General features: G+C 43.3%; 2 long non-coding RNA genes across 2 annotated transcripts; both read left to right on the plus strand.

Annotated features, from left to right (window-relative positions):
- Window positions 1–11,606: 11,606 nt before the first annotated feature.
- Window positions 11,607–51,135, plus strand: LOC122733804. Its single transcript, XR_006353971.1, has 4 exons — window positions 11,607–11,775; window positions 14,368–15,368; window positions 19,118–19,844; window positions 51,029–51,135. It is a non-coding gene; the product is annotated as an uncharacterized LOC122733804 (long non-coding RNA).
- Window positions 24,167–28,141, plus strand: LOC122733802. Its single transcript, XR_006353969.1, has 2 exons — window positions 24,167–25,682; window positions 25,809–28,141. It is a non-coding gene; the product is annotated as an uncharacterized LOC122733802 (long non-coding RNA).
- Window positions 51,136–60,694: the final 9,559 nt, after the last annotated feature.

The following is a 60,694-nucleotide window of genomic DNA, read 5'->3' on the forward strand; positions in this document are numbered from 1 at the left end:
GTTCCAGAAGCCAAAATAAATCCTAAATAGTCTACCTGGGGCAAACACCATTGTACCTTTGACTTGGAAACCTTGTGTCCTCTCTAAACCTTGTGTCCTCTCTTGTGCAGCTCCAGCAGTAAGTGACGGCTATCTTCCTGACAAATTTCAGCATTAGGAGAGGCCAAAAGTAAGTCATCAACATATTGTACTAGTGTGGAGCCTTTAAAGGTAATGGAGGCCAGATCCTGCTGTAAAATTTGGGAAAATAATGTGGGACTGTCTACAAATCCCTGTGGGAGTCTAGTCCAGATCCACTGTCTATTTTTCCAGGTAAAAGCAAATAAATATTGGAAGTCCTCATGTACTGGTATGGAGAAAAAGGCAGAGCAGAGGTCTACCACTGTGAAACATGTAGATTCATAGGGAATGGATGAAATTATCATAGCTGGGTTTGGAACTATAGCATGTCTAGGAATAACATAATTATTCATCGCTCTAAGATCTTGCACAAAACGATAAACAGGTTTACCATCTGGCCCAGGCTTTGGTTTTTTAACTGGCAAAATGGGAGTATTGCATGGAGAGTGATGAGATGGAATAATAATACCCTGGCTTTTCAAAGCCTCAATTATAGGTGTGATCCCTTCTATTGCTTCCCTAGACAATGGATACTGTGGAATGGAGGGGGGTGGTCCCCCCTTAACTTTAAAGGTAACAGGCATGGCAGACTTAAGGAGCCCCACCTCATTAGGGGATGAGGCCCATAAAGACTCAGGAATGTCAGAGGGAATTTTGGATACTTCCCCTACTGTTCCTTGACCTTCTGTAAGTAAAATTGGTAATAAATGAACAGTATCCTCTGGCAATTGTAGGGAGACAGCCCCATCTGGAGCACAAGATATGGTTGCTCTAAGCTTGCAAAGGAGATCATGACCTAATAAATTTACAGGGGCATCAGGCATGAGTAAAAATGAATGTTCTACTGTTAAGGGCCCCATAGATACCATGCGAGGATTCAATTTTGCCACTCTCTGGCTCTTTCCTGAGACTCCCACTACATTCAAAAATCCTACAGGTCTACACCCAGCATCTGGTTTGCTTACTAATACTGATTTAGAGGCTCCTGTGTCTAGCAGACAATCGTAATAAGTCTCACCCACTTTTAGGGTGACATGTAGTTCTTTACTCTGGGGAGGTGAATGGACTGGCACAAGTGTATTCAAAAAATCTGGATCTGGGAATATATGGCTTTCATTATCTATGTTCCATTCCTCCCCAAGACCCCGTCATTCCTGTGCCCTCCTCTGAGAGGGACCTTGGTTACCATTATTCTGGTACTGCTTTTCTGTATTCCTCCGAAAAGATCTATTTCTATTTTGATTTCGCCTGTAATTAGAATTAGAATTTCTTCTCCAACTCCTACATTCTCTCAATTCATGCCCCTCCTTACGACAGTAACAACACACCTTAGTGTCCTTGTTCCGGTGTTCACATAGCTGACTAGGAATTGCCGGTGCCAGAATGCTCTGTTTAGGGTGATCTGGACCTTCCTCACGTGAGTCAAAGACATAATTTGCAAGTTCCTTAATCCTATCTACTGTGAGAGTTCTCCAGTCTGGACATTGTGTCAGAAAGTATCTGCGTATTTCTGGCAGTGAATTATAAACAAATGTGTTGAGAACGATATAGGAATCTCTTAAATCTACTGGATCCAATCTGGTGTACTGTCTAGCGGCCTCACAAAGTCTATCATAAAATCTGTTTGGTCTTTCATTAGCCTCCTGAGGTAGGCTTAAAAATTTCTGCCAGTTTTCCAGTTTTCTAGAGCAAGATTCCATTCCCTTCAGAAGTGTTTCTCTAGCATCTTTTAATCTTTGGAAATCCCTATCATTATTATAATTCCACTCTGGATCCTTTAGAGGCCATTCCACATCGGCCTTACCCTTCGCAACAAGGGCATTTCCTGCTGAGATAATGTCTGTAATCTCAGTTGGGGACAGTAAAGTTTCCATAAGGCAAGTAACATCAGCCCAAGTGGGTTGATATATATTAAATATAGTTCTTAACTGTGAAATTACAGTGTTTGGATTTTTCTCAAAACTAGGGATGATTGATTTCCATGCGCTCAAGTCACTTGGTTTAAAGGGGCTATATTTTCTGTCTTGAATTGGTGCTCCTTTTTTGGTATGTTCTATAGTTTCCTGCAGGGGGAGCAGTTTCTGCTGATCTGATTCTAAACTTGGATCATCTCTAGTAGAAAGAGCCATCTTGACGGCTCTCTCCATATGTGACAATTTCCCCCATATTATAACAATGATAATAGCAAAAATAAAATCCTTAGTCATATGAACTATGGATGTGGTATTAAAAGGTATTTCAATTGCAGGCATAAAATTTCTACTTATATTAAACATATTTTCCCAAAGATTCACACTTAGACTATTATACAAAAAACTTTTTGCTGCCTGAATGAAGAAAAAACCAATAATGTTATGAAGGACCATTGAGTAAACTATTCCTCTAAGTCTGGACATTATGCTGTCCCAATACATTCCAATGAGAAAAATCAAAGGGATAGTAGAATATTCGAGCATCTTGCCCTTTAAACTGGGCTGGCTTTTCTGTTTAAAGCAAGGCTTTTAGAGGCTTAAAGCAAGGGAGATTAGGCAAATGAGGCAAAATCAGTGGGGGTATTTAAGAGAAAGTCCACTAAATTAGGTGGCTCATGGCCAAAGTAGGGAGGGTGGGAGGGTCCTTAAGATCCCTTCAGGGGTCGCCAAACTGTGAGATTAAAATTGGATATTAGATCATAAATCTCCCCTACTTAACCTTTCCCTTAATTTATCTCCCAGACTAGTAAATGGAAGAAGCTTCTGGTTTTCTAGTTAGAGCTTTTATTGTATGGTAGTCACAAGGTGATGTTGATTAGAAGGATAGGAAAGTAGAAATACAATACAAATCGTCTTAAGTCTAGGCTTAGTCTATATTCCGTATAAAACTCACCAAAAGCCCAAGGCCACCTTTGGGGAGAGAGACCGAGTCAAGCACGTGCTGTTAACCGAGAGCCGGGCCGAGTCAAACTCCACTCAGCATCTGTCTGTGCAGCACAGCCAGGAGACCAGCTGAGCAGGAAAAAGGCCCCACTTCTGTTCTCTCCTTGCCTTTTAAGCTCGCACCCGGAAGTTGAGTGCTCAGCAGGCAATCTGGCGTGCGTCGCAGGCGGACTGGTGTGCGTAGCTCATGCTGTTGGTCTCCTCCCCAAAAGGGTGGTCCTAAAAAAACTGGCGTCTCTTCATTATCTAACCGACTGTTAAAACTTTTTACCACAAGGACATGATAAAGCATTCCAAAGTCTTTGCAAGAAAATCCCAAATGGAGTCAGGCAAAGTCAGACAGGACTAAACAACAATGACAAATCACTGATTTGTCATTTAGTTTGAGATCTGCTACTGATAGTCACTAACCCAACCCCTTTCTTTCCTCCTTTCCCACTCCATTATTACCCCCTAAGATACATGACCTCCAGTGCTTAGAGTCAAGAAGAACTAAGTTCAGATCATGCCTTTGATACTTATAAGTTGCATGACCCTGGGCAAGTCCCTTGACTTCTCTTCACCATTTTGGTGCCTGGATGGGCTAATTAAACTCTTTCTTTTTCTTTTTTCTTTTTTTTTGTGGGGCAATTGGGGTTAAGTGACTTGCCCAGGGTCACACAGCTAGTAAGTGTTAAGTGTCTGAGGCCGGATTTGAACTCAGGTCCTCCTGAATCTAGGGCTGGTGCTCTATCCACTGCACCACCTAGCTGCCCCAGCTAATTAAACTCAATGTTATGAGTGTTTCCTCGAGTCTCTCCTATCTCTATTTCAGAGGGAACAAATTTATAAAGACACAGATCATCCAAGGGACAACAGTCATTATGGTATAACACAATGGATGGGGGTATTCGATTCCAAAAAGGAAGCAGACCACACCAGTATAGATTATATATGGTGATTTATTAGAGTTATTTGGGGTTAACTGTGTTGTATAAGGGAATTTATTCATGAGACCAGCCCTGTGGTGGCAACAGGACAGAGTGATGGATCCCTGCACCCTCAGTGGGCCAGGTCAGGTATATAGAAAAAGAACAAAGAAGGCCAAGAGCCAGGGATGACCAGTGGTCAAGTGCAAGTTTTCCCAAGGGATAGTTAAAGTTAGTTTACATTCTCTGTGAGATTATAGGTCCTCCTCCCTGACTCTTTCTCCTACCATACATAAAGATATTTGGGGAGTTCCTAACTCAGGTAGGGCAACTCCAGTTTTTCCTCAGGGTGGATGATGTATTTAGAAAGGGCTGAGCTCTTGCAGAAGCTCACTACCCTGAGAATCAGCTCTTTTCCTACCTATCCCTGGCCTCAAGGCAGCCTCCTGAACAGTGGCTTGGCCACAGTCCTCTGGGATTTCTGAATCTCTCCATCTAGGGGACTCAAGGTTAGAGCACTGTGCCTGGAGTTAGGAAGATCTGAGTTTAAATCCAGTCTCAGGCACTTACTAGCTATGTCACCTTGGGCAAGGGCAAGTCAGAGTGTTGAAGGTCCAGCACTCTTTCATCTTTCTGCCTCCTCAGTAAGATTGACAACCATCTCAGCTTGACTGTGATCTTACAGAGTTGTCTGGGGCACTAAGAGGTTAGGTGACTTGACTGTGGTCATGCAGTTAGCATGAGTCTGAAGCAGGGCTCAAACTCTAACCCTTCCTGACTCTGCAGCTGGCCCTCTCTCCTTAGACCTCAGAGGGTCCCCCTATTTCATCCAGCCACAGTACAAGCATCACCTCTTCTATGAAGCCTTTCTTTTTTTTTGGTGAGGCAATTGGGGTTAAGTGACTTGCCCAGGGTCACACAGCCAGTGTCAAATGTCTGAGGCCAGATTTGTTTTTGTTTTTTGTTTTTCTTTTTTGTGGGGCAATGAGGATTAAGTAACTTGACCAGGGTCACACAGTGAATCCAGATTTGAACTCAGGTCCTCCTGAATCCAGGGATGGTGCTCTATCCACTGCATCACCTAGCTGCTCCCCATGAAGCCTTTCTTGATACCAGCTTCTAGTGGCCTCACTCCCAGACTGTGTACTTTGCCTTTATTTGTATTTATTTGTATACTTTGTATACTTTGATGTATTTTCTGTCTCAATAGAACATAAGGTTCTAGGGGTTAGGGACTGTGTCCTTAATAGTTTGCATCTCCAGAACCTAGCACAGTGACTGCTATTCAGTAGGCACTTAAGGAATGCTTGTACATTGCTCAGTTAGGACACTTGTCTTTCTGTATGCTCAGTACATAGGAAGAGCTTATCTCTAGGTATAGAATGAATAAATGAATGAATTGTAGGCTTAAGCTAGATTAATTTTTTTTTAGATCTAAGCTTAGTCTATATTCTTTATAAAACTCACTGAATCCCAAAGCTACCCCTCAGGCTGAGAACCAGCATCAAGCACATGTTGCCACCGAGGACCAGGGCCGATCACCCGAGCATGCCATCAAACCTGAGCCAGTGTGTGTCCAGAGCGAGAGACCACTTCCGTTCTCTCCTCGTTTTGAAGATCTCAGCCTGGAAGTGGAGTGCTTGGTCATGCTCTCCCGAGCATCAGCTGGCACACAGCTGTTCATCATGGTCTCCTCCCCGAAAGGGTGGTCCTTCAAAAACTGGTGGTCCTTCAGTTATTGTTAGCCAACTCTTTTTTTTAATTGATAAAGTATTTTATTTTTTTCCCGTTACATGTAAAGATAGTTCTCAACTTTTGTTTATACAAGCTTTACAATTTCAGATTTTTCTCCCTCCCTCCCCTCCCTCTCCCATCCCCTAGACAGCAGGTAATCTGATATAGGTGTTTTATTATTCCATTGTATTCATATACCACAACTTGTCCAGCCATTCCCTAATTGATGGGCATCCCCTCAACTTTCAATTCCTTGCCACCATATAAAGAGCAGCTATAAATATTTTTGTACATGTGGGTCCCTTTCCCCTTTCCATGATTTCTTTGGGAAAAAGACCCAAAAGTGGTATTGCTGGCTCAAAGGGTATGGTCAGCTTTATCATCCTTTGGGCATAATTCCAAATTACTCTCCAGAATGGTTGGATCAGTTCACAGCTCCACCAACAATACATTAGTGTTCCAATTTTCCCACAGCTTCTCCAACATTTATTATTTTCCTTTTTTGTCATTTTAGCCAATCTGATAGGTGTCAGGTGGTACCTCAGAGTTGTTTTAATTTGCATCTCTCTAACCAATAGTGATTTAGAGCATTTTTTCATATGGGAATAGATAGCTTTGGTTTCTTCATCAGAAAACTGCCTGTTCATATCCTTTGACCATTTCTCAATTGGGGAATGACTTGGATTCTTATAAATTTGATTTAATTCCCTATATATTTTAGAGATGAGGCCTTTATCAGAAGTACTGGCCACAAAAATTGTTTCCCAGCTTTCTGCCTCCCTTCTAATTTTGGATGCATTGCTTCTGTTTGTACAAAATTTTTTAAATTTAATGTAATCAAAATCATCCATTTTGCATTTTATAATATACTCTATCTCTTGTTTGGTCATAAACTGTTTTCCTTTCCAAAGATCTGATAGGTAGACTATTCCTTTCTCTCCTAATTTACCTATGGTATCACCTCTTATGTCTAAATCATGTATCCATTTTGATCTTATTTTAGTATAAGGTGTCAGATGTTGGTCTATGCCTAATTTCTGCCATACTATCTTCCAGTTTTCCCAGTAGTTTTTGTCAAATACTGAGTTCCTATCCCAGAAGCTGGAGTCTTTGGGTTTATCAAACACTACATTACTAGTGTCATTTACTACTGCATTTCCTGTGCCTAGCCTATTCCATTGATCTACCACTCTATTTTTTTAGCCAGTACCAGATAGTTTTGATGACTGCCCCTTTATAGTAAAGCTCCGTGTTTGGTACCGCTAACCCACCTTCCTTTGAATTTTTTTTCATTATTTCCCTGGATATTCTTGATTTTTTGTTTTTCCAGATGAATTTTGTTATTATTTTTTCTAGCTCTATAAAATAATTTTTAGGTAGTCTGATTGGTATGGCACTGAATAAGTAAATTTATTTAGGCAGTATTGTCATTTTTACTATATTAGCTCTGCCTATCCATGAGCAATTGATATCTTTCCAGTTATTTAGATCTGATTTGATTTGTGTGAAGAGTGTTTGGTAGTTGTGTTCATAGAGTTCCTGGGTTTGTCTTGGCAAGTAGACTCCCAAGTATTTTATATTATCTACCGTTACTTTAAATGGAATTTCTCTTTCTATCTCTTGCTGCTGGACTTTGTTGGTCATGTGTAGAAATGCTGATGATTTATGTGCATTTATTTTATATCCTGCTACTTTGCTAAAGTTGTTAATTGTTTCAAGTAATTTTTGAGTTGATTCTCTAGGATTCTCTAAGTATACCATCATATCATCTGCAAAGAGTGATAGTTTTGTTTCCTCCTTGCCTTTTCTAATTCCTTTAATTCCTTTCTCTTCTCTGATTGCTAAAGCTGACATTTCTAGGACAATATTAAATAATAGGGGTGATAATGGACATCCCTGTTTCATTCCTGATCTTATTGGGAAGGCCTCTAATTTATCTCCATTGCATATAATACTTGCTGATGGTTTTAGGTAGATGCTGTTTATTATTTTAAGGAAAGCTCCACCTATTCCTAAACTCTCTAGTGTTTTTATTAGGAATGGGTGCTGTATTTTGTCAAAAGCTTTCTCTGCATCTATTGAGATAATCATATGATTTTGGTTGGTTTTCTTATTGATGTGGTTAATTATATTAATAGTTTTCCTAATGTTGAACCAGCCCTGCATTCCTGGTATAAATCCCACCTGGTCATAGTGTATTATCCTGGTGATCACTTGCTGTAATCTCCTTGCTAATATCTTATTTAAGATTTTAGCATCAATATTCATTAGGGAGATTGGTCTATAATGTTCTTTCTCTGTTTTTGCTTTGCCTGGTTTTGGTATCACCACCATATTAGTGTCATAAAATGAATTTGGTAGAACTCCTTCTTCACCTATTTTTCCAAATAATTTGTATAATATTGGAATTAATTGTTCTTCAAATGTTTGGTAAAATTCACCCGTAAACCCATCTGGCCCTGGGGATTTTTTCTTAGGGAGTTCATTAATGGCTTGTTCAATTTCTTTTTCTAATATGGGTTTATTTAAGGATTTTATTTCCTCTTCAGTTAACCTGGGCAGTTTGTATTTTTGTAAATATTCATCCATTTCATTTAGATTGTTAAATTTATTGGTATACAATTGGGCACAATAATTCCTAATTATTGATTTAATTTCCACTTCATTGGTGGTAACATCGCTCTTTGCATTTTTGATACTGATAATTTAGTTTTCGTCTTTCTTTTTTTAAATCAAATTAACCAATATTTTATCTATTTTATTGGTTTTTTCATAAAACCAGCTCTTAGTTTTATTGATTAATTCTGTAGTTTTTTTGCTTTCAATCTTATTAATATCTCCTTTAATTTTCAGGATCTCTAGTATCTAATTGGGGATTTCTAATGTGTTCTTTTTGCTAGATTAATTATTAATAATTATAATTCTATCTCTTATTTATGTCTCCCATTTTAAATTTTCATAAGTTATCACATTATTATTTTATTTATCATATCTAATTTATATAATACTTAGACTTTAATTTGATACATGGTGTTGTGAGCTGTTGATCCATCAAATTTCTTCCAAACTGCCTTCTACCTGTGCCATCTGTTTGTTTCACTACACAGAGTTCTCTCTTTGCATAAGTGGACCATTGGGCAAACCTCTAAGTAGAGCAATTTTGACCATAATGTGAATTTGCCCTTGGAACAAGGGAGGGAGGCAGGAAGGACCTATGTACCTGTGAAGGGAGGGGTCCAGGAGAGGGTTCAAGCATACACTCTGAGGCCAGGGACAGAGAAATGAGAGTATGAGAAGGATGAGGCAGGTGTTGGGCCAGTCATATGATGGCTGAGACAGGAACAAGATCACCCAGGAGGCAGTCATGTGGAGGCTAGACATGGCCACAGACAGGAGAGGACAAGCAACACATGAACTGAGGAAGGACACATGGCACTCAAGTGTAGATGGATGGATGCCAGACATGCAGATAAATGGGCAGAGCAGCCAAAAGTCTCATCTCTGGTCACTGGAGATGTCAGGCTAAGCCCTGATCCTGAGCTTTGTGTTGTTTGAAAATATATGGGGCTGGGGGCAGCTAGATGGCGCAGTAGTTAAAGCACCGGCCCTGGATTCAGGAGTACCTGAGTTCAAATCCGGCCTCAGACACTTGACACTTACTAGCTGTGTGACTCTGGGCAAGTCACTTAACCCCCATTGCCTTAAAAAAAAAAAAAGAAAAGAAAATATATGGGGCTGCTAGGTGGCACAGTGGATAGAGCAGCGGCCCTGGAATCAGGAGTACCTGAGTTCAAATCCAGCCTCAGACACTTAACACTTACTAGCTGTGTGACCCTGGGCAAGTCACTTAACCCCAATTGCCTCACTTAAAAAAGAAAGAAAGAAAATATATGGAGGTGCCTGTCACTGTTCTAGGTTTTAGCAAACTTAGTTGAGGTTTCTAATATATTGCTACTTATAAATTAGAGACTATAGCACCATTCTTTGGCATTAAGCATTTATTAAATCATATTAAATGTTAGTAAAGAGAGAGCACATGGCTCTGAAAGTTCAGAAGCCTTACATTACCTAGGATAGAGAGAGCAAGGGGGCCAAGAGGCTACCTCCTCCAGCATCTAAGCCAAGAGAAACTGTGAGAGAGCATAAGCTCCCTGTGGTCCAGAGGAGAGGCAGCCCTTACACACTGCTCAAAGTTAATTAGCTAGCATCATTCAAATCTATTGGTTTACTGGACTTAAGGGTGGTCCATATTAAAATGAGCAATACATACTGAGGTCAGAGTCCAGAGGACAGACCCTCTGAGGGGAAAGGCTTTCAGGTAGGGGTGGTTTTAATCTCTATTGTCTCTCCAACTTTACTGACTCTGGGCTGGCTCTGAAAGACATCAGGCAAAGCTCCTGATGGGGGGCTTCTGGGACCCCCAAAACCCATTATTTTCTCACAGTCTGAAGAGGTGGAAAGCATCACTCTGCACTCCAAAGCCCCCTTCTTTCCTGCTTCCCAACTCTCCATCAATACCCTTTAGATTCTCCACCTCATTTAAAAATGTTCATTGATATTTTCTGTTTCTTACAACATGGTATCCCATGTATACCTCCATCTTTCTCTCCTCCTCCATGCCATGTGACAAATGGTGGGGTTTTTTGTTTTAGGAAGGAAAAAAGTCAACACAAGTATATAGTACACAGAGGAGAAGATACTTGTGGCAGGAGACACTGTCTGAAAATATTCCAGCTGCTACAGGCTTGCTCTCTGGGGAAGCACATCTGCTCTTAGAACATGCAGAGGAGTGTCTTTCATTGCCATTGTGGTTGATGAGAACAGCTTGAGGACGACTTGAATTGGGTGGGAGCTCTGACTGGCACAAGGAGCCCAATTGGGCAGGAATTTCCCAGTCTCTACTCCATATCTTCTTTTCTCCAGTCTCAGGGCTCTAGTCTCAGCAGGTAGTTGAGGCTCTGGGTAAGAGACCATAGGGTTTGGCCTTGGCTGTAGTCCATCCATCCCCATTCCCATCAGGACAGATCCCTTCACATGCACAGCCACCCGTACCATCAGTTGGCCTTAGGTGCTCATTGCACAATCCCTGAAAGCTAAGAACTCTGTCTCTGGCTGCTGAATGGGCTGGCCCAACTATGGTCTTATTACTCTGGCAGTCAACACCAACCAGGGAATTCTGGGCTTGCTTCTTCCTTTACCCTCAGTGTGAGTCATGAGGTCTTTGAATCTCATCCCAGTGGCCAATTATGCCAAATGTGAGAGCCTGGCCTAATGCTAGTGTTCAGTTCAAAATCATTGTTGGCATGAGATTCAGCACTCCCAAGTCACTGAATTTAACAACAGCAGGTTTACTTTGGACTCACACAGCATGGTGGGGATGACAGATGACCAGTGTGGTTCTGGATGCATCAGCCTGTGGCATCCATCATGTGTTTGAAGAGTCACAGGGTGATTGTGCTGCCATGTGTGCTTAGGCTTCCTCTGAGGCATGCATGTGTGCCTAGGACTAGATCAGGTGCTTACTGAGAGGATACCTGGAAGAGCTATCCACTATCTTTGGTGCTGAAGTGATGGGGTTTTATCTGTTGATATCTCATGTTAACTAAGCTGGTGTGTCAGTTCTTGAAAACTCATTTGGCAAAAAGTAAAACTAGGATAAGGCTTTCCCAGAACAAAGAAACCACAGAAAGGCGGGCTCCCAACTCCTCTGGAATGACGTCCCAGATCCCCCTCCTGGGACTCCCTCCCTCCTGCATCCTTCCTCCCTCTGCTCAGGGATGAGATCATCCCTGCTCCCTCAGTGGTCCCGCCTCTCCTGTCTCCCATTGGGTGAAGTCTGCTAGCACCACCACTACTCCGCCCCATGGTGATGCCAATTTATCCTGGTTCTCGACAAGCATCAGTCCTTTGTGTCTTTGGAGGAAGAGGAGAAGGAGGAGGTTTGGGATCCCAGTGCCATGGAGGCTGGACATGGATCCCCAGGAAGATGGAGGTCTGCCTTTCCCTTATCCTCTGCTCTCTATTCCTCCTATACCTCCTCCCTACTCCCCTGACCAATGCCCAAGGGAGCTGCATGTCCTTGACTGCAGATGGGTGAGGTAAGTTCTCCCTCTCATGCTGCCCCTGCCCTTCTGCCCTTTCCTCTCCTTCCCCTACCACTCCCCATATTTCCCCTACCTTTCCCCTCCTTATTCTTCTTAGATGCCCCCTAAAAAGTTCTCCAGAACATTCCTGCCCCCATAACCTTTTCTCAGTGCCCTAAGGGATGTGGGTGGGGTATTGCCGGAGTATTGATACCATTCTTTATGCTTGTGCTGTGTATGTAAGTGGGATCTTGTATGTGTAGGTGGGGGTGTGTATATGTATGTATGTATGTGCACATATGTGTAACTGTGTGTGCCTGCTTCTCCCGAGTTGCCCAGACTTCCTGTTAGCCTAGGGCTACCTTCCTGCCCAGCTCTTTGTTTTGAGGATTCAGTCCTTGGGAGGTATTGGGGTGGGGTGGTGGCCAGCTGCGTAAAGCCTTTGGGGATGCTCCCTCTTCTCCTCAAGTGGAGGCTGGCTTCTTTTCTTCCTATTTCTTTCTTCCTTCCTTCCCACTCTTGTCCTGCACCTGCTTGACCTTTGACTTAGGAATTCACCTCTTCCCTTCACCATTCTATCCCTCATCATGTCTTCCTTTGTTGCATCCATGTGTGCCTATGAGTAGATTAGGGGGCTTACTGAGAGGGTACTTGGTAGAGCTTTCCATTTTCTTTGGTGCTGAAGTGATGGTTTTTATCTGTTGATAGATATCATAATAACTAAGCTGTTGTGTAAGTTCTTGAAAGATTATTTGGAAAACGTAAAAGCTGAGATAAAGATTTCTTAGAACAAAGAAAGGGCAGAAGGCTGGTTGGTGCTCCTCACTCCTCTGGAATGATGTCACAGAGCCCCTTCCCCTCCCTATGTCCTTCAGACATCCCTCCTCCCTCTGCTCAGGGATTAGATCAGCTCTGCTCCATCAGTGGTCCCGCCTCTCCTGTCTCCCATTGGCTGAGGTCAGCCAGCACCACCACCACCCCACCCCTATGATGATGTCACTTTATCCTGGTCCTCCACCAGCATCAGTCCTTTGTGTCTTTGGAGGAGGAGGAGGTGGCTTGCGTCCCCTGTTCCCTGGAGCCTGGGCAGGGGTCCCCTGGTAGCTAGAGATCTGCCTGCCCCTCATCCCCTTCTCCTTCCCTTCCTTCCTTTACCTCCTCCCCCCAACAATCCCCAAGGGTCTTGCATGTGTTTTATTGGGGGGGGGTGTGAGGTAAGATCTCCCTCTCTTCTGCTGTCCCTTCTGATGTTCCCGACCTCCTGCCCCTTCCTTTCCTGCCCTACTCCTCCTCTTCCCCCCTCTTTATTCTTCTCTTAGATAACTCCCCCACAGCTTCTCCAGAACCTCCCTTCCCCTGTAACCTTGTCTCAGAGGCCTGGAGGACATGTGGATGCATTGTCCTGGGAGTATTGATACAAGCATTCTTTATGCTTGTGCGGTGTGTGTAAGTGGGATCTTGTGTGCATGGGGAGGGGTACGTGTGTATGTGTATGTGTGTGTGTGTGTTTGTACACACTTGTGTACCTGTGTGTGCCTGCTCCTCCAGGGTTGCCCACACTTCCACTGTGTCTAGGGTTTCCTCCCTGCCCAGCCCTTTGTCTTGAGGGCTCAGTGATGGGGTAATGGGGTAGGGTGGAGGCCAGCTGGGTATAGCCCTTCTTCTCTTCCTTCCTTTTACTCTTGCACTTACTTGACCTTGGAATTGGGAAGAGAGGAGATAGTTGGCCAACCCTTCCCTTACCCCTTCTCTCCATCATGTCTTTTGTTTGACCACATGTAATTTAATATTTTATTTATTTTTGTTCTGGTTTCAACTGGCACTTGGTGAAAGGAACAACATTTCCTTGTAAGTTTTTGTCAGACAGAAAGAGGTAACTGTCCGTGAACCTATGGATCTCTATGATTTACAGCCTGAAAACATGGAGTTGTTTTAATTTGCAGTTCTCTAATTTATGGGGTATTTGGGGCATTTGGTCATATGTTTATTGGTAGCTTGGATTTCCTGTTCATATCCTTTGACTTCTTAATGTTTGAAATTAAAATCCTTTCCTTATATAGCTTGTATATGCAATATTTATTCGAGAACTTTCCTACAAGACATGTTTCCTCACTTAACTGTTACCCCTCTAATTTCACTGCATTAGATTTATTTCTCTCAAAACATTTCAATTTATAGAGGCAGCATTGTTCATCTTCTGTGATACCCTCTGTCCCAACCTCTTCCCTGTCTATAGGTGGGGAAAGTCATTTCCTCCTTGCTTCTTTGATTTGCTAATGATTCCTCCTTTAGGTCTAATTCCCTTATCCATCTGTAGTTGAATTTGATATGGGGTGTGAGGTGTCGGTCTCCTTTCAGATATCTCCCAAACTACTACTGATTTATACTGTCCGTTTTTGTGATATAATTTGAAACCTGCTACTGATTAACATGAAACCAAACCCCTTTCTTTCCTCCCTTCTGCCTCCATTTTATCCTTCACATTGTTGACCTGTTTTTAAAATTCTTTGTTGAGGTTTTCTTTTCTCACATCCCCGAGGTATCCCAAGTATTTCTCTCCCCCTCCCTGAGAGCCATCCCATGTGACAAAGAGTATTTTTCTTGTAGGAAGGAAGAAAAAAGTCAGCCTGGGTGATGGATACATTTGGAAAATGTGTGAAGTATGGAGCAGCTGTGGACCTCTCACCTCCAAGAAAGGCTAAGTTGATGGTGTCTTCTATCTTTTTTTGAGTCCTAATTAATCTTTAACATTTTATTCCATGTACTTTTAATTTTTTTAGTGTATTGTTCTTCCCATTTCAATTGTTGTAGTTATGATGTATACTGTTTTCCCTGGGGATGCTGTTCCCCGTTCTGTCTTATGCCCTCACCCCTCCTCTGCAGAGCCTAGCATTGTGCTGACCATTGAGTAGGTGCTCCACAAGTGGTGTTTGTTGTAAAATGAATTGACCTAAAATCTAATGAACAAGGAACTGCCTAACTCTGATTTTGTTGATTGTCACCTCTGCACTGCCTCAAATTTTTGAGCCTGGGAATGGCATTCCCAATTCTCCCAACTCTTTCACGTCTACAGTTGCTATGATTCCTCTCCCTCTCTGACTCTAACATAGGAGAAAAATCTTGGCCCTGCAGGCCCTACACTCAGGAGGAGCTGTCCTGTGGAGCATGTCAGTGAATCCAGAAGCCTCTGAGCAGATCTCTCTGTTGTGCCAGTCTCTTCCAGGAGGCTTGAGCACCAGCAATCTTTTCGTTCTCATTTAATGTTGGAATCAAACGAGATCCTGGGAAGTCATTGGGCTGTTAACATTAGCAGACTTCCTTTGAACTGATAGAGCCTTGGGGATGGGGAGAGAGGAGACAGTCTCTGAACCCTTACCCTCCCCTTCACCCCCTCATCTTTTTGGTATGGTGATGCTTCGTTTAATGGTATATATTGTTTTCTGGTTTCAAGCAGAACCTGGTGAAAGAGGCACTTCCATGGAGGTTGTTGTGCAATAGAAAGGGGAGACTGTCTGTGAACCTGTGGATTGCTGTGATTTACAGACTGAAAAACAGGATTTTTTGTGAGGCAATTGGGGTTAAGTGACTTGCCCAGGGTCACACAGCTAGTAAGTATCAAGTGTCTGAGGCCAGATTTGAACTCAGGTCTTCCTGAATCCAGGACCAGTACTCTATCCACTGTGCCACATAGGTGCCCCAACAAAGTTGTTTTAATGTGTACTTGTGTAATTCTGAGGGATTTGGAGTGTTTCGTCATAGGGCCATGGATAGCTTGGATTTCTTGTCATTTTTTTTTACTTGCCATCTTAAATTTTTTTTTAAGTGAGGCAATTGTGGTTAAGTGACTTGCCCAAGGTCACACAGCTAGTAAGTGTCAAGTGTCTGAGGCTGGATTTGAACTCAGGTACTCCTGAATCCAGGGCCAGTGCTCTATCCACTGCGCCACCTAGCTGCCCCCATCTTAAATTTTAATAAACATTTTAATTCAAAGTTCTGAGTTCCAACTTCTCTCCCTCCTTCTCTCCCTCCCATTCACCTTCTCTGAGGCAGTAAGCTATCAGATATAGGGTATACATGTGCCATTATGTAAAACATTACCATATGAGTCATTTTGTATAATAAAATTCAAATACAAGAAAAAAATGAAATAAATAAAGTGAAAAACTGCATGCTGCAGTCTGTGTTCAGTCAATATCAGTTCTTTCTTTGGAGGTGGATAGTATGCTTCATCACTAGTCCTCTGATTCCTTCTTTTTTCTTCTCTTATCACTATTGCTAGGATTTCCAATACAATATTGAATAATATTGGTGACAGCGGGCAGCCTAGTTTCACACCTGACCTTACTGGGAAAGCTTCTAGCTTATCCCCATTACAAATAATGCATGCTGGTGGTTTTAGGTAAATGCTTCTTATCAATTTAAGGAAAAGTTCTTTTATGCCTCTGCTTTCAAGTGCTTTTATTAGAAATGAGTGTTCTTTACCAAATGCTTTTTCTGCATGTATTGATATTACCATATGATTTTGTTACTTTTCTTTTTTTGGGGACAGGGCAATGAAGGTTAAGTGACTTGCCCAGGGTCACACAGCTAGTTAGTGTCCAGAGTCTTAGGTCAAATTTGAACTCAGGTCCTCCTGAATCCAGGGCCAGTGCTTTATCTATCCAGTGCACCACCTAGCTGCCCCCTACTTTTCTTAATGATATAATCAATTATATTAATAGTTTTCCTTACATTGAACCATTCCTGCATCATTCTTGGTATGAATCCCATTTGGTTCTAATGTATAATCTTTGTAATATATTGTTGTATTCTTTTTGCCAGTATTTTATGTAGGATTTTTGCTTCCATATTCATTAATGAAATTGGTCTATAATTTTCTTTCTGTTTTTACTTTTCCTGGCTTAGATATCAGTATCATATTTGTCTCATAAAAGGAGTTTGGGAGGACCCCTTCTTTGCCTACTATACCAAATAATTTATTTAATATTAGAATTAGTTGATCTTTAAATGTTTGATAGAATTTGCTTGTCAATCTGTCTGATCCTGGGGCTTTTTTCTTAGGAAACTCCTTTAAAGGCTGTTCAATTTCTTTTTCTAAAATAGGTCTGTTTAGATATTCTATTTCCTCTTCTGCCAACCTAGGCATTTTGTATTTTTATAAATATTCTTTGATTTTACTTAAGTCGTTAAATTTATTGGCATGTAATTGGGCAAAATAACTCCTTAATTGCTTTAATTTCATCTTCTTTAGTGGTATAATCATCTTTTTCATTTTTGATACTAACAATTTGTTTTTCTCTCTTTTTAAAATCAAATTAACCAATTATTTATCTATTTTATTGAATTTTTTCATAATACCAGTTTATAGTTTTATTTATTAATTTAATGGTTCTCCTGCACTCAATTTTATTAAATTCACCTTTAATTTTTAGATTATCCAATGTAGTACTCAATTAAGGATTTTTAATTTGTTCTTTTTCTAGTGTTTTTAACTGCATAACCAATTCATTGGTCTGCTCTTTTTCTTTTTTACTGATATAAGCACTTAGACATATAAATTTTCCTCTGATTACTAATTTTGCTGTATCCCATAGGTTTTGATATGTTATTTTGTTATTGTCATTTTCATTAATAAAATTACTGATTGATTCTATTATTTAACCCATACTTTCTTTAATATTTGTTTGTTTAAACTATAATTAGTTTTTTCTACATCACCATGGTGTGTCAATTAATATATATTTTTTGCATTGTGATCTTTAAAGAAAACATCTAATATTTCTACTTTTAGGGGGCAGCTAGGTGGCGCAGTGGATAGAGCACCAGCCCTGGAGTCAGGAGGACCTGAGTATAAATCCAGCCTCAGACACTTAACACTTACTAGCTGTGTGACTCTGGGCAAGTCACTTAACCCCAATTGCCTCACTAAAAAAAAAATTCTACTTTTAGCTATAAAATGTTTGTGCCCTAACTATATGGTTAATCATTGCAAATTTGTCATGTGCCATTGAGAAAATGGGGTATTCCTTTGTATTTCCATTCAGTTTTCTCCAGATATCTATCATATCTGTCATATCTAGGGTTCTATTCACTTACCTTCTTTCTTATTTCTTTTTTATTTAGATTTATCTAAATTTGAGAAGGGAATATTAAAACCCCCCACTATTATAGCATTAGTATCTATTTTTACCTGTCATATTGCTTCATTATCTATGGTTTCTTTTATCATAATGTAGTTTCCTTGTTTGTCTCTTTTCATTAAATGCAATTTAGCTTTGACTTTGTCTTATATCATGATTGCTACCCCTGCTTTTTTGTACAAGCTGAGGTATAATATATTCTACACCAGTCCTTTATTTTTACTATGTGTGTATCCATCATTTTATTTTAAACTTTAAAATTTAATTGTGTTTGGGGTTTTTTTTTTTGGAGAGAGTGCCAAGCACTTGTCTTATTTGGGTTTTTTATTTGTTTGTTTGTTTTTTGTGAGGCAATTGGGGTTAAGTAACTTGCCCAGGGTCACACAGCTAGTAAGTGTGTAAAATGACTGAGGTCAAATATGAACTCAGGTCCTCCTGTATCCAGGGCCAGTGCTCTATCCACTGCGCCACCTAGCTGCCCCCTATTTTTAAAAATTTAATTGTTTTTTTTTTGAGAGAGTATCCATCATTTTAAAATGTGTTTTTGGAAGCAGCATATTGTTGGATTTTGACTATGTTTCCATTTCATGGATTAATGATTTACTGTCAAATTTTTGCCAACTTGGTGTCACTTATCTCTTCTGGTTATTTACCAAATGCAACATTGCCCAGCAAGTTAGGGAAGGGAGAGAGGGAAGCCGAAAGGCATTCATATGCCCTTGGAAATAGGGGATCAAAACAGGGTGCAAGGACACCAAGGGGTTAGGCACAGAGAAGTAAGAACAGGAGGAAGATGCCAGGCCAGTGCCAGCTTCATGGGGTCCCCCCCCAGGGGATGAGGTACAAACACTTTGGGCTTGGATACAGGTGACATGTGGGGCCTGGTGACAGGCATAAGATACCTGATCATGGATGGACAGAAGACACACAGGGGCTGGGAACTCCAGCAGGTGGCCAGAGCACAGCAAAGATCTCCTCTCCCTGTACTGGAGGTCCCAAGCCTATCCCTGGATCCAGCAGTGGTGGTGGTCTCTCCATGTGTTCAAAACCCTGTTCTACCCTCTTTCCCCACTCCCTCCATTAATATCCTTGAGATTTGACTTGGTTTAAAAAAATTATCAATGTTTTCTCTTTCTTAAAACATTGTATTCCATACCTACCTGTTCCTCTCCACCTCCCTGAGAGCCATCCCTCATGATATATTGTATTTTTTTTAGAGAAGAAAAACAAAGTCAGGACAACTATAACATTCAGAAGAAAAATACTTGTGGATGAAGATACCATCTCTGAGAACATTCCACTTACTATAGGCTTGCTTTCTGGGGAAGCACATCTAGTCTCCGAACATTCAGAGGAAAAGCTACTTGTTGCAGGAGACACTGTCTCTGAGAACTTAACAGTTACTACAAAATTACTTTCAGGGGAATCACATCTAATCTTAAAACATTCACTAGACAAGACATTTGGGGTTGAAGACACTGTCTCTGAGAACATTCCACTTACTATAGGCTTGCTTTCTGGGGAAGTACATCTAGTCTCTGAACACTGAGGAAAAAATACTTGTGACAGGAGACACTGTCTCTGAGAACTTAACAGTTACTACAAAATTACTTTCAGGGGAAATACATCTATCTAATCGTAAAACATACACTAGACAAGACTTTTGGGGCTGGAGACACTGTCTCTGAGAACATGCCGGTAACTATAAAATTGCTTTCTGCTGACACACATCTAGTATTAAAACATTTTGTAGACAACACATCCGGGGGCTGGAGACACTGTCTCTGAAAACAAATCGGCGACCACAGGCTTACTCCCAATGGAGTATAGTCCTTCAAGACAAGACGCAATCTTTAATGAAATCGAAGACTTTCAAACATTCCTGATGAAAAGACCCGAGCTGAATAGAAAATCACACACAAGACTCAAGAGGACCCAAAAAAGGTAAATATGAAAGAGAAATCATGATGGACTCAAGAAGGTTAACTTGTGTAGATTTCTATAAGGGAAGATGATTTATGCATCTTCTCAGAATTTTATCATTATTAGGAAATTAGAAGGGTTCTACAGAGAAGAAGGGTCTGGGAGTGAATTGATTATGTTGAGATGGACTAGATGAGAAAGAGGGATGCAGTGGGAGAAGGGGAAAGAGAAAGATTAGGGGGATGTAGAATTGTCTCATATAAAAGAGGTGCCCCAGGAAGAACTTTTACAATGGAAAGAAAAATGGGGGATGGGCCAGGCAACATTTGAACCTCATTCCCATCTAAATTGTTTCAGAAAGGAAAAATACATATGCATACTCAATTGGCAATACAAGTCTCTCTTACCAACTAGGGAAGTAGGAGGATAAAGGGGTAAGAGAAAGGGGAGTCAGAACTGGGGGGAAAATAAGAAATGGCAGCATTCAGAAGCAAAACAGACATTTGTGGAGGGAAAGAATAAAAAGCCAGAGAGATCAAGGGAGCGAGCGAGCGAGCGAGCGAGCGAGCGAGCGAGAGAGAGAGAGAGAGAGAGAGAGAGAGAGAGAGAGAGAGAAACATAGGATGGAGGGAAAGGCACAGTTAGTAATCATAACTGAATATGAATGTGATGAACTCACCCCTAAAACAGAAGTGTATAACAAAAGGGATTAGAAACCAGAATCCAGGGATGTGGTTTCTGTTTCTTTTTACAAGAAACACACATGAAACAGAGACACCCAGAGAGTTAATATACAAAGCTAGAACAGAATGTCTTGTGCTGCTACTGGAGTAAAAAAGGCAGGGGTAGCAATCATGATTGCGAAGACAGCAAAAGAGACATAGATCTAATTAAAAGGGATAATCAGGGAAAGTACATTTTGCTTAAAGGAACCTTACATAGTGCAGTAGTATCAACAACAATGGGTATAACATCCAAATTCTTAATGGAAATGTGAAATGAATTACAGGAGGAAATAGACAGTAAAAGTATACAAGTGGAGAACCTCCAGTTGCCCTGGTGAGAGGGAGATAAATCTAACCTTAAAAAATTAAATAAAAAACAAGTTAAGGACATAAATATAATCTTTGAAATTGGGGTTAAGTGACTTGCCCAGGGTCACACAGCTAGTAAGTGTTAAGTATCTGAGGCTGGATTTGAACTCAGGTCCTCCTGAATCCAGGGCTGGTGCTCTATCCACTGTGCCACCTAGCTGCCCCCATAAATATAATCTTAGAAAAGAGAGAGGCAGACCTGCAGAGACCAGAAGAGGAATAGAATAGAAAGGAGTACAGACATTTGTAGCTTTATGTAAATGGACATTATCCAAATTTGATTTTACATATGAAATTCTGAAAGAAATATGCATTCCAGGAAAATTACAAGGTTAGCTTTACAGTACTATCCTCTCTCTCTCTCTCTCTCTCTCTCTCTCTCTCTCTCTCTCTCTCTTTCTCTCTCTCTCTCTCTCTCTCTCTCTCTCTCTCTCTCTCTTTATCTCTCTCTCTCTCTCTCTCTCTCTCTCTCTCTCTCTCTCTCTCTCTCTCTCTCTCTCTGTCTCTTTCTCTTTCTCTCTCTCTCTCTCCCCCTTCCTCCCTTCCATCCTACTCCTTGGCTGGTCTCTCTTTTACTGGAGAGAAAAAGAGAGAGACAGAGACAGGGAGAGAGAGAGGGAGGAAGGTAGCAAGGGAGGCAAGAAGGGAGAGAGGGAGGGGGAGAGAGGAGTAAAGAGACCACCACCACCACCGCTGGATCAGGACATGGCTTGAGACCTCCAGAGCTGATAAAGGAGACCTTTGCCTAGCTCCACCCACCAGCATATCCAGTCCTAAGTGTCTCCTCCGTCCAGCTGTGCTCAGTTACTGCAAGTCTCTTGCTGGCCTCCACAGGCGCCCATCTTCCCCTGTCTGTGTCCATCTCTGGCCCCACTTATCTGTCCTCCACCTGTTCTTCCTGTCAGTTACAGCCAGGCCCCCAAGTGGCTGGTCCTGGCACCCATTGGTTCCTGGATTTCTCTAGCTCTTTTTTCCCTGTCCCTCATGTGTCCTTGAACCATATGCCAGCCAATTCCCTTCATGGCCACAGGATCCCCTTCCTGGATCCAACCCTTACTTCGTTCTTTACCTCATGGCACCAATTCAGATTATGTAAGAATGTATTATGCACTATATAATTTCCCCCAGTTTATATATTTATATATTTAGCTTTAATCAAGTAAATTCCATGTCATTTCCCACATGCACTGTTTTGTTATACCGGATCTCCACCTTCTACTTGCCAAAATGATTTCTTTAACTTGGGTTTACAGGTGGACACTTTGCCCTATTATTAGGCTTTTGTGGTTAAACTCAAACTTTTATTTCAGCATTTTCAGATGTGTTTGGGTCTTCATTCTCATTTACTCCTGCTTGCTTCATGTCATCTGAAATTTTGATGAACGTGTTTTCTCTATGCTTGTGTCCGCATAGAACTTAAGGTCCTCGAGAGCAAAGATTGGTTTGGTTTAAGTTTTGGGTTTTTTTTTTTTTTGGCGGGGCAATGGGGGTTAAGTGACTTGCTCAGGGTCACACAGCTAGTAAGTGTCGTGTCTGAGCCAGATTTGAACTCAGGTACTCCTGAATCCAGGGCCGGTGCTTTATCCACTGCGCCACCTAGCCGCCCCTGGTTTAAGTTTTTTAAATAACATTCGCACTGTCTGACCTGTGGCAGTTTGAAACAATGCTAATTGAAGGAGTGAGTGAATGAATGTAAGTCATTGAAAAGAAGGTAGTACAAAAGCTTCACCAGAGTCCTCCCTCCAGGCTGACAATAACCTGCACAGTCTGGGTAAGGTGGTTCAAAGAGTTCAGAATGCTCCTTGTGTTTGGCCCCCATTTGTCTTCTTGTACACCCTGACGTCGTGAGAGACTCTGGCAAATGCCTGATAAACTACAGATATAATGCGCCCATGGCTATTCCTCAGTCTGGTCAATGGTGTTAATGAAATGATCGCTCTTAGGTCACTTCCACAAACATTTACGTGCCTTTTATGTGCCAAGCACTGCTGGAAGTACTAAAGGAGACACAACTGTGGGTGGCGACGGCTGCTGTGCTGAGAGTCCAGGAGAGGAAATAGATGTATCATACATATACACAACCCAGTATAATCCAAAAGGAAGTGCTGGGTGGGAGTTATGTGAGAACTGAACTGAATGTGCAGCTCCTCATACACCTGGTTAATTCCTTTTGAAATAATGAAAACATCAGGTTGCCTGTTCATTAGTCACTACTCTTCTTAATTCAATGTTTTTATTGATACTTCTGGTTTTCTAGCACTGTCACTTTCCAGCAACCCCTACCTCCTGTGTAGAGTCCTTCCTTGTGAAGAAGATAAACAATGAAATAAAGCACCCGAGTTCCAGTATGGGTAGAGGTTGGGAACTGTTGGGGTGAGAACCATCAATGGAAAAGAACATTGATGTAACTGAGACAAAAGAGAACTTTGAAGATCTGTCATGCATTGAGAAAGCATGCAATGTGTGATACCTGTTGCTCTCTCACGCCCAGGAAGGGGGTAGATTGATGGTGGTGTCTATCTTCTTTTGAATCCCTCTTGATCTGTAACATTTGGTTTCATGTACTTTAATTTTTTTGGTTTAAATTGTTGTAGTTACCATGTATATTATGTTCTCAACTCTGCTTCACTTTTCTTCATTTTCCAAACATATTTCCATGCTTCCCTGTATACATCACACCTGTTATTTCTTACAGTGCAGTAGTAACATTTCATTACAGTCATGTACCATGCTTTGTTTAGTCATTCCCCAGTTGATGAGCATCTATCTACTTTGTTTCCAATAATTCTTAGCTGTCACAAAAAGTGCTGCTGTAAATACTTTGGATTACATGGGGACCTTTTTTCCTTCTCAATGGCTTTCTTGGGCTATAAGCTAAATAATAAGAGTGTTTTAAGGGGTATAGACATTTGTACTATATTCTTGGCACGTTCCCAAATTCTTTTCCAAAATGGTTGTGCCATTTCGCAGCTCCACCAACAATAATAATGGGGGAAATGGGAATCCTTGCTTCACTCCTGTGTTTACTGGAAAAGGTTCTAGGGTATTCCCATTGCATATGATACTTGCTTTTGATTTTATAATGTTTTATTTCTCACAATTACCTATAAAATGATTTTTAACATCCATTTTATAAAAATGTTGAGTTCCAAATTTTCTCTCTCTCTCCCTCCCCTTTTCCCCTCCATGAGACAGTAAGCAATTTGATATATGTGTGTAATCATGCAAAACATTTTTCCATATCGGTCATGTTGTGAAAGAAAACAACTGAAAAAAGAAACCCTTAGAAAAAGAAAACAGACTGAAAAACAAGAAAAAATAAAGTACAAATTGAAGCATATTTTCCTCTATATTCTTTTTTTATAAGAGGGAATCATGGCTACTGTGATTAATATGATTAGCATAAATTCATATGTATCTCTGTTGCTTTATTTGTTGACTTCTCCATGAGTGGGGGATAGGGCACAGGAAGGGAGACAGTTTGAAAATGAAAATAAAAAGGAGCAAAACTAAAGACCAGTTTCCCTAATGAATATTCATGTAATTTTTAAAAAATAAGAGCAAGGAAATTATAGCAAAATATTACAGACATTACACCATGTTCAGTCTGGATTTATAGCAAAAATGGAGGGCTGATTCGATTGAGAAAACTATAAGCAAATTAACCACATCAATAACAAAGGCAACTAGAATCACATGATTTCATTAGATACAGAAACACGTTTTGACAAACTAGAAGACCCAATCTTGTTAAAATCAGTGTAAAGCACAACAATGAACAGAACTTTCCTTAAAATGATATGTAGTATCTATCTAAAACCAAGAGCAGGAAATATTTGTAATGGGGATAAGCTAGACGTCTTTCCAATAAGACCAGGGGTGAAGCATCACTTCTCTGTCTGATGTGGTAGCATTTTTGTTATGAGTCCTTTGGAATTGTGGTGGATCATTGTAGTTTTCTTTCTTTGTTTTGACAGACTTGTGTTATAGAAGGAATTTGGAAGGCCTCCTTTACTTTTTTTCAATCATAAAAGTGAGGAGGTGGGAGAAAATACACTATACATCAGGTAACTCCAACAAAGCAAAAGTTGTAATTATTATCAGACAAAGCAAAACCCCAAACTCCCAATATAGAAATGATGGAAATTATATTATGTCGAAAAGAATCAAAGAAAACAAAGCCATCTTTTCAGTGCATGATTATACATTTCCTTTAAACACTGCTTTGGCTCCACAGCACAAGGCTAATGATTCGTGTGTTTATTTTCTATCTTGAAGCTTTTCAGAAGTTGTTCATAATGTTAATTATTATTTGTCGTCTGTTCTCAAAGAGGACCAAATGATGCCAGGAGGGTAACATCTTGACTTGCAAGTGAATTGGATTGAAGTGAGGCAGAGCTGTGCAAAGTCATCAGCCCCACTCTCTCCTCCAGAGTCATCAAGAGTCCAGTGAGAAGACATAGGCCAGAATGATTGGTAATGACCCAGGATGCAGTGTGAAACCCTGGAATTTGTAAGCTGAGGTCTTTCCCAGGTCGCAGTTTGTCTAAAACAATACCATTTCTATGGTTAAAGGATAGGTAAGCACTGAGGTCAAAGAAGGCCTCCTTTGCCTTCACCTCTTCACCCAAGAGAACCAGAGCTAATAGATCTGCAGGAACTTCCTCACCCTCCAACTAAGCGACAGATTTGTTATTTTGGGGGCCTCATTGGCTACTGCAGCTGCTTTGCAGGATGAGGGATCTCTCTGCTCCCCAAACCTAGGGTAAGTGTGCCTAAGAGTAGGGCTCTTAACCTAACCCTTTCATCCCTGACAAAGAGGGTGGGAATACCAACTACACTCAGGATCATGATTGTGTTAAAATTGTTGACTTGATTTTAACCCCTCCAGAAATGAGATAGAAAACCCAGATTGTTCCTGGTACAGTGATGGCTCCTGCCTCCAAATGACTCTGGTAAATTAACGTCTGGGCATATGATCACCACCACTGAGGAGGTCATTGAATCAGGAGCGCTTCCTTTGGCCTCTTCAGCTCAACAAGCTGAACTGGAAGCTCTGACACCATCTTGTGAATTACCAAAAGGGAAATGAGTGGACATTTACACGGAGAGCAGGTATGCTTTTGGGGTGGCACGTGATTTCAGGATGTTATGGAGATATCAAGGGTTAATGACTTCTTCTGTCACTCCCATTAAAAATCCCTCTTGTTGGGGCAGCTAGGTGGTGCAGTGGATAAAGCACTGGCCCTGGAGTCGGGTGTACCTGAGTTCAAATCTGGCTTCAGTCACTTAACACTTACTAGCTGTGTGACCCTGGGCAAGTCGCTTAACCCCAATTGCCTCACTAAAACAAAACAAAACAAAACAAAACAAAAATCCCTCTTGTTACCAGCAGCAGTGGCTGTTTTGAAAGTTGCAGGACCCTCCCATGAAGACTCTCCCTATGCCTGGGGTAATGCCCTTGCTGACCTGTATGCCAAGGAAGCAGCTCAGAAGCCCCCAATCCCTATAGGACTGTCTTCCTTTACATCTGTTGGGCCCGCCCTCAAATGAACACTGACTCCAGCAGAGCTTACTGCTGTCTAAGAAGCCATGTCTTGTTCCATCCAAGACAGACAAAGATGAGAAGCATGCAAAAAAGGAGAAAAACCCTGGGCTCTGGTATGGATGCCTAGTCCTTCCTGATGCTTGCTGTGTGTTCTTGGGATGGAATACCTGCACTCTTTAAGTCACTGGAGCCCTGAGGAGCTGCTTGGTTTGAGCTGCAAATATTGTTGGGGGAAAATGAGGCCAGCTGCATTTGACATTTATTTACAATGTGAAATCTGTCCCAAATGTGATGTTAGCAAGCCCCTAAGACCTCTGTCAGGGAAATTCCCTCCCCTTGAGGCATGCTTTCAAGTCTGGCAGACTGATTTTATTTAGTTCCTCCCCTGCTCTGGTTATAAGTATGTATTACTCATGTTCTGCCTGTTTTCCCTGGTGGGTGGAGGCTTTTTCTTGCAAGGAAGCCACTGCAACAGACCTAGCCAAGCACCCCCAACCCTCTAGTCTGGCATAATGTATCAATAGAATTAAGATTCAGCTTGCACATTTATGGATGATTGGGGTCTGCCATGGCCAAATTCCTTAGTTCTTCTGACATCTTAGGGTAATCCCTTTTGACAAATACTCTCTTTCACCCTTTGAAATCATTCTCGGGCATCTTATGACCCTCCCTCTTCCCCCCAACCCCAGTGACTCCCTCACCACCAAGGTTTCCCTTCTGCCCTACTGCTGGGATTCAATCAAAAATGTTTTCATACCTTAACTCTCTTGTTTCTCAGTCATTTTCTAGAGACTCAAGCCTGAATCAGTCTACCTTGCAGTCAGAACCCAAAGAAAAGGCCCTACCAAGTCCTGCTGACCAACCCCTCTGCTGCAAAACTGAAGGGAATTGACAGCTGGGTGCACCTATGACATCTGAAGAGGGCTCCATTCCCCCAATGGAGAGCCCAGCCCACTACCAGTGATACCAAACTCCATCTGACCCGGAAAAGGAAGCAGACAACAGCAGGGGTAGACCCCTTTCCCAAGACACTGGATATGGCCTGAGAACCCTACGTTCCTTGCTTCAGCTTACATTAATTTAGAACTTTTGCAACCTATGTTCCTGTACCAGCTACTGAATGTGCCCTACTTGTTAGTCTTTCTCTATCATCTATTCCCAAATGGCTAATTATTTTTCAAAATTAGTAAATAGGTAAAAAATCAACCCCCTTTTTGAATCAAGTCAACTTTAGCGAGATAACTCTTGTTCCAGCAAAACATTAGACCCTTGTCACATCTTTTTAGTCATCAGCAGAATTCCAGACTTCCTCTTGGCCAAGAGAATGAAACGACAACCAGAATTGACCAATAATTGACTGATCCTGCCCTGGTCTCTATTCCCAAGCCAGTGAATTGCCTGTGGCTGACCCAGTATTGCCATTCTGGCTTCTCATTATTTTGTAAACCTCAAACTCTCCCCTCCCAAACTCTCTCACTCTCTCAGCTTTTGTTATGTAAAAAAACATACCTGGCGAAACCTTGAGATACTTATCCCTTCTAAAGGCAGTCTCTTCACTCTCAATCTTAGTAAAAACTCTGTTCCCATCTCACTCTTTGGGTACTCCTAGCACTTGCTATGGTAGTACCATCAGGTGTAACTCTTCTGCCACAATTAAAGACCTTCATTTTGTCATATTGTTTGGCTTCTTTCATTTCAAGATGGACCCATTCTGTAGATGAGGAACCCAAGGCACAGAGAGGGCAAGGGACTTCCCCAAGATCACAGGTGGTAAAACTAGCTGGCAAGTTTCAAAGTCAGGTCCCGTGATTCCAGATCCAGTTCCTTCCACTGTTTCCCCTCCATTGTCTCTGTAGTGCTGAGTACTTCCTAGAACTTGGGTGGTGGGTGTGCCCTGGCTCAGCCTTTCTAACCAGGAAGAGTCCCTTCACTGACCTGAGCCTTCATTTTCTCATCTGCAAAATGGGAATAATGTTGTCAGCCCCTCCTGCTCAGAGGGCTGCTGTGATTTTTAACTGAGGTTACACAGAGAACTCAACAAGCCTTATTCAAGTGCTTTATGAATGTTGGCCATAATTATTGGCAAATATATCTATGTCCCCCCATGCACAGACTGCCATCTTTACTTGTGGGGTCTTGGGCAAGATACTTCCAGTCTACAGGCTTAAAATGTCCCCCACTCTAATTTCCTGGTTCCCCATGGCTGGTGGCTCCCCTCCCCCCTCTGAGACCATCTGCAAGTTACTCTCTGTGTGTCTTGTTTATACAGATATTGACAGACCTTTTGTTTCCCTCCTTCACACTGGGAGCTCCCTGAAGGCAGGAATAGTTTGGGGGGTTTTTCTCTTTTCCTTATATCTCCATCAGTTGTCACAGTGTCTGGCACAGAATAGGCAGTTATGCTTGTTGACTGTAAGATGAGGAGGTTGGAGATTAGACATGATTTCTTCCACAAATAAAATCATCTGATCCTAATGGAAGATTTTTCATAGTTCAGTCCCATCTACTTGTTTGTCATGCACCCATGGGAATGGGAAGCAGCCTTGTACAGTGGAGAGACCAGTAGAAACCTTGATTTAGAGATGCAGGCCCTGAATTCTAATCATGGCCCTGCTACTTACTGACTGGGTGACCCTGGGCAAGTCATTTCCCCTCCTCCTTTGCAAAAGTGAGGGGGTCCTCTTCTATGGTTTTTAAATTCCCTTCTACTCCAAAGGTAGGGTGTCATATTCCCCCATTCTTTCTACTCTTCTCCCCCAAATCACTTCGTACTATTCTTATGAATCTAAGAAAATCCCCATCTTGCTACATGCACTTGATTTCCTAGGAACAGCCTGAATGGGCATAGAGAGCCACATAGCAATCAGTGAATAAACATCCATCAAACACCTACTATATCTGAGGCACTGTGCTAAGTATTCAGGATACAAAAATAGGAAAAAGACAGTTCATGTCCTCAAGGAATAATGGGGGAGTCTAATGGGGGAGACAACAGGCAAACAAATATATAACAGGGTTAAGTGACTTGTCCGGGGTCACCCAGCTACTGGATAGAGTACTGTGCTTGTAAATAAGAGGGGTTAGGAAAAATTTCAGTAAAAGATGGGATTTTGGTTGGGATTTAAGGTAGGTCAGGTTGAAGAGGAAGAACATTACAGGGAAAACAGGCCAAGGGAATGCCCAGGAGCCTGGAGATGGAGGGTCTTGTTCATGGCAGCCAGGAAGCCAGGGTCATGTGGCATAAGAAACAGACTTAAGTAAGTATAAGTAAGCATAGTTAGGTGTAAGAAGGCTGGAAAGGAGGAGGGGGTAGGTGATGAAGTGCTCTGGATGCCAACCAGAGCATTTTTATTTGCCCCTGGTGCACACAGGGAGCTATTGGAGTCTAAGCGAGCGGGGGCTGGGGGCACATCAGACATTGGCTTTGTGAAAAATCACTTTGGTGGTTGAATGAAGGATGGACTGAAGTAGGGACAGACTTGGGGCAGCAGGCCAATCCCCATGCACACATATGGGTGTCCTTTGAACCTCACCTTTCCCCTATCCATCCCGGGATGAGTGCCATGGGGAGGCCAAGAGGAGCTCAAGTATCCTTTCTAGTGTCTGACATGGGAGAGAGATTGGTCTTTGTCCTCAGAGGAGTAAAAAGCATCTCAGAATGATCTTGCAGGAACTCATCCATTTGGGAGTTGTACCAACCCTCCTCCCTCTCCCCCTGGGTCTCAATTCCTTGAAGGCTGTTGGATGACAGAAGGGGCTCAGAAGGATAAGTTCCCCCCATAAGCTGAGGTAAAGGAGATACTGAAGAAGGAGCTGGGCCAGCCAGTATTGGGAATCATAGGGAGAAGTTTGTGATAAGGCACCTGCATGTGGGTGGGTAGTAGTCTTTGATGCCAAGCTGACAAAGTGGATTTCCATGCTGTCCTACACCAAGGGGCCCCCTTTTTATAGGGAGGGGCAAACCAAGCAGACATAAGAGAGACCAGGTGTACACACATGCTTCCCTGGGACAGTATTGATAAATAAATCCCCAAAGCTGTCAAGGGTGGACTAAGGACATAGCAGTGTGCCTGGAGGATGCCCCTGTGCACATACCTCCCCTTTTGTAATGGGGTGAATGGGAGGCCAGGTGCCCTAATAGGGTGAACTGGAGGTCAGATTTCCTTTCTGGACATACAGCTAAAGCCATAGTATCCTATAATCTGCCCCCTGGCTAGGTCGCCTTTACATACTTTCCCACTTATTTTCCTTGATGTCCCTAGGAGTCTTTTGCCAGAGGGGGATGGGGGGACATTGTTAACATGAAGGAAGCAGAGCAGCCTTCCGGTGAGCTGCATTAGAGGCACAACCCCTCCTCTTGGCATTTGAATCATAACACAGCCCAGGTAAACAGCTAGAACGAATGCAGGCAATTCAGGATGCATTGTATCCTTGGAGATAGACCAGTCTCCCTGGCAGCCAGAGATTAATTAGGCCTGGCAGGTGGTCTGGCTACTGCTGTCTTCCTAAACACTGAATCTTTCCTTTAGTGAGCTTATGAAAAGAATGTTCAACAGAGTTTGCCTGACTCCCTTGATCTAGGCATCGAAGACCCTCCTCTTGCTCTATTGTTTGGACAATCCTTTTTAAACCATTTTACCCCAGAGTGAAGCTACCTTGGGACTATTGGTGGCTTTCTTTCTGTCCAGTGAATATTGACTAATCATTAATTGAGCAAGACCAAGTAGCATTAGTCAGTTGTGCATTAGCAGGGGGCTAAGGGCTCCTGGGTTCACATGAGTTCACATGTGCTGCTTTATTAGAGAAAGTGCACTTTTACTTTATTTATTACTAAAAATCACATAGAAGTCCTCACTCCAAGACTTGCTGCTTGGTAAGAACACCCAGGGACAAAGCTGAATGAAATCAAATGAGCAAACACACATGAAGCCCCTTTTATGGCTATTTTACTGAATTGGGGTGAATGTTCTGGGGGGGGTTATTTTACTTAGCAAGACATGAAATGGTGGCTGGGATTATCACTATGTTTCAAAAATAGACAAATGACAAATGTCCATGTTACCAATGGAGACCTCGGGATATCCCTGCACACCTAGACAAATATTCACCTACATGCCTGATTTCACAGTGGTCAAGTCTCCATCAAAGGTTTGATATTTCTTTCATAAATTTCCTTCAAAACTAATATCACTCTTGATTTTGGATTGATTTTCTCTCAGTATTGCTCTTGTGAGTGGGTGATATCAATGTCTTCCCTGATTAACTGGTACACTGAAGGCTGAAACCAACTCAGTGGTGTCTCCACTGCCATGAATTCTTATCCCATATCACATGACCTTTGCTATAAGGAAGCACATAATAGGTCATTTTGATCTTGATGATTTAGCCAGATTTCCGATTTGCACTGACGGTGTTCATTACTCACTTCCTGTCAAAAATTCAGGACTTCATTTAGCTCCATTCTTTTTCCCTTCACCAGGAGTAAACTGGCCCACAGGTTAAAATCCAATCAAAGTAGACTCTGGAATTCATCTGAGTATAAAATTCGGAGTTGGACACAAGATAAGAGCCTTAAAGTAACCATGAAATGATGATATTATTTGATGTCATTAAGTGATGACATTTGAAGTATTTTTCCTTCTCCTAAAATTTTAAGTAAACTGCAGTATCCTATTTGAACAGTAGATGACACTGAAAGGCTGTGCTATGTTCCTCAATGACAATTAGTTGGTCAAGAAGCCTTGACCTTTAAGTGCCTACTTTCAATTCAATTCAATAAACATTTATTGATCACCTACTATGTGCCAGGCACTTTGTGCCAGTCATGGGGGACTTTTTGAAATTAAATGTCAAGTGTGAGGAACAATAAGGAGGTGATTACAGTAAAGTACAGAAGGGTCATAATAAGGTAAAAAATGTATGGCATAACTAAAAGGTGAAGGACTTTAAATGACAAAGAGAGGAGTCTGTGTTTTATCTCAGATGTACAGGAGAGACTCTGGAGTTTATCGAACAGGTTCATTGACTAATTCTCTAAGCATTTCAGCAAACTGCAACACACTTTGGAACTAGAGATGTCACAAAGACTGTGCTATATTCCTCAGTGGCAAATAATTGGTCAACAAGCGTTTATTAAGGGTCTACTTTGTATCAGTCACGGGGGACAGCCTCTGCAAAGACGCGTAGATAGGAAGTGAAGTGTCACATGTGAGGAAGAGTAAGCAGGCAAATCTTGCTGAATAGCACTCTTGAAGGGGAATAGCCCCTCCTACCTTTCCAGTCTTCTTACACCTCAGTCTTTGAAGCTGTGACACTGGCCTCCTGGCTCTTGCACAAACAGGACTCTCCATCTCTCACCTCCTGGCATGTTCTCTGGTTGTCCCCATATGTGGGATGTCTCATCTCTGAGAACTGGCTTCCCTGGCTTTCACTAAATCCCAACTAAAATCTCACCTATAGGAAGCCTTTCTTAACCTCTCAGTGTTTCCACCTTCCCCTAGTTAATTGTTTCCTATTTATTCCATACCCAGCTTATTCATATGTATTGGATTGTTGTCTCCCCCTTAGAGTTGGAGCCCCTTGAGGGCAGGAATGTGCCTGGCACATTGTAGGCACTTAATAAATGTTTATTGATTAATCGTATTATTATCGAATAGTATATAACAAGGCCCTAAGGGTAGGACATAGCCAGGGTGGAAAGGGCTTTCAATGACAAATTGAGGTATCTGTATTTGATGCTAGTTGTACTGGGGAACCACTCCATTTTATTGAACAGATTGACCAGGGCTTTTGGAAAATCCCTTTGGCTGCTGAGTGAATGATGGATCAGAGAGGAGGAAAATCCTGATATGGAAAATCCAATGAGGAGGCTATAGAAACAGTCCAGGTGAGAAATGATGAGGTTTTGTGAGTGGACAGGCAATGGATGAAAGACTCTCTGAGGAGGTGGTAGTCACAAAATTTGGCAACTGATTGGATGTGGGATTTAAGGAGAGGTGGGATCATGAGATAGAGCTGGTAGCCAGGAAGGGGGTTGAGGCTGGTGTCATGCAAATCGAGAGGAGACTCTGGGGGATTCTTTGCATGGCATACTGCCTTCAGCAACACCAGAAAGGCTCAAAGTGTTTTGCTGACTCTCATAGCCAAATACTGAATAGAAGGACATGGACAGATGAAGAGCAACTCAGCCAGGGACAGAGTCACAAGGGCACATGGACCTGTAGCAAAAGAGTTCCCTTAATATTAACAAGAAGGCCTCTTCAGGAAGATGTAATTAGAATCGTGACCCATTGGCAAGCTTGTGGGACAGTTTCAGCAACCTATTCTTTTTTTTTTTGGCGAGGCAGTGGGGGTTAAGTGACTTGCCCAGGGTCACACAACTAGTAAGTGTCAAGTGTCTGAGGCCAAATTTGAACTCAGGTACTCCTGAATCCAGGGCCACTGCGCCACCTAGCGGCCCCCCTCAGCAACCTATTCTTAGGGAATCATTAAGCGGTAAGCTTACCAGCCTTGTGGATGAGGAGCCATTCTAGGTTTAGAGCTGGGAGGGGATGCTTGTATAGCCACAAGGACAGCATTTAATTTCTTTTTTTTTTTGCCAGGCAATGAGGGTTAAGTGACTTGGCCAGGGTCACACAGCTAGTAAGTGTCAAACGTCTGAGGCTGAGCATTTAATTCCTGATGCTAATTTCAGAGCGATCTTTGTGAGTTCCTAGAGCTTACTCTCTGATGCTAATTTCTCCCAAAGCTGAGGAGGAAGTATGAGTGGAGGGAAGGGTCCACACTGGTCTATGACATTGTTTATGTTTTAGAGATGCTCTTTGCATAACAGATTTTACAAAAGGTGTGTTCACTGCCATTAAAGTATCTGCTAATACATCCAAGACTGCTCTCTCCACTCCAGGGGAGTTGGCTTGCCCGTCAATCATCAGGTGGTGGGCTGAAATCCTGTTTGTTCGACTCCACTCAGGAATACTAAGGGACAGGTTAAATATTCCTCCACTGGAAGAGTATGGGGGGGGGGGGGTTGGGAGATGTGTGTGTGTGTAGATCAGCATCTTGGGTGGAGTTCAAAGGAAAACCTTGCATCTGTCCACAAGGTATTCTTTTTTTTTTGGTGAGGCAATTGGGGTCAAGTGACTTGCCTAAGGTCACACAGCTAGTAAGTATTAAGTGTCTGAGGCCAGATCTGAACTCAGGTCCTCCTGACTCCAGGGCCGGTGCTCCCACAAGGTATTCTTGGAACACAAACCCAGCATGCCCCAAGGTTCCCTGCAGAGGCAACTACCTGGCTCAGTCTCACTACTGTATTCTGCTTTTGTGGTAGAGCCCCCTGGAGGACTCAGACCAGGGCTGCCCCAGGAGGATTCATGTACTCAATACTAACCTCATGGAAAGGCGAGGGGCAGTTGGCAGTGGTGAACTAATAGAACAGGTCATCTTTTTAAAGGTTCTGTAGCTCCAGCATCTGTGGAAAAGCTTAATTTCACTTTGTTTCAGAGGAAAAGTTGGGAGAGCTCAGGCAACTTCCTGGCTTCTCTCAGCCATCTCTAACCCTAATTTCCCCTTCAACTCCACCATTTACCCACATTCCTTTCCTTAGTGGAAAGAGCCCCCATGCTTTCCAGGGTTTGTGTTGCAAGTATTGATGACATTGAGGGTGTTTTGCATGGCCAAAATGACAGACTGAGTTTTGTGGCTGCAAGAATAAGTTTTCTTCAGACTGAACAATGAAACCTTTGAGCATGTCATCTTGGGTGCAGCCATATAGTGTTTTGCTTGGTCAACCCTATGTCTCCCAGTCTCCCAAGTGAATTGTGTTGGCAGGAAAGTGGAACACGAGGGCCAAAAGATGTAGCAAGGCTGGCTCAGTTTCCAGGATGTTACTTATGGTCAAGTCTTGGATCTCTTGGCCTCTGGATCCCTGAATTTTCAAAAAAGGTTCTACATTTCTCACTCCTGAAAGGGTTTCTATGCCAGAGTCAGACTCCCTGTTGTGCACTAAATTCATATGGCAGCTTTAGGCTTCAAAGAGTGCCACAAACCATTTCTGTGGGTGAAGCCACTTCTTGAGGGTGGCTCTTGAAAGGGAATCATGACTGCCAAGTAGAGGAAGTGCCTCTGGATAGACAGATGGAATTCTTCAGACGCTCTCCTGAAGGACCTTTTCTGAAGTGTTCAGGAAGAAGGGAAGCACACTCACAATCACAGGAATATCCATACTGGTGGTGACAATGAGGGTGTGATTGTGTCAGGGCCTTGTTATTTTTTTAACTTCATTTGAGGTGAGAGCCATTCCTCCCCATGTTTGACAATGGAATTACCTGAGGCTGGGTTTCTCAAAGTGAGTGAGCCAGGTTGCCACAGCTAAGATGGAGCTGAAGAGGGATTTGAAGTCAAAACTTCCAGTATGCAAGTCCCGCTGAGCTTGGAGCCCTTCCAAGCTGAAAGTCTTTTAGCTCTTCTGCTCCCTTTCCCTTCAGCTCTGCAGTTCTGGCCCTTGCATTGTCTTCCAAGTCCACACGGCAAGTGTGGTGGCACCTTTCTGTGCCACTGATGAGACCATGGAGAGAGATGAGGCCAGCAACACTTTCTGCAGACAAATAGAGAGACAAGCTCAGAGGTGTGAAAGGGCAGCCCTTATCTTCTAACACAGTCCTGGCCTGTCACACCTTTACATGTGGGGCGCTTACAACTTGTTCTTGGCTTTGCTTCAGGCCTTGTCAGATCCCTCACACTCAATTCCATCGAATTCCTGCTGGTGCAAGGCTCCTTGCAAAGGACAAGCATGTGAACAGGGCTGGTGTCAGCTGCAGGATCCTCATGGCAGGCAGGTACTGGACAGTTTAATATGGGCTTTAGTATTTATAATTACTGGGGCTCCTCACTATGGTGAATGTGGCAGAATGGTCTTTTCTCTGGAGCAAGTGCACATGCAAATTGTAAAGTGACATTTAAAAAGAATCGTTGGGGTGGCAAGGTGGCGCAGTGGATAAAGCACCGGCCCTGGAGTCAGGAGTACCTGAGTTCAAATTTGGCTTCAGACACTTGACACTTACTAGCTGTGTGACCCTGGGCAAGTCACTTAACCCCAATTGCCTCACCAAAAACAAAAACAAACGAACTAAAAACCTAAAAAGAATTGTTGGTTTTTCATTTTGGTTTTGGAAGAAACCTCAGTAGCTTAATTTGGGGAGGGGTGTTTGTGGCAGGCACCAAAGCAGCAGCACCCCCTGGATGCTCAGTTGAAGTCATGCTGATGGGTTCTAAATAGATGTTTTGGGAATTGTTCAATGCAGACATTTGTGCTGGTCCTGAGAATAGTGACTGTCAGTAATCATGTTGACTGGTGGTGGGGACGATGACAATGACGACGATGGTGATGATACTGGTGGCGGTTCTGATGATGTTGGTGCTGCTGCCTGCAGTTTCTGTTCAGTTTTTCTTCCCTCTTCCATCCCATTGCCCAGCTTACTACATAAGGTAAGTGCCAATACAAACCACCCATGAGGAGTTTCCTGGTGAAAGTGACAAGAACCCAGGGCCAGAATTTGGAAGGAATGGACTGGAATTGCAATTTCACTTCTTCCTTCTGAATCCTGGATGCTAAGCCACTTAGGAACCTCTGTATCTGCCAGCATGTTTGCAGCAGGCTGGCATTGACTCCCATTTCTTGTATTTACATTGGTGTGGTGCTGAATGCAATCAAACGAAATAACACACGTGAAGCCCCTTTTATGTCTATTTTACTGAATTCCGGTGAATGTTCTGGAGGGTGTATTTTACTTAGCAAGACATGAAGTGGTGGCTGGGATTATCCATTAGAAGCTCACTATACTTCAACAATAGCCAAATGACAAATGTTCACATGAACTACCAATGGAGACCTTGGGATATCATTGAGAATTCAGAAATAAATTGTCCTGGAACTGGAACAGTGCCATGGAACAAAACTCTTGCCTCCATCTCCCAGTCATAACACTGATGCATAAAAATGCAACAGCAATATTTTAATAGCATTCCCAATGTCCCTAATATATAATCTGCATGGATGCAAGGATTTGGGCATACAGAGACCTAAGGGAAGAAGGGAAAGGTATGAGGAACATGTGATCCCCACAGTCCTGGGTCCTCCTAGAATTGCTCTAAAGACGGCTTCATGGAGCCTGCAGCAGATGAGGTAACATCCCAACACTCTTAGTGACTTTCATTGGACAGTAATTCTGTGCAGTGATCTAAAAGAACATTCAAAAGAAAAGATTAGATAGCATGATATGTAAACTCCATCCAAAAGATTAACAGAGAGGAATAATAATGACAGTAATAATAAACACTTCTACGGTGCTCCAGGGTTTGAAAAGCACTTTGTAAACATCTCATATGAACCTCACAACCACCCGGTAATTTACTTAGCATAGGTATTATTATCACCCCCATTTTACATTCATGAAAACTGAGGTTTAGAGAGTTTCAGTGGCTTGCCTATGGTCACACAATTAGTAAGGCAGCAGCACGCTAGTCTAGGTCTTGAGCCTCCAATTCCAGTTGTTTCTCCACTGTGCTAATTCACGGCAAGGAAGCTGGTGTGGGAGAGAATAAAGTCCCAAATCTGAAATAGTTTGAGAAAGAAAATGATGAAGTCACTTGGTAGCCCTCTACTGACTACAGAGAGGAGGGTGTGGCTCCCTCTTGTCCAGGCTCTGGAAGTTTTACATGATAATAGGCTTTAGACCAGGGTACCCACACATGGACAAAGGCGGCTGATGTGACTGGGTGCCCCCCTGTTCCCGCCTGATCTTTGTCTCCTCCTGCCTGGAGAAAGGAGGCTGAGACCCGCCCCTCCCCCTTCTCGCCCTCCCTCTCCCAGTTTCGACCCTCAACAACCCCAAGCTGAGCTCAGCCGTCGCCCCCATCCCAGACCCAGCATCCTGTCCTCAGGAACTTGGGACCCTGGTCAGCCTCAACTCCACCTCCAGGTGCAAGATGCAGTGGGGCCCCCTCCCCTAGCCGGGCCGGGTGATGGGGGTTGAGAGAAAGGATTTGGGGGGAGGTCCCCACTGCCCTGGGCCTGAAGTCACAAAGCCTCCTCCGCTCCCTCCTCCCTTCCTCTCCGTTTTGGGAGACGAGCCCCGCCCTGCTGTGACGTCACAGCAACGGCCCCTTCTTCCATTAATGTAAGTCCTCTTTGTCTCTGGAGGAGGAAGAGGATGGATGATCTTCCTCTTCCTTTGAGTCTGGAGAGGGGGCGCGAGCAGCTCGAGGTCTGCCTGCCCCTCCCCCCTTCCCCTCCCCCACCACACCCCTGCTCTCCTTTACCCCCATCCTCCCTACTGACCGATCCTGAGGGTCCTGCCTGAGGGGCTGGGTGTGAGGTAAGTGCCCCCTCCCCTGCTCCTGCCTCAGCCCCTCCCATTCTTGTCCTCTTCTCTTCGGTTCCCCCCAAACTTTTCATGCTGCCCCCCGAATTGGCTTCTCAGCTTCCAGAGGGATGTGTGTAAGGGGTGTGGGGATCTTCATTCCTTTGTTTCTACCTTTGTTGTGTATGTCGGTAGGATCAGCTGTGTGTTTGAGGGTGGGTGGGCATGCTCAAGGGTAAACGTGTGTGTGTGTGTGTGTGTGTGTGTGTGTGTGTGTGAATGGTCCTCCAGGATGGTTTCTGGCTAGGGTTACCTACCTGCCCAGGCCTCTGTAGCAGGACGGGTTTGGGGGGTCGTGGAGAGGGGGTTTGCGGTAGAAGCCGGCAGGGAGAAAGAAGCCTTTGGGGACGCTCCCTCCCTCCTCTCCTCAGGTGGACGTTTCCATCCTTTCTCCCTTCCTCCCATCCTCGGCTTGGCCTTGGGGCTGGGCAGAGGAGAAAGTCTAGGAACTTTTCGCCTCCCCTGCTCCATATCATCTCTTCTCCGTGGTGTCTTTTAACTGAATGGTGTATATTTTTTGTTCTAGTTTCAGGAGGGTGGGGCCAAGATGGCAGAGAGAAGCCAGGAAGTTGCCTGGGCTCTCCAGAGTTTCCCTGAGATACAACATGAAATCCAGCCTGTAAACGGATTCTGGTGCTACAGAGAGACCCAATCTTCCACCTTAGGGAATATTGTTTACAGCTGGTGGCCAAACAGTGAGATGGAGGCTTAGTTCTTTCTAGGCAAGGTAAGGCCTAAGGTCACCTGTCAGAGTGTGACTTCGAGGTGGCAACCCTGGGTGCCTAGAAGGGTACTTATGTCCTTATCAGTAAAAAGGAAGCTCAACAGAGGAATGGGTTTCTGGGGGAACCGTGCCTTCTTTTATTTATTTATTATTATTATTAAATATTTTTTATGCCTTCTTTTTTTTTTTTTTTTTGCACAGGGCAATGGGGGTTAAGTGATGTGCCCAGGGTCACACAGCTAGTAAGTGTCAAGTGTCCGAAGCCGAATTTGAACTCAGGTACTCCTGAATCCAGGGCTGGTGCTTTATCCACTGCACCACCTAGCGGCCCCCTGTGCCTTTTTTTTAAAAACATGTTCATTTGGAGTTCCCTTTAGCACATCCAGTTCCAAATGGCAGCTCTCCATTTCTCTCTTGCCCAACTTCTTCCCTTCGATTTATGAGGAACTAGAGGAGTGTCCCCCCCCCCATATACAATTTCCCTGTTTAGCAAAACTTGAACTTGGGATTTCCTCCTATGCTCTTGGGTGGGGTAGGGGGGCAACATCAATACTTTCCCCAGTTAGTATGTATCCTTGAGCCTTTTCCTGCATCAGGTGACCCTTGCTATGACTAAGGATTTAGTCAACATTTTAATGGTGACAGTTTGGTCTGAATGGCCATATTTACACTGAAGGGCTGCATTGCTAAGTCCCTAAATTCAGGACTTCATTTGGCTGTGTTTCACCCCCTGTAACTGGGACTGAACTGTCACATGGGCTAATAGCCAATCAAATCATGATTTGGAAGGTATGGAAGTGTCACAGTAACACTTGGACTCCCCTGGTCTATGCTTCTCCCCTTCCTCCGTGTCTGTGCCTAATCTTTCAGCAAATTGCAATGTCATTTACAAGGATGAAGGGGCACCAAAAGACTGTGGTGTTTTCCCCAATGGCGATTAAAAGGGGACAGCCTCTGTAAGGTTGGGGACTAAAGTATTACAGGTGAAGAATAGCAAGAAAAGAAATTTGTCTGGACCACAGAGGCAATGAAATCATGAATAACATGGTTACAAGGGAAGGATGAAGCCAGGTAAGGAATGGGAATTCAATGGGCAACAGAGGTGTTATTTTTGATCCCAGACATACTACGCAGCCCCTGGAATTCATAAAACAATGGATGGATATCACCAGATTTACACTGGACGAATATTCTTTTGGTGGCTCAGTGGGGGATGGATTAAAGAGTCATGGAGTCCATTTAGAAGGCTACTGAAATATTCCAATTGAAAAGTGATGAGGGGTAGATGCAAGATCTTTGTGGAGGTTGAAGTGGATTCAGGTGAGTGGCGTTAAGCAACCCTAGGATAGGTCAAAATGGCTTATTAATTCAGCCAAGCACTTAGGAAGGGATGGGCAGATGAACAACAATTTAGCTAGAAATAGGTGTCATGTCAAATTCCACTCCATGGGGCAGAATGCAGAGTGTTGGCCCAGATGAGGAAGGTGATGAAGGATGTGGTTGAAAGCACAGAGCCACCAGGGGCCTGGGTTTTCATACAAAGGGCCTGACTTGGCAGTTATCACATGGTTGGTGAAGGCATGGGTTGAGAGAACATGGACCAGGAGCATAGGGGTATCTCTAAAGACCATTTGAAGTTGGAATAGGTGCGATAGGAAGACCTATTCAGGAAGGGGAGAATGGAATGATAACTGTGCCACATCAGCAAGCTTGTGGGAGAGTTACAGTGGCCAGTTCTAATGAGAACTGATGGCAGGTCAGCCTTAGCAGGAGCCATGCCTGGAAAAATAGGGCCATAGGCAGCTCCGGCTACTCAATACAGCCCTGACCCCTCTGTCCCAGACTGCCCCAGCATAAGTCTTACCTTCAAAGGAGATTCATCTCAATTAGCAGAACAGGAAATGGCTGAGTATACACTGTTCATTGGATATAGTGCAGACTGCATTGCACCTACATAGGAATCTATGACAAATAAGATGATTGGAGAAACTGATTGAGGAAGGCCTCTGAGTCACCCTCTCCAAGAGCCTAGGCTGGACCAGGGGAACAAATCCCTTGGTTCTTTCTGCTTGAACTTGGAGAACCAAGTGAGCTGCTCCCTAATCTTCTCTGTGGATGTGGCCACTTCCGCACAGAGAGTCATCCCAAAGCAACATGAAGGATTGGCCATGGCCCAGATGCCTCTTATACTAACTAGCAGGAAACCTAGGGTAGTGTGGTGGGTTAAAAACACCAGTGCCAGGAAGTCAAGATCTTTCTCCTGGGCACCTATGGCCTTCTCAGCTTTATTGGCTATAAAGGCCAATAAAGGTCATAAGACATTCTACCCGCTATGCCCTGATCCTCTAAGAGCAAGGGCTAACAGGGGGAGGTGATCAGGGTGAGAAGAGAGCCACTGGGAATAGGTCCGTGTGAAAAAGAATAAGCTAAAGCAACTGAAGGAACATAGAACTGTGTTTATAGCCAAGGAAAGGAAAAGGCATAACTTATTTTGGTGTTTGTTTTTTTTTTTTTGCAGGGCAATGGGGGTTAAGTGACTTTCCCAGGGTCACACAGCTAGTGAGTGTTGAGTGTCTGAGGCTGGATTTGAACTCAGGTCCTCCTGAATCCAGGGCTGGTGCTTTATCCACTATGCCACCTAGCTGCCCCAAAAGGCATAACTTTAAAGAAACTCCAGTGTTATCAATCGTGCCATCAATAGACAACCATTTATTAAGTGCCTTCTATGTGTCAGACTCTATGCTCGGTGCTAGGGGCACAAAAAAGGCAACAGTTGTCCCTACCCTCAAGGAGCTTGTAGTCTAATGGGGGAGCTTAGGATCTGACAGCAGGGCTTACTATCAGGAATTTTTTTTTTGGGGGGGGGGTGAGGCAATTGGGGTTAAGTGACTTGACTAGGGTCACACAGCTAGTAAGTGTCTGAGGCCGGATTTGAACTCAGATCCTCCTGAATCCAGGGCCTGTGCTTTAATCACTGTGCCACCTAGCTGCCCCAGGGCTTACTGTCAACTAGAGGAGAATTGTCTAATGGGAGAGCTTCCAGTCTAATGGGGGAGCTTACAACCTAATGCAGGAACTTATGATCTAGCGGTCAGGGATTCAGTCCATAAAGATTTTTAAGTTCCCGCTAAGTGCAAGATGTTTTGCTAAGCACTTAAGACACAAAGAAAACTAAAAGACAGTCCCTTTCCTTAAGGACCTCACAGACTCATAGGGGAGACAATATGCAAACAGGAAAGTATAAACAAGCTCTATACAGGATGATTTGGAAATAAGCAAGAGGATGAAGGCCCCAGAACTTGGGAGGGCTCGGGAAAGGCTTCTCACAAAAGCTGGGATGATAACTTTGACTTGAAAGAAGTCAGGGAAACCAGGATGTGGAGATGAGGAGGGAAAGGGGACAGCCCCTGAAAAGGGCCAGAGCTGGGAAATGAAGAGTCTTGTGCAAAGACCAGCAAGGAGGTCAGTTTCACTGGGTCACAGACTACCTGTGGGGAGAGGATAGGGTGTAGAAAGAGCACAAATCTAGGGCAAGGTTTATGGTGGGCTTTGACTGCCAAACAAAGGAGCTCATATTTGAGCCATGAGGAGTTTCTTGAATAGGGGAGTGACATGGCAAGACCTGTGTTGGGAAGATCACTTTACCCACCATTTCTTCCAAGCAAATGCATCCCTACCATGGTAATATAGTGTCAGCTTCCCCTCCTTCGTTCTGTTACAAAGAAGGAAGGTCCCAATAATTCCATCCCTTGGTCCACCAAGCCATTTTGGGGAGTGAGTTGACTTAACTATCCCAGAGGAATGCAAGCCTGGCTTTAGAGGAGCACCTGAGATGTTTTTGCAAAATGTATAAAACCCTCTGATGGAAGAAAGACTGAGACCAAGACATCTCTGAACTGGAAACAGAAAAAGGAAGGACTGGAGAAGATCAGCCAGAACTATTTTTAGAAACAGCCTTTTCTTATCAGGCAATTTGTCCTGGAGACTCAACTCCCAAGAACAGGGCCCAAGAGTTCCCTGGCCTTCCCAGGGTGGCATTGATCTGTTACTGCCATGACTTCTGGGAGGTTGGGCACATGTCCTGGGAGTACCTGGGAGATGTAGCTGCAGATGCTTATTGAGGCAAACATATTCCCTGTAATGGGAGATTACCATTCTGGCTGATGAGGACAGCTTGAGGACCACTTCCATTGGGTGGGAGCTCTGCCTGGCACGAGGAGCCCAAGTGGGCAGGAATTCCCCAATCTCTACACTATGTCTTCTCTTCTCCCATCTCAGGGCTCCAGTCTCAGCAGGTAGTTGAGCCTCTGGGTATGAGACCATAGGGTTTGGCCTTGGCTGTAGCCCATCCATCCCCATTCCCATCGAGAGAGATCCCTTCACATGCAGAGCCACCAGTACCATTAGATGACCTGAGGTGCTCATTGCAGTCCCTGGAGGCTAAGAACTCTGTCTCTGGCTGCTGAATGGGCTGACCTAACTTTTGGTCTTATTACTGTGGCAGTCAACACCAACCAGGGAATTCTGGGCTTGGTGCTTCCTTCACCCTCAGTGTGAGTCATGAGGCCTTTGACTCTCATCCCAATGGCCAATTATGCTCAGTTCAAAATCACTGTTGGCATGAGGTGGAGCACTCTCAAGTCACTGAATTTAACAACAGCATGTTTACTTTGGACTCACACAGCTTGGTGGGGGTGGCAGATGACCAGTGTGGGTCTGTGTGCATCAGCCTGTGGCATCCATCATGTGTTTGAAGAGTCACAGGGTGGTTGTGCTGCCATGTGCCCTTGGGCTTCCTCTGAGGCATGCATGTATGACTAGGACTAGATTAGGGGGTTTACAGAGAGGATACCTGGAAGAGCTATCCACTATCTTTGGTGCTGAAGTGATGGTTTTTTATCTGTTGATATCTCATGTTAACTAAGCTGTTGTGTCAAGTCTTCAAAACTCATTTGGTAAAAGCTGGGATCAGGCTTTCTCAGAACAAAGAAAGGGCAGAAGGGTGGGCTCCGCACTCCTCTGGAAGGATGTCACAGAGCCCCCTCCCGGAGCTCCCTCCCTCCTGCATCCTTCCTCCCTCTGCTCTAGGATGAGATCATCCCTGCTCGCTCAGTGGTCCCGCCTCTCCTGTCTCCCATTGGCTGAGGTCAGGCAGCACCACCGCATTTATTCTGGTCCTCCCCCAGCATCAGTCCTTTGTGTCTTTGGAGGAGGAGAAGGAGGTTTGGGTCCCCAGTTCCATGGAGGCTGGGCATGGGGCCCTGGAAGGCTGCAGGTCTGCCTGTGCTTTGTCCTGTGCTCCCCAGCCCTCCTTTACCTCCAACCCGCCTCCCTGACCAGTGCCCAAGGGTGCTGCATGTGCTTGATCATGGTTGTGTGAGGTAAGCTCTCCCTCTCCTTCTGCCCCTGCCCTACTGCCCCTTCCTCTCTTCTTATTTCCCCTACCTGTCCCCTCCTTATTCTTCTCTTAGATGCCCTCCCCTCCAAAGTTCTCCAGAACCTTCCTGCCCCCATCACCTTGTCTCAGTGCCCTGGGGGATGTGGATGGTGTGTTGCAGGAGTATTGATACCATTGTTTATGCTTGTCCTAGGTGTGTAAGTGGGATCTTGTATGTTTAGGTCGGGGGTGTATGTGTGTATCTATACATGTGTGTACCTGTGTGTGCCTGCTTCTCCAGGGTTGTCCAGACTTCCTGTTTGCCTAGGGCTACCTTCCTGCCCAGGTCTTTGTCTTGAGGACTCAGTCCTTGGGAGGTAATGGGGTGGGGTGTTGGCCAGCTGGGTAAAGCCTTTGGGGATGCACCCTCCCCTCTTCAAGTGTAGAATGGCTTCTTTTCTTCCTATTTCCTTCCTTCCTTCCTTCCTTCCTTCCTTCCTTCCTTCCTTCCTTCCTTCCTTCCTTCCTTCCTTCCTTCCTTCCTTCCTTCCTTCCTTCCTTCCTTCCTTCCTTCCTTCCTTCCTTCCTTCCTTCCTTCCTTCCTTCCTTCCTTCCTTCCCCCTCATGTCCTGCACCTGCTTGACCTTGGATTTAGGAAGAGAGGAGATAGTGCTGTACCTCTTCCCCTCCCCATTCTCTCCATCATCATGGCTTCCTCTGTTGCATGCATGTGTGTCTATGACTAGAGATTAGGGGTCTTACTGATAGAGCATTCCATTGTCTTCGGTGAAGACGTGATGGTTTTTATCTCTTGAAATCTCATGATAACTAAGTTGTTGTGTCAGTTCTTGAATATTGGTTTGGCAAAAGGTAAAAGCTGAGACAAAGATTTCTCAGAACAAAGAAAGGGCAGAAGGGGGGTTGGTACTCTCCATTCCTCTGGAATGATGTCATAGAACTTCCTCCCCTCCCTATGTCCTTCAGACATCCTTTGTCCCTCTGCTCAGGGAGGAGGCCAGCCCTGCTCCCTCAGTGGTCCAGGCTCTGCTGTCTCCCATTGGCCAGCACCACCACTACCCCGCCCCTCCTGTGATGTCACTGTCTCCTGATCCTCTCTGCGTATCAGTCCTTTGTGTCTTTGGACAAAGAGGTGGTTTGGGTCCCCTGTTCTCTGGAGCCTGGGCGGGGGGCCTTGGGCCCCTAGAGGTCTCTCTGCCCTTCACTGTCTTCTCCTCCCCTCTTTACCAGCCCCCAATTCCCAAGGATCCTGCATGTGCATGATTTGGGGTATGGGCGGTAAGATCTTTCTCTCTTTGTTCTACTGGCCTTGGCCCTGCCCCTCCTGCTGCCCCTGCCCTTTCTGCTGTCCCTGCCATCCTTCCCCATCGTCTCCTGCCACTAGCCCTCCTCTTTTCCCCCCTACCTTTCCCCTCCTTAATCTTCTCTTAGACAACCCTGCCTCCCAACTTTTCTAGAACTTTCCTGGCACTGTAACCTTGTCTCAGTGCATTGGGGCATGTGGGTGTTGTGTTGGGGGTGCTATTGATACCATTGTTTATGCTTGTGCTGCCTGAGTCAGTGGGATCAAGAGCGCTCGCATGTATGTGTGTGTGTGTGTGTGTGTGTGTGTGTGTGTGTGTTTGTAGGTGGGGGGTGTAAGTATGTATGTGTGTGTATATACATCTATTTCTACCTGTGTATGCTTGCTTCTCCAGGGTTGCCCAGACTTCCAGTTTCCCTTGGGCCACCTCCCTTCTTAGTCCTTTGCCTTGAGGGCTCAGGGCTTGGAGGCTAATGGGGTGGGGTGGAGGCCAGCTGGGTAAAGCCTTTGGGGACACTCCCTCCCCATCTGCAGTGAAGGCTGGCTTTCTCTCTTCCTTCCTCTCTCCCTCCAGGCCTGCACCTGCTTGACCTTGGACTTGGGAAGAGAGGACACAGTTGATGAACTCTTTCCCTCCCCTTCTCCCCATCATCTCTTCTGTTTGACCACGTGGAACTTAATGTTATATTTAGTTTTGTTCTGGTTTCAACCAGCACTTGGTGAAGGGAACATTTCCCTGTACATTATTATCAGGCAGAAAGAGGGGACCGTCTGTGAACCTGCGGATCTCTAGGATTTACAGCCTGAAAGAGCAGAGTTGTTTTGATTTGCGGGTCTCTAATGAGGAGGGGTTTGGAGCATTTGGTCATATGTTTATTGATAGCTTGGATTTCTTCCTTTGAAAGCTTCTTGTTTGTATCCTTTGACCTCTTGGAGAATGGCTCCTTGGTGTTTGAAATTTAAATCTGTTCCTTACAGCTTGCATAAGCAAAAAGATGGTTTTCCTCACTTAACTCTTACCCCTCTAATTTCACTACATTCGATTTATTTCTGTCAGAACATCTCAGATTTTTAGAAGCAGAATTGTCCATCTTCTGTGATTCCCCCCTGTCCCGACCTCTTCCCTGTCCACAGGTGGGGGAAAGCTATTTCCTCCTCCAATTGGCTCATGATTCCACCTTTAGATCAAATTCCTGTATCTCTCTGTAGTTGAATTTGATATGTGGTGGGAGGTGTTGATCTCGTCTCAGATATCTCCCAAACTGCTTTTGATTTATCCTTTCTGTTTTTTATCACATAGTGGGTCCTCCCCTGTTCTCTCTGTCCCCCAACTGCTTTCTTTGGATTTAGTCAAGACAGTGTTTGCTTCTGTTTACAGTATTCCTCATCTTAAAGAAGTAGCAGTTGGTTTCTTAATCACTGACTTGTGGTATGATTTGAGAGCTGCTGCTGATTAACATCAACCCAGACCCCTTTCTTTCCTCCTTCCATTTCTTTTTTTTCTTTCTTTTTTTCTTTTTTTTTATCTTAGTGAGGCAGTTGGGGTTAAGTGACTTGCCCAGGGTCACACAGCTAGTAAGTGTTAAGTGTCTGAGGCCGGATTTGAACTCAGGTCCTCCTGACTCCAGGGCCAGTGCTCTATCCACTGCGCCATCCAGCTGCCCTTTTTTTTTTTGCGGGGCAGTTGGGGTTAAGTAACTTGCCCAGGGTCACACAGCTAGTAAGTGTCAAGTGTCTGAGGCTGGATTTGAACTCAAGTATTCCTGAATCCAGGGCCAGTGCTTTATCCACTGTGCCACCCAGCTGCCCCCTCCTCCTTCCATTTCTATCCTTGAGATTTTTTGACCTATTTAAAAATGTTTTTGATGTTTTCTTGCATCACTGAGGTATCCCATGTATCTCCCTTCCTCTCAGAGCCACCCCAATGTGACAAAGAGTATTTCTTTTGTTGTAGGGAAGAAGAAAAAAGTCGGCCTGAGTAATGGACACATTTGGAAAACATGAGCACTGTACCAGCTGCGGACGTCTTCCCTCCAGGAAGGGCTAAGTTGATGGTGTCATATCTTGTTTTGATTCCTAATTAATCTTTAACATTTTGTTCCACGTACTTCTAATTTTTGGTGCGTCCCTCTTTCCTTTCAGTTGTTGTGCTTACCATGTCTACTCTTTTCTCGCCTCTGCTTACTTCTCTCACCATCCGTTCTCAAAGCTCTTTCTGTGTTTCTTTGTCTTTATCACATACATCATTTCTCCGACTGTAGTAGTAATATTCCATGATGCTCCCCTGCTTTGTTTAGCCATTCCCCAGTGAATGCACATCTACTTTCTTTGTCCTTTTTCGTCATTTCACAGAGTTGCAGGTAAAATTTCAGGGCTCTTTTGTTTTGTATTTCATTTATTATTGCTGATTTGGAGCATTCTTTTCCTCATGGTTTCACATACATTGTCGTCTCAAAGGCTAAGCACTGTTTTAGGGCCCTTTGGCTATATTTTCAAAATTTCCTCTATAATGCTTAGATTAATTTATAATTCCACCAATGGTGCATTAACATCTCAGTTTTTCCCACCCTCTGCAGCATGTGTTCTTGTCCCTGTCACACATGTCATCAATGTGATAGGTTTGAGGGGGTATCTTCGAGTTGTTTTGCTATGCATTTCTCTAATCAATATTCGTTTAGTCATTTTTCCATATGCATACAGCCTTGATTTCTTTGTTTGAAAACTGCCTTTTCTTATCCTTCGACCAGTTATCAATTAGAGCATGACTCATATTCTTTTAAATTTGACTCAATGCTTTCTAAGAAATGAGGCATTTGGGGCAGCTAGGTGGCACAGTGAATAGAGCACTAACCTTGTGTTCAGGAGGTCGTGAGTTCAAATGTGACCTCAGATACTTAACACTTACTAGCTGTGTGACCCTGGGCAAGTCACTTAACCCCAATTGCCTCACCAAAAAAAAAAAAAGGAAAAAAAAAAGAAATGAGGCATTTATCAGAAATTCTTTTAAATTGCCCCCTTCTCCAGTTTTCTGCTTTCCCTCTAATTTAGGTTGCATTGGTTTTGTTTGTACAAAAACTTTTAAATTTTATATAATTAAAATGATCCATTTTGTATTTTGTAATGTTCTCTGTATCTTTTTTGGTCCTAAATTCTACCTTTCTCCACAGATCTGGCAAGTAAATGATTCTATGCTTTTTTTTCCCTTGGGGCAATGAGAGTTGAGTGACTTGCCCAGGATCAAACATCTAGTACCTGTCAAGTGTTTCAGGCCAGATTTGAACTCAGGTCCTCCTGAATCCAGGGCTGGTGCTTTATCCACTGTGCCACCTAGCTGCCCCTCCATGCTCTTTTTTTTAGAATTTTATTTTCCAAATTACATGTAAAAGCAAATTTTGACATCAATTTATTTTTTATTATTTTTTTTTAGTGAGGCAATTGGGGTTAAGTGACTTGCCCAGGGTCACACAGCTAGTAAGTGTTAAGTGTCTGAGGCCGGATTTGAACTCCAGTACTCCTGACTCCAGGGCCCCACCTTTGGTCTTATTGGGAAGGCTTCAAGTTTATCTCCAATATTGATAATTATAGATGGTTACATTATAGATCATTTTCATTATATATAAAATATTTAAAAATAAAAACATGATAGATAGTAAAGGATATATCAATTTCTTATAAATCATTCTTGCTCTTTTAGATAGATAATGCTTATCCTATTTTTAAAGGTTCTATTGATTACTAAGCTTTCTGTAGGAATGGGAGTTGCATTTGGTAAAAAGGTTTTTCTTCATCTACTGATGAAATCATATTTTTGGTTGTTATTACTGATATGGTCAGTTTTGCTGATGGTTTTCTTACTCCGAAGCAGCCCTGCATTCCCTGGTATAAATCCTACCTGCTCATAGTTTATGTATGATCTTTGACATATATTGCTGTAATTCCCATGCTAAGATTTTACTTCAAAAATTTGCATCAATATTTATTAGGGAAATTGGTTCTCGAATTTTCTTTTTTCTTTTTGGTTTATGTATCAGTACCATATTTGTGGCATAAAAGGAATTTGGTAGGATTCTTTCTTTGCCTCTTTTTCCATAAATTTTCTATAGTATTGGAAAAGAAATTGTTCTTTCACTGTTTCATAGAATTCATTTCTGAATCCATCTGTTCCTGGGGACTTTGTCTTAGGGAGCTCATTTATAGCTTGTTCAATTTCTTTTTCTAAAACAGGATGATTTAAGCACTCTATTTCCCATGCAGAGGAAGATGCGGGGCCAGTGCCATTCACATGGGGTCCTGGCTGGGACCAAAAAAAGAACACAAAGGATGAGTTATAGACACTTTGGGCCTGGATACAGCCCCAGACAGGAGAGAACAGGTGACATGTGGGGCCTGGTGACAAGCATAGGATACCTGATCATGGATGGACAGAAGACTGGCACACAGGGGCTGAGCACTCCAGCAGGTGGCCAGAGCACAGCAAAGATCTCTTCTCCCTGTACTGGAGGTCCCAAGCCTAGCCCTGGATCCAGCGATGGTGGTGGTCTCTCCATGTATTCAAAACCCTGTTTTATCCTCTTCCCCCTGCCTCCATTAATATCCTTGAGATTTGACTTGGTTTAAAAAAATTATCAATGTTTTCTCTTTCTTAAAACACAGTATTCCATACCTACCTCTCCCTCTCCACCTCCCTGAGAGCCATCCCTTATGACATATCATATTTTTTTTTAGAAAAGAAAAACAAAGTCAGGACAACTATAACATTCAGAAGAAAAATACTTGTGGATGAAGATACCATCTCTGAGAACATTCCACTTACTACAGGCTTCCTTTCTGGGGAAATGCATCGAGTGTCCAAGCACTCAGAGGAAAAGATCCTTGTTGCAGGAGACACTGTCTCTGAGAACTTAACAGTTACTACAAAATTACTTTCAGGGGAATCACATCTAATCTTAAAACATTCACTAGACAAGACATTTGGGGTTAAAGACACTGTCTCTGAGAACATTCCACTTACTATAGGCTTGCTTTCTGGGGAAGTACATCTAGTCTCTGAACACTGAGGAAAAAATACTTGTGACAGGAGACACTGTCTCTGAGAACTTAACAGTTACTACAAAATTACTTTCAGGGGAAATACATCTATCTAATCGTAGAACATACACTAGACAAGACTTTTGGGGCTGGAGACACTGTCTCTGAGAACATGCCGGTAACTATAAAATTGCTTTCTGCTGACACACATCTAGTATTAAAACATTTTGTAGACAACACATCCGGGGGCTGGAGACACTGTCTCTGAAAACAAATCGGCGACCACAGGCTTACTCCCAATGGAGTATAGTCCTTCAAGACAAGACGCAATCTTTAATGAAATCGAAGACTTTCAAACATTCCTGATGAAAAGACCCGAGCTGAATAGAAAATCACACACAAGACTCAAGAGGACCCAAAAAAGGTAAACATGAAATAGAAATCATGATGGACTCAAGAAGGTTAACTTGTGTAGCCTTCTATAAGGGAAAATAATTTATGCATTTTTCAGAATTTCATTATTATTAGGAAGTTAGAATGGCTCTACAGAGCAGAAGGGTCTGGGAGGGAGTTGATTAGGTTGAGATGATCAAAATGGATAGGTGAGAAAGAGGGATGCAGTGGGAGAAGGGGAAAGAGAGAGAAAGATTGGGGGTGGGGGGGAGAATTGTCTTAAGTAAAAGAGATGCCCCAGGAAGAACTTTTACAATGGAAGGAAAAATGGAGGGTGGGTTGGGCAACATTTGAACCTCAGTCACATGTAAAGTGTTTCAGAAAGGAAAAATACATATACATACTCAATTGGCAATACAAGTCTCTCTTACCAGCTAGGGAAGTAGGGGAGAGTAAAGGGGTAAGAGAAAGGGGAGTCAGAACTCGGGGGGGCAGATAAAAATGGCAGAGTTCAGAAGCAAAACATTGATGGAGGGAAAGGATAAAAAGCCAGGGAGAGAAAAGGAGAGAGAGAGAGAGAGAGAGAGAGAGAGAGAGAGAGAGAGAGAGAGAGAGAGTGTCTCCAAGAAAAGCAGAAGAGAGAAGCAGAGAGACCACCACCACCACCACCGTTGGATCAGGACTTGGCTTGAGACCTCCAGTGCTGAGAGAGACTTGCCCAGCTCCACCCACCAGCATGTCCAGCCCCAAGGGTCTCTCTTCCATCCAGCTGTGCTCAGTTACTGCATGCCTATTGCTGACCTCCCCAGGCACCCACCTTCACCTCTCTGTATCCATCTCTGGCCCCACTTATCTGTTCTTCCTGTCAGTTATATCCAGGCCCCCAAGTGACTGGTCCTGGCACTCATGGGTTTCTGGATTTCTCCAGATCTTTTTTTCTCTGTCCCTCATGTGTCCTTAAACCATATGCCAGCCCCCTCCCTTCATGGCCACAGGATCCCCTTCCTGGATCCAACCCTTACTTCCTTCTTTACCTCAGGGAACCAATTCACGTTATGTAAGAATGTATTATGCACTATATAATTTTCTCCACCTTTCTGCTTTATTTCTAATTTTCTCTGCCTTGTGTTTTTTGTGCAAAACCTTTTAAACTTGATGTAAACAATTCTTCAGTTTGCATCTCATTCTTCTCTATCTCTTGTTTGGTCACAAATTCTTCCCTTTTCCAAAAATCTGTGTCATCAGTTTTTGGTTTTTTTTTTTAGTATCTGGCCTCCTATGAAAAAAAACCTGATTAGACACATACAAGATAAACAAAGTAATAGTTTATTTGTCTGAAAAACAATCAGCATGAATCATGTGGAGACTTCTTCCGAAGAAGGAGTTTGAAGATGCCTTTTTTGGGGAAGGTATATATAAACAAGGTGGTATCAGTTTCATCAGTATGAAACGATTCAACTTAAAAGCAAAACTATAAGAAGAATGTATAAAATAGAAATCAGTTTAACAATTTGATAGTTTGACTTAAAGAAAATCCTATGATAGGGCAGCTAGGTGGTGCAGTGGGTAAAGCACCAGTTCTGGATTCAGGAGGACCTGAGTTCAAATCCAGCCTCAGACACTTGATACTTACTAACTGTGTCACTTAACCCTCACTACCCCACAAAAAAAAGAAAACCCTATGATAAGATTATATGATTCCAAAAAGTGTTTGGTAAGAACAAGGATGCCCAGATGTTTTTACAAGATAGGGACTTACTATCCTGGGGAAAGAAGCCAGTAGATGGGAACTTATCTGCTAGCTAGCTAGGTTCAAGTTGGAGTTCAGATGGAGGGCATTTTGATCTTATTAATCCAGAGTTTCATAACATCCTTTTGGATAAAAAGGTGGTCCATATAGTCACCATAACATGTGACAGGTAAATCATTCCATGCTTCCCTAATTCATCACCCTTTATGATTAAATCAGGTACCGATTTAGAACTAATTTCACTATACAGAGTCAGATGTGTATCTGTGCCTAATTTCTCCCAAGCGGTTTTCCAGTTTTACCAACAATTGGCAGATACTGATTTCTTGTCCCCATATCTTGACTGTTTTGGTTGGTCAAAGACAAGATCAGAGTGATCATTTAGTGCTATCTATTGTGTTCCTCATCTATTCCACTCATCCTCCACACTCTTTCTTCACCAGTACCAACGTTTTGGGTGAGAGATCTGGTAGTGGTAAGTCACCTTCCTTCACTTTTTTTCTCATTGATTCCCTTGCTATTCTTCACCTTTTGTTCTTCCAGATGAATGTTTTTAGTTTTTTTTTCTGAGCGCTTTAAAGTTTCTTTTTAAATTTAATTGGTCTGGCACTGAATAAAAATTTAATAATATTTAATTAATAAATCAATTTGTGTAGAATTGTCATTGTATTATGCTGGCCTGGCTTCCCCAGGAGCAGTTAATATTTTTCTACTTGTTTATATTTAACTTTATTTCTATGAAAAATGTTTTGTAGTTGTGTTCATATAATTCCTAAGTTTTGTCTTAGCAGGTAGCCTCCCAAGTATTTTCTATTGTCTGTGGTTATTTCAAATGGAATTTCTCTTTCTGTCTCTTCCTGCTGGACTTTGTTGGGAGTGTAGAGCAATGCTGATGATTTATCTGAGTTTATTTTACATCTGCAACTTTGCTGAATTTCTTAATTATTTCAGCAACTTTTTTAGTGGATTCTCTAGGTTTTCAGTAAGCATATCATCATGTTATCTGCAAGAATGAGTTTTTTTTTCTTCACTGCCTATTCTATGGCTATTCCTCAGTCTGGTCAATGGTGTTAATGAAATGGTGGCTCTTAGGTCCTATTATTCCTGGTACACTGATGTTTCTTGCCTCCAAATGATTCTGGTAAATTAACTTGTGGGTATGTTTTCACCACCACTGAGAAGGCCTCTTCAGCTCAGCAAGCTGAACTTGAAGCTCTGATACCATCTTGTGAATTACCGAAAGGGAAATGAGTGGACATTTACATGGATAGAAGGTATGCTTTTGGGGTGGCACATGATTTCAGGATGTTGTGAAAATGTCAAGGGTTCCTGACTTCCTCTGGAACTCCCATTAAAAATCCCTCTTGTTGCCAGCAGCAGTGACTGCTATTAAAGTTCCAGGACACTGCTATGAATACTATCCCTATGCCTGGGGTAATGTCCTTGCTGACCTGCATCCCAAGTAAACTGCTCAGAAGCCCCCAATCCCTATAGGTCTGTCTTCCTTTACATCTGCTGGGCATGCTCTCAAATTAACATTCACCCCAGCAGAGCCTACTGTTGTCTAAGAGGCCATGTCTTGTCCCATCCCAAGACATGGTAAGATGAGAAGGGTGCAAAAAGGAGAAAAACCATGGGTTCTGGCATGGGCCAAATGGATGCCCAGTCCTCCCTGACTCTCTGTGTCTACTTGTGATGGAATACCTGTACTCTTTAGGCACTGGACCCCTGACAGGCTGCTTAGTTTGGGCTGAAAATATTGGTGGGGTAAAATGAGACCAACTGCATTTGACGTTTATCTACAATGTGAAATCTTCCCCAAATATTATGTTAACAAGCCCCTAAGACTTCCACCAGAGAAATTCCACCTTTATAGTTTGGCAGAATGATTCTATTTCATTCCTCCCCTCCTCTAGTTATGTTTGTATTTGTCATGGTCTGCATGTCTTCCCTGGTGGGTGGTGGCTTTTTTTTTTTTTGCAAGCAAGCCCCTGCAGCAGACCCCCAATCCTCTAGTCTGGTAGAACTTATCAATGGAATTAAGAATCAGTTAGCAAATGTATGGATGATTGGGGTCTGCCATGGCCAAAAGTCCTAGGTCTTCTGAAAGATAGGGTGACCCCTTTTGGGAAATATTCTCTTTTATGGTTTGAAATCCTCAGTGGGCATCTTATGCCCCTCCTTCCCCCCCGCCCCCCACAGTGACTCCCTCACCACCAAGGTTTTCCTTCTGTCCTACTGCTGGGATTCACTCAGAACTTTTTGAGGCCTTAACTCTCGTTTCTCAGTTATTTTCTAGGGACTCAATCCTGAATCAGTCTCCCTTGCAGTTGGAACCCAAAGAAAAGGCCCTACCGAGTCCTGGTGACCAACCTCCTGCTGCAGCACTAAAGGGAACTGACAGCTGGATGAACCTATGACATCTGAAGAAGGCTCCAATCCCCCAATGGACAGCCCAGCCCACTACCAGTGATACCAAACTCCATCTAACCTGGGAAAAGAAGCAGACAACAGCAGGGGTAGACCCCTTTCCTAAGACACGGGATGTGGCCTGAGAATCTTGTGTACCATGTCCCAGCTTATATTAATTTAGAACTTTGCAACCTATGTCCATGTACCCTACTTGTTAGTCTTTCCCTATTATCTATTCCCATTAGCAAATTATTTTTCCAAATGGATAAATATGTAAAAAAAACCAACCCCCTTTATAAATCAAACGTTTAGCAGGATAACTCTTGTTCCCGTGAAACATTGGACCCTTGTCACATCTTTTCAGTTATCATCAGAATTCCAGACTTCCTCTTGGCCAAGAGGATGAAATGACAACCACATTTGACTGAGAACTGATTGATCCTGCCCTGGTCTCTATTCCCAAGCCAGTGAATTGCCTGTTGCTGACCCAGAATTACCATTCTGGCTTCTCGTTATTTTGTAAATCTCAAACTCTCCCCTCCTAAAGGTAAACCCTTCAGTTACTCTGTCATAGTATTCTATATAAACTGTGTTCCCAGTCCCACTCTTTGGGTACTCCTAGCACTTGCTATGGGGTACCATCAGGTGTAACTCCTTGGCCCTGATTAAAGATCTTAATTTTGTCTTATGGATTGGCTTTTCATTAATTTCAAGATTGACCTATTTTACAGATGAGGAAACCAAGGCACAGAGAGGGCAAGGGACTTCCCCAAGATCACAGGTGGTAAAACTAGCAGGCAAGTTTCAAAGTCAGGTCCCGTGATTCTAAATCCAGTTCTTTCACTGTCTCCCCCTTCATTCTCTCTGTAGTGCTGAGTACTTACTAGAACTTGGGTGGTGGGTGTGCCCTGGCTCAGCCTTTCTGGACATGAGGATTCCCTTCACTGACCTCAGCCTTCGTTTTCTCATCTGTAAAATGGGGATAATATTGTTGTTACCTCCTCCTCTGCTGTTTGATTTAAATGAGGTTATATAAAGAACTCAACTAGCCTTATTCAATTGGAAATCAAAGGAACGCCCATCAGTTGGGGAATGGCTAAACAAGCTGTGGTATATCATGGTGATGGAATATTACTGTGACCTATGAAATGACAAGCAGGATGATTTCAGAAAAACCCAGAAAGACAGACATGAACTGACGTATGGTGAAGTGAGCAGAACCAAGAGAACATTGTACACAGACACGCCAATATTGTTTGATGAAGAACGATGAAAGACTTAACTATTCTCAACAATACAATGATCCAAGAAAATCCCAAAGGGTTATTGATGAAACATACTATCCTCCTCCAGAGAAAGAACTGATATTGATGGAACACAGACTGAAGCATGCTATTTTTCACTTTCTTTCATTTTTTATTCATATATGAAATTACTAATATGGTAATGTTTTCCATAATTGTACATATGTAACCTATAGCTGATTGCTTACCACCTCAGGCAAGGAGGAGTGGAGGGAGGGAAGGAGGGATAAAAATTTGAACCCCAAACAATAAATAAAAATGTTTACTACTTTAAGAAATAAGCCTTATTCAAGTGCTTTATGAATGTTAGCCATAATTATTGGCAAATATACCTATGTCCCCCCATGCACAGACTGCCATCTCTACTTTTGGGACCTTGGGTAAGAAATTTCCAGTCTACAGGCTTAAAATATCCTCCACTCTAATTTTCTGGCTCCCCATAGCTAGTACCTCCTCCCCCCAAAAAACCATCTCCAAATTACTCTCTTATTTGTCTTATTTGTAGTCATTAACAGACATGTTATCTCCCTTATTTAGATTGAGAGCTCCCCGAAGGCAGGAATGGTTTTGGTTTTTTCACCTTTCCTTATACTCCCATCAGTTGTCACACTGTCTGATACATAGTAGGCAGTTGTGCTTGTTTTTGTAATAGTTTTTTTTGAAAAAATAAAAGTATTTAATTATTTTCCAGTTACATGTAGAGATAGTTTTCAACATTTGTTTTTATAAGATTTCCAATTTCAAATTTTTCTCCTTCCCTCGCCTCCCTCCACCCCTCCCCTAGACAGCAGGTAATCTGATATATATATATAATTAAACATATTTCTGCATTAATCATGTTATAAGAGAAGAATCAGAGCAAAAAGGAAAAACCTCTAAAAGGAAAAACAACAGCACCAAAAACAAAAGAAAAGGAGATACTGAAGAAGGAGCCCAGACCAGCCAGTATTGTGAATCATAGGGAGAAGTTTGTGATAAGGCACTTGCCCATGGGTGGGTAGTAGTCCTTGGTGGCTGGCTGACAAAGTGGATTTCCTGCCATCCTGATCTAAGGGCCCCCTTTTACAGGGAGGGGCAAACCAAGCAGACATGAGAGACCAGGTGTACACACATGCTTCCCTGGGACAGTATTGATAAATAAATCCCCAAAACTGTCAAGGATGGGCTAAGGATATGGCAGTATGCCTGGAGGATGCCCCTGTGCACATACCTCCCCTTTTGTAATGGGGTGAATGGGAGGCCAGGTGCCCTAATGGGGTGAACTGGAGGTCAGATTTCCTTTCTGGCCATACAGCCAGGGCCGGGGAGGGACATGGGGACACCCAGGCATGTCTGCCCCTGACCACACCTGGGCTGTAGGAGACTGAGGGCAATTACTCCTGGGGAACTCCCTTCCCTCCACCCCCTGAAATGAAGGATTGTTGAGGCAGAGGGCTGGGATCCCCCCAGGCTCCAGGGTGGTCCCCCACCACAAGAAGCATCACCCAGGGCACCCACAGCCCCTGAGGGGGCCCAGGCATGGAGCCAGGAGCCCCTGGAGGCTGAGAAGAAGGCATCCTGATCAGACAGCTGAAGGGATAGGGACAGTGGGGGACTCCCAGAATAGAAAAATCTCTCCACTGATTCCTACTCTGCCTGCAATTTGTACTCTTAGAGACTTGCCCAGAACATGGAGACCTTAGGTGACTCAGCCTCCTCAGTAAATACAGGCAATACATGGCAGAAGGTTGAGGGTCAGCCCAAAGACGGTCTTCCAGGTGTCCCCTGCCCTGAGATGCTGGGAGACCAATGACCATGCTCTTCTACTTGTGTGAAGGAGAGGCAGCCAAGTCAGAGCCTCACTAAGCAGGTGAGTCCAGGGAAATGGGCAAGCAGCTAAGTTCAGAGGCTATGCACCAGGCAACGTGTTCACGTAACCCACTGACCAGGACAAAACCTGGAGGAAATATGTACCAGAAAATGGCTGCCCTTAGCTTTGAAGGAGTTTTGCTAAATAACTAGCCAGTTTGGGCCAAGCCTTGACCAGTGCCAAATCAGGGAAGCCCAAGCAGAGTGTCAAAGAAAAGTTCACCCTGGAGTACACAAAGAAAGAGCAGCCACTGGGAGAGACTAGATGTGGTCTTTGTAGCAGCAGTAGAGCTGGGACTCCAGTCCGGACCCTCTGACTCCATATCCCACTATTCTTGTCCAAAGCCTCCTCAAGTCTCTTCCATGTGCTCTCTATCTGCTGCCTCCATGCCCTCTTCACCCAGTCCTTACCTTACATCACCAAACAGGTCCACAGGATCATAGACTGATGTCTCCAGCTCAAAGCACCCTCAGAGTGCACCTAGTCCAATCTCCTCCCCTTATTGGCCTGAATAGAATTCTTTGGCAGAATTGCTGTCTGCATCCAACTCTCTAATTTGAAAAGTGTGATGTGAGAGGTCAAGGTACTTGTCCATGATCACCCAGCTAGGAAGTGTCTGAGGTGGGATTCAGACCCACCTTTCTTCTTTTCCTTCTTTTTTTTGTTTAGCAACATTTATTTTATTTTTTTCCCAGTTACATGGAAGGGTAGTTTTCAACATTCATTTTCATTAGATTTAGAGTTCCAAATTTTTCTCCCTCCCTCCCTCCCTCTCTTTCCTCCCCCCTCCACAAGATCACAACCAGGTTATATATGTACAATCCACAAGTGTTCTTTTTATCAGTTCTTTCTATAGGGGTGCATAGTAAGCTTCCTCATTAGTCCCTTGGGATTGTCTTGGATCGTTGCACTGCTGAGAGTAGTTAAGTCATTCACAATTGCTCACTGAACAATACTGCTGTCACTATGCACAATGTCCACCCAGCTTCACTGTACATCAGTTCATGAGTCTTTCCAGGTTTTTCTGGGATCATCCTGTGTGTCATTTCCTGTAGCACAAGACCATTCCACCACAATCATATACCACAGCTTCTTCCCTCATTCCTCAGTTGATGGACATTCCCCTGATTCTCAATTCTTAACCACCACAAATAATTGCTATAAATACGTTTTGTACAATTTTTCCCCTTTTCTCTTTTTCATGATTACTACTGTTAACTGTTTCCCTTCCATCCTATTCCCTTCTTCATATTTATTCTATTATCCATCTTCTTTCATCCTATCACTCTTCAAAGGGGATAAAGGGATTTGCTTGTGTCTGTCCCCTCCCCCACTCTGCCCTTCCTTCTTTTGCCCCTCTCTCTTTATCCCCTTCCCCTCCTATTTTCCTGCAGGGTTAGAGAAATTACTTCACCCAATTCAGTGTGTACATTATTCCCTCCTTGAGCCAATTCTAATGAGATTGAGGTCTTTGAGCCAATTTTTTTTTTTTTTTGGTGGGGCAATGGGGGTTAAGTGACTTGCCCAGGGTCACACAGCCAGTAAGTGTCAAGTGTCTGAGGCCGGATTTGAACTCAGAAACTCCTGAATCCAGGGCCGGTGCTTTATCCACTGCACCACCTAGCTGCCCTCTTTGAGTCAATTTTGATGAGTGT

The sequence above is a fragment of the Dromiciops gliroides genome, chromosome X (assembly GCF_019393635.1).
Source record: "Dromiciops gliroides isolate mDroGli1 chromosome X, mDroGli1.pri, whole genome shotgun sequence".
Taxonomy (NCBI): domain Eukaryota; kingdom Metazoa; phylum Chordata; class Mammalia; order Microbiotheria; family Microbiotheriidae; genus Dromiciops; species Dromiciops gliroides.